Raw genomic sequence first — 72,089 nt, 5'->3', positions numbered from 1 at the left:
GATTCTTTGATATATCAATTACTGTTGAATTATCAAAATAAATGATTATTGGTTCTTTGCATTTTACTTTTATATCCTTCAACATTTGCTTGATCCAAAATACTTGAGCACAATTAGTTGCTACTGCAACATATTCTGATTCTGCTATTGATAATGATGTACAAGTCTGTTTCTTGTTGACCCATGAAATCAATCTGTTACCAAGAAAGAATGCACTGCCAGTGGTACTCTTTCTGTCATCTAAATCTCTTGCCCAATTTGCATTGGTGTATGCACATAAATCAAAATTTTCATCTTTAGGATACCATTGACCGAGATTTTTTGTGCCTTGTAGGTACCGAAAAATCCTTTTAACTGTTGATTGATGACTTTCTTTAGGATTTCTTTGAAATATTGAAACAATACATACTGCATTCATTATATCAGGTCTTGTTTGTGTTAAATACAGTAAACCTCCAGGGTAAAATTACAAAGCTGTGTCACACTTTTATAAAGGAAATGGTCAATGCTGATTCAACTTTTTAAATTAAATCAATAGAAAGTGAAATACATGTTTTTAATTTTTAAATGCTGTAAACTAATAAAATTTATATTCTTATATCTATTTTATGTCTGTAATTTTAATAAAAATTTAAAAATTTATTTGTGTTGGTAAATAGATTTGTCTTTTCTTATCTATTTAATTTAAAGCACTACGAATCATAGAAAAGCAGACAAACTTTCCACCAAATAGTTGGAAAATCATCTAATTGATTAACCTCTGAATTTAGGTACAACTCCCTCTAGTAAATATTCATTCGGCTCCAAATTACATATAATCAATAGAATTCTTTTCACCAGAAAGCACTTAAAGGCAATTGCATACACCAGTCAATACAAAATGAATGCAAGCACTGATCCATATATAACTTTTTATATAAAGCCGATAGACTTCATATGAATGATAAAATGAAATGAAAAAGCTTATAAAGATGAACCTAGCCAATAGTTTTCTGCACATATAGAAAGTATAACAGCCTCTTCTTTGAAATAGATTTACATAGAAATCAAACTTCAAAAATCAAACACACAAATTTGAAGCTGAAAATAGTTGTTACTAAGATTTTGCATTCTCTGATGGTCATCTACTTTCTTCATACACAAAATGTTCTTAGGTAATCTTAAAGATAGTCTTTTCCAAAAACTTAGCAAACCCATTCAAAGTCATTACATAAGATATTTATAGGTCACCAAACCCAATAGTTCTTTTAATCAAAGTAAAATTAACTCATAAGAGTTAATAGAAAAGAAGCCCTAACTGTATAACCAAAATTTAAAGAAAATAACTAGACTCACTGGCAAAGTACTGTCAGCAATGCTAGTCATGCAGTCTACTCAGTTTCAGTGTGGTCGCTCAGGTTGGTGTCTTGGATAGACACCATCACCGCCTTGGTCGCACTCCACTCTCGATGCACTTTAGAAAACTCTTGGATTATAGTTACATGCGGCAAACTGATATGAATAACTCTCTGCTTCCAGAGCTCCTTTTTCCTCTTTACCAATTACACTTTATCTTTGTGTGAATCCAGATGATCGAGGCAAATGGTGAGAATCGATTCCACCTTAGAGATCTTCGTAAAGTCTTCCACGGACAAGGATTTCTCCATCTTTATCTGCTTGATGTGACTGCCGAACTGGCTAATCATCTCTATGGTGTCTTCTAGAGTTTCACTGTCCTCCTTAAGTAATTGAACATCCACACAGTGTAAGTCCTTCTACATGGTCGCCCTCAAAGCTGTTAATTCACCATGCAGACTAGCTGACTTGATATAACCTTGCTCAATAATCTGATTGCACCACTCAATAGTCTCTTTGTAAATGAACATGACATCTTCATTTAGTCTTGACACTTGGTTTTCAGCAAGAAAGTTTATTAACCCATAACGCTGAATATCCTACATCTGCTTTGAAATCACAGCCCATTTAGATTTCTCCTTCTACCATGTGACCAAGTCAGAGTCCAAGGATTTGGTGACCTCATTGGCATACTTGAAAATCTGGACCAAGTCAATTATGTAATTAGTTGCCTAATGCATGATCATGGTGAGCCATTCTGTGAAAACCTCGGTGATCATCCTATTTCATTGAACTTCATCCAAGAATTTTTGATTGCTAGGTGCCTTTGGACTAAATGGGCATGAATGTTGGGACAATGGCAACGGGCTATTTTGCAAAGCATGGATATACTGGGTCATCTATGTTAAACTCTGTTTCAACTCAGCCTTGTCCCTCTCATCCTTCCAGGTACGCGAGATAATTCATTTGGTGGACATATAAAAGTGCTTAACATCCACGGCTCTGGTTCCGATTCCCAAATATATTCATTCAACATCATGGTCTGATTTTGAAGCTATAGAAACATCTTTGTTAGGCTCAGTTCTAGCAATGTCTACAGTCTAATGCTTTGTATTTTCATCAAAGTCAATCATTGCCTCTATTTTTAACTTTTTGGGCTTTGTAGTCCTTCCCAGACTTTTACTCATGATGTCCTCCAGTAATATTGAAAACGGAACTACATTCCTTTTCTTGGTGATTGAATCACTTAGCCATTTTGTTGCTAGGATTAGCTCTTTTGAAGGCATGGATGGAAACTCTGCTGAGGATGGTGGTGTGGAATGGTCTATATGAGACTAGATTTCGAGTGCTTCTGAATCCTGAAAAATAGTATCTATGTCGATTGAAACCTTGTCTACTTTAGAAATAGGGGATGTCATCTTGCTCGATGTTTCCTCTGGGTCCAAATCCAGAATGAGGTGAGAAGCTGGTGGTTTGAAACCCTTCTTAGATCTCAATCTGGTAACTCAGTCGGCAATAGGAAGCTCAACCCCGATGTCAAGTTTCTCTTCCTTAATCGTTGCCTTTTCTTTCCTTGCATCAGAAATGGGAATGTTAGTCACAACAAAAGTCTTACTTGTAGTACTCCTCTTCGCACTCCTGCTTCTTGAACTAGTTGCAACATAAGAAAGATGTCTAGATACTTTGATCAAAATGTAGGAGTCTAAAACGTACTTGGGAAGCTTAAAGGGTTCACCCTTAAATCCTCCAACCCTTAGATAAGTGAAATGGCTGAACTGTATGAAGAAACTATCGTATATGTTAACGAGCTCAACTGCCTCCACAGACATTCTTCTATGCAAATTACCCTGTAGTTGAAAGGTTAGCCTTCTAGCAAAAACATCATTCCAATAGAGATAATCATCGACATGCCCTCTCAAAGTCAGACTAGGATGATACTCATAAATTCTCATGCCCTGAACCCATTTTACATCAGACAACCCAGACCACTCTCTCACATAGGCAAGCATATATAACAGATAGGTTGACATATAAAAATTAGGCATTCCAAGATAATTACTCAGACCTTCATGTAATCTTTCTGCAATAACAGTTCCCCCAGAAATGAACCGGTTTCTATCCAGAGTAACCTGGATGAAGAAATACATCCAGTATTCCTAGTAAAAAGAGTGAGAATTACCCTTCACCCTGCTCAGTAGTATGACCAAATCTCTAATTGCTGGAATTAAATGTTCATGAGTTAAAGGTCTCAATAGCCTTGAACCTCCTTTTTGGAATCTTAGGAGCCAATTCTAGGCAATCACTGTTCTATAATATTGCTTCTTCTCAGAGAAAATCTTGTAAGATTTACCAATGGTCCAGTCTTCATAGGGTTCCCAGTGTGGAATACCCATGGATGACATTACCGTCTGTCTATCAATAGACAACAAGACTTCACCATTGTTTTTCCTTATGCACCTATTGCCCTTGTTGTAATGATTCATGCATTCTAAGACTAACTCTGGGTAGGGAGCAGTTGTGGGGAAGGCAGTGGCTTCTAGTAATCCGCTCTGAGCCACATCTCTCATCATGGGGATTGCGGTTGAATTCTTTAATCTATTCAGAAAGACCTCTAAATCTAGCTGAACCAGCATTGTGTCACGCAACTCTGGTAAAGAGCTTACAAGGGAAGACGAGCTCATCAATTTGGGTAAAATAGGCCTCATATTTTGGTTTGTGGTTTTCCCAAATCAATCCTAGGCAAAGAAGGAAAGTCAAAACAAAAACAAGTAGCTAAAGAACACCTAGATCTTTTAAAACAAACTACAGCAATTTAGAAAATTGTTGAACATACCTTCCTCTGCTCTTTGTAAACCTCTATCACTGCCTATTTTTCTTGCTTCGAAAACTCCTCAAAATATTCTCAAGAAAATAATAATCCCAATGAGACAACTACTTAGTTTTTAAGTGGAGAAAATCCTACCCATCATTACTAAAACTATCTTCATTACTCCTTGTTCATGTGACCTCACTTTGATATGATTGCACTGAGGTAGGCCTTACCATTAGGTCACTTCTCTTCTGACATAGCAGATCTTCACACATACTGGCCATAAATTGTAGATTTCAAATTATTAGGGAAATAATATTCTTTCCTTCAGTGTCCATCTATCGTGTTCTAAGAGTCCATGCCATCACCATGTGGCAAGTCACATGTCTTCCAAGGAACCTATACATAAAACTTAGAGCCTTGCAAAATCATCACAATATAATATTAACATGACAAATCTTGAACCTTGAACCTTGAACCAACAAGGTTCAAGTTCATAGTTCAAAGAATGCAAAATACTGACAAGAACTCATAGAGCTTAAAATTGCATGGGAGGAAAGGTACTCAAAACAATGCCTCTTGAACTTTGAACCTTGAACCAACAAGGTTCAAGTTCAATGTAGTGTAACCTAATGAGGAATGAATGATATGAAATTTGAACAAGTTCTCGACTGATGGATTAGATAAGGATTACTATAGGTAGGGACGCATATGGAATGAAAATTTTATATGGGGCCAATAGTGGCTCTGCATGGGGACTCAGACTCATAAGATACCAAGCAATGAATCACAAGGTCTCTGGTTTCGCAACATAACTGACTAAGGATCAACTTACAACAAAAATAGACACACCTAAACTAGCACGACAAAAATATATGTACAAACTAACAGGAGATACATGTTTATAGTTGATACAATTTTAAATCCTACCCATTATAAGATAGGGGAAGTTCAAAACCATCTTGATAAGCAAGTTTAAAAGAATTGGGGCCCTTTACTTCCTGAATCACATTAGGTCTCTTCCACAGTGACTCAAATTTGCCATGAGGACCTTTCGATTCTCTTCTTTTATCCCATAATAACACTAAGTCCCCTTTCATGAACTTCCTGGGCCTTGTTTTTTGATCAAAAATCTTTTTAACCCTCATCTGATGCTTTGTGATCCTGTCAACCAACTTCTCTCTTTCTTCTTCAATTTTGGTTAAATACATGATTCATTTTTCAAGAGAGCTCTGGAAAAATGCATCTTCTATCACTGTTTGCAATTTAGAATCCACTAATTCTAAAGGAAGAGAGATTTGTGCGCCAATACCATAAACCAGCTCAAATGGTGACATTCCTATGGCCTGTTTTGGTGAAGTTCAATCCGCCCAAAGTGCTTCATGTAGCTTCTTATGCCAATCTCTAAAATTTTCACTGACTAGCTTTCTCATGATATTGATCAAGTTCTTGTTACTTGATTCTGCCTGACCGTTACCCTACGGATAATAATCAAAAGTGTGTGCCAGAGCAATTCCATGATCATAGAAAAATAAGCTCAATTCTGATGAAGAAAAAATTGAAGCATTATCTGTAACTATTTTTTGAGGGACTCCAAACTTGACAAGGATATTCTCCTTAAGGAATGTACACACAATTTCTGATGTAGTTTTCCTTACAAGGATAGCTTCCACCCACTTAGTGAAATAGTCCATCGCCGTTAATATGTGAGTGTGCCCTGTGCTAGAAATAGGGTTCAAAGGACCAATAAAATCTAGTCCCCACTGCTTAAATGGTTCTTCAATTACCACAAGCCTCAAAGGCAAGGCGGCCAACTGGGGTTTACCAGTAAACAACTTGCATTTCTCACACCTTGCCACCTAGGCATATGCATCCCAGAACATCCCTAGCCAATAGTAACAGTTTCTCAGGATTTAATATGTAGTAACCGTAGATGAAAAGCGGCCCCCGCAGGCTTCATTATGGAAAGTCTTCAATAAAGCCTCTTGGTGCGATTTATCCACACATTAGAGGAAAGTGCCATCTAAACCCTTTTTATACAATATGTTTTTTGAGATAGCGTACTTTGTATCTTTCAACCTAAAATTCCTTTTTTCCCCAGGAGAAAGATGATCTGGATAGTCTCCATACGTAAGATAATACACCACATTAGTGAACCAAGAATCTTGATGATCAACAAATAGGGTCAAAGGTAAACTATCATCTTCTTTGGACTCATTTTCTGCCATCAATCTATAGAGGCCTTGTCCTCTGACCAATTTAGTGGACTTGATATCTAGATTGAATTCTTGTATCTTGGAGACCCAAGATGCTCTATTGTTGATGCCAACATCTTATTGAGTTAAAACAACCTTTACTGCAGAATTGGGAACAAAAACAATCGCATGCGAGTGGAGTATATAATACCTGAACTACTTCACTACTTTTACCACCACATAAGCCTGCTTCTCTATCTGTGACTAATTCAACTCATGCTTCTTCAGGGGGATACTCATAAAAGAGATCGATAATTCCTCATTATCTTTACCTTTTTGTACCAAAATCCTGGACATAGTATGTTCTGATGCATAGCAATAAATGATAAAATGCTTCTTAAAGTCTGGATTTACTAGAGTAGGCACATGTGCAATTGCCTTCTTAATCTCATCGAAAGCTTTTATGCTAGCTTCATTCCACTTAAAAGCTACCTTCTCACTCATCATATTCACAATGTACTTAGTTGTTTCAGCAAAATCAGGGATGAAATGCCTTAAGAAGTTCACTTGTCCAAAGAAAGACCTCACTCCATTTCTATTTGAGGGGAGACTAAGCTGTTGTATCGCCTTTACTCTCTATGGATCAACTTTTACTCCTTCCTATGAGACAATGTGTCCCAGAAGTTTTCCTTCCGTGACACCAAAGACAAAATTTTTGGGATTTAGGGACACCCCATGCTCTCTACATCTCATTAGAACTTTTCTCAAGTCTCGCACATGATGCTTCCTTTTTCTGGAGAATACAGTTAAATCATCTAAATACACCACAATAATCTTATCCCTCAAATGTCCAAAAGAAAGATCCATTGCTCTTTGAAAAGTTGCTCCTGCATTTATCAACCCAAAAGGCATCCTGTTATAAGCGAAGGTCCCCCAGGGAGTTATAAAGGTTGACTTGTATTGATCCTGCACCGCGACACTTATCTGATTATACCCAGAGAAACCGTCCAACATAGACATCATCTCCGAGCCTGAAACAATTTGTAAAATATGATCCATTGTAGGCAGGGGATAATTATCTTTCAGACTTGCTTGATTTAAGTTTCTAAAATCAACACAGATCCGTATCTCACCATTCTTCTTCCGAACAGGATCTATATTCGCAATCTAGGTAGAATGGTGTAGAGGATAAATAATTCGGGCCTTCAACATCTTGTCAGCCTCATGAAAAATCGCTTCTGCTACCTTGGGGTTAAAGTTTCTTAACTTCTATCGGAATGGATTAACACTTGGTTTCAAAGGAATCTGGTGTTGAAACTTTCCATCCCTAAAGTTCTTCAAATCATCATAACTCCATGCAAAAAAATCCTTAAACTCAACCAGCAAATCAATGAACCTCTTTCTTTCCACTTCAGAACAACATTTTCCCAAATTAATGAATTTAGGATCATCATTGGTACCAATGTTAATTTGCTCATACTCCCCTAAACTCTGAATCACAGGAGCTTCCTTATCTCTTCACTTAACGTATCCATCTTTCCTGTCCAAAAGATGTTCAAGAGAAACTAAACCCTTTGGGATTTTATTTCCTTTTAACTGCAACATCCCATCATGTACTTCCTCTTGCGTATCAGGAGAAAACTCTGTACAACTAACCTCTGACCCTTCATAAAACAAGGATGTAAAAATATCAACACATTGCAGAAAGTTTTGAATCTGTTTATCATTTTCAAACACCTACCAGGATTCAAAATTATCTGGCACACTAGGTCTATAAACTAATTCAACCCTGTAAGTGTCGGTCATGAAATCTGGGTGTGGAACCAACAAGGCTGCAGATACCGCCAAAGAATCTACCTTCGAATTAAATTCCCTAGGGGATGGCTTCGATTGAAAAAGCATCGAAGGCTTCAATCTCGTCCCAAACACGATTCAAACCGCAAATAAGCCCCTCACCTGCTTGACAATAAGTTCTGCATCACCTCTCACCTTCAACATTTTAATTTGCAACCTATTTGCTTCAGTCAAACCTAATAGAAAGGCTTCATATTCGGCCATATTATTTGTGTTTTGGAATTCCAATTTGAAAGAATAAGGAATGACCTTCCCATGGGGAGATATCAAAATGACCCCAGCCCCTGATCCTGAAGATGAACAACTCCCATCAAATTCCATAGACTAGAGTTCATTTGACTTACCTTCATTCGGTAACATACTCTCATCTTGAGGGTCAGTCAATATCATGTAATTACCAAAGCCACAATCTTGATACAAAATTTGAGCTTTCAGATCATCAGAGAGAAAAACTATGTACTTAGCCTTCGTTTCAAGGTGCAAGAGGACTCTCTGTTTTCCAATTGTGATCACTACCTGAGACCATTCCATCTTAATTTCCCCTCCCATGTCTTTACAAAAATTGCGATTCAACAACATACCATAGCTAGCAGGAATGTCAGCCACTAAGATTGTCAACTTGATTCTCTTGGCAAGATGAGCTACCAAGGCAACCCACACATCTTTAATTTTCCCTAGTAAAGGGACCTTCTTGGAGTCCATGGAGTAACATTTGCCAAAAGTCTTTGTTAGGGTTAAACCTAAAGCTTTTTCTATAGCTGAAGGCATGACATTATCGGATGCTCCTGAGTCAATTATACAATTACTCAACTTATTCTCATTAATAAATAAGGACACATAAAAGGTTCTGGTTTATTTTCAATGTTGGGTTCAAGGAGATTATCTTGTAGAGGGATAGAACTTGATGAGCCCTTAGGAGTTACTTGAGTAGGACTGACATTAGCATGTGCTGGTGAATCAGCACTCATGGGTGTCTGGGTTTCACTTGCTAAGGCATGGGCATCATCCCCTTTAACAAACTCAACCAATCTATCTAGTTCTCTCGGGTTTAACTTCATATACTCAGCCGGAGAAATCTGAACACAAGATGTTTTGCAAAACTCAATGACATCAAAAGGGTTAGTAGAAGAATTAGAACTTGAAGGAGCAATTCCTGGAACCACTTTTGACATACCTCCATGACATGTTAAAATTTATTTTCCTTTCTTAGAATTGTGTACGGGTGTTGTAGCATCTTGGGATCTCCAATTCTATTGAGTTCTTGTAAGAATTGCGTATGAGGAATCTTCCAAAGATACCAACATGTTTCCTTCCCTCTCTGAGTTGGAGACATATTCCATATAATGAACTTCAGAGTCACCAGGGATACCTTGGGAACCTACTTCATCTACTTCTAAGATTGTTTCTCCTTTACTGATCATTTGAGAAAAATGAACCATCTTTGGGCACAAAGATCCATCATGTTCATCAGTTAAATGAAACACACAAGAATTTGTCTTGAGTGGTGGTGCTTCAATAGCAAGTCTTTGCTGGACAGGGGGTAGTTGTAATTGTCTCCCTCCACCTCCTCCCTATTGATTAGGATATCTCCTAGGAACATCTTGATATGGCTAAGAATAGGAAGTATTTACTTTAGGAGTCTGCCTCTTCAAGGCAATTACATCATTCATTAGCCGTTGAATGATAGGATCTGAGGAAGTAGCAGGTTGTGCATTGGATGTTTTCACTTCATGTTTCATTTGCCTGTAGTGATCAAATCATCTTCTAGTTCAACTACAAGGGTTTTGGCAACATTCAAATTTGCAACCCTTTGCCTACGGATCAAGAAACTTATTTTAGCAGGCATTGAGTTAATAAAAAAGCATTTGAGATTATCATCTGAAGGTTTTTGGTTAAGTGGAATCTTATGGAGAATTTTATCAAATCTGGCTACGAAGTCTCTCATAGATTCAGGAAGTTCCCTTTTCAACTGGGATAACTGAGCTAGAAGGGAGTGCTCATCTTCATCTACCTTGAATCTAGTTTCGAATCTTGTCTTCAAATCCTGCTAGGTTGCTATCACGCTATTCAGTAAATGATAAAACCAATCTACCGCCACTCCTGTCAATGTCTGAATAAATAGCCTGATAGCCACATCTTCATGCTGAACCACTATCACTCCATAGGCTACACTGAAAGCATTCAAATGCTCATCTACAGTGACCGTCCCATCCCCACTAAATTTAGGCAAATAGTCTCTGGCGGCCTTTGGCAAGGGATTAAGGTTCAAGCCTAGGTTCAATGGGCCTACAGTTGCCCCCCAAGGGTTATTGACCACCATTGGAAGTATAATATTAAGGGGAGTAGGGTTGAATGAAATGGGTATGGCAACACCGTGTAGGACCAATGCTTGACAAATTGGAGATGCAGGTGATGATGGCAAAGGAGATGGAGGTCTACTTCTTGCTTTTCATTGGGGCGAGTAGATGGGTTGGAAACTTAGATTCTGCAATTCTTCAAAAAAAAGATCAGAAACCCCCCACCTCCTCTAGGATCTAGTATACGGTCTGTAGTCCAATGTGGAACAATCAGGGCAAAAAACATCTAGGAATCTGAAATTGACTATCAGGAACGTGGATAAAGAAAACCCTAGGAACTACTACTCTTTCAATGACTAACACAGGCTGATCTGATTGTCTTTCTATTTCACTAAGAAGGGCACTGATTCTATCATATTCTGCTCAACTTCTTCTATGCCTCCAGGCTAGAGTATCCAGATTTGAGGTAATGTTACTTTGTTCCTCTTGTACCCAGTTTAGATTTGGTTGCAACAAAAGCAAAAACCCTTCAAGAGGCAATACCATTTATAGAAAATAGAGTACACTATAATGATGATCTGGTTTTACAATCAGTTATTCTCTTCATTTCCTAGCAGAGTCACCAAAAATCTGTTGGTAAATAGATTTGTCTTTTCTTATCTATTTAATTTAAAGCACTATGAATCATAGAAAAGTAGACAAACTTTCCACCAAACAGTTAGAAAATCATCTAATTGGTTAACCTCTGAATTTAGGTACAACTCCCTCTAGTAAATATTCATTCAGCTCCAAATTACATATAATCAATAGAATGCTTTTCACCAGAAAGCACTTAAAGGAAATTTCATACACCAGTCAATACAAAATGAATGCAAGCACTGATCCATATATAACTTTTTATATAAAGCCGACAGACTTCATATGAATGCTAAAATTAAATGAGAAAGCTTATAAAGATGAACTTAGCCAATAGTTTTCTGCACATATAGAAAGTATAATAGCCTCTTCTTTGAAATAGATTCACCCGGAAATCAGACCTCAAAAACCAAACACATAGATTTGAAACTGAAAAGAGTTGTTAATAAGATTTCGCATTCACTAATGGTCATCTACTTTCTTCATACACAAAATGTTCTTAGCTAATCTTAAAGATAGTCTTTTCCAAAAACTTAGCGAACCCATTCAAAGTCATTACATAAGATATTTATAGGTCAGCAGACCCAATAGTTCTTTTAGCCAAAGTAAAATTAACTCATAAGAGTTAATAGAAAAGCAACCCTAACCGTATAATTGAAATTTAAAGAAAATAACTAGACTCATTGGCAAACTACTACCAATAGTGCTAGTCATGCAGTCTGCTCAGTTCCGGTGTGGTCGCTAAGGTTGGTGTCTTGGATAGACACCATCATCGCCTTGGCTACTCTCCACTCTCGATGCACTTTAGAAAACTCCTGGATTATAGTTACATGTGGAAAACTAATATGAATAACTCTCTGCTTCCAGAGCTCCTTTTTCCTCTTTACTAATTGCACTTTATCTCTATGTGAATCTAGATGATCGAGACAAATGGTGAGCATCAATTCCACCTTAGAGATCTTTGTAAAGTCTTCCACAGACAAGGATTTCTCCATCTTGATCTGCTTGATGTGACTACAAAACTGGCTAATCATCTCTGTGGTGTCTTCTAGAGTTTCACTGTCCTCCTTAAGTAATTGAATATCCACGCAGTGTAAGTCCTTCTACATGGTCACCCCCAAAGCTGTTAATTCACCATGCAGACTAGCTAACTCACTATAACCTTGCTCAATAATCTGATTGCACCACTCAATACTCTCCTTGCAAATGAACATGACATTTTCATTTAGTCCTGACACTTTGTTTTTAGCAAAAACGTTCATTAACCCATAACGCTAAATATCTTGCATCTGCTTCGAAATCAAAGCCCATTTAGATTTCTCCTTCTGCCATGAGACCAAGTCAAAGTCCAAGGCTTTGGTGACCTCATTGGCATCCTTGAAAATATGGACCAAGTCAATTATGTAATTATTTGCCTGGTGCATGATCGAGGTGAGCCATTCTGCGAAAACCTCAACGATCATCCTGTTTCGTTGAACTTCATCCAAGAATTTTTGATTGCTAGGTGCCTTTGGACAAAGTGGGCCTGAATGTTGGGACAATGGCAACAGGCTGTGTTGCAAAGCATGGATATACTGGGCCATCTATGTTAAACTCTATTTCAACTCAGCCTTGTCCCTCTCATCCTTCCAGGTACAGGAGATAATTCGTTTGGTGGACATCTCCAAGTGCTTGACATCCACAACTCTAGTTCTGATTCCCAAATCTATTCATTCAACAACATAGTCTATTTTTGAAGCCATAGAGACATCTTTGTTAGGCTCAGGTCTAGCAATGTCCATAGTCCAATGCTTTGTATTTTCATCAAAGTCAATCATTGCCTCAATTTTTAACTTTTTGGGCTTTGTAGTCCTTCCCAAACTTTTACTCACGACTTCCTCCATTGATACTAAAATTGGAACTACATTCCTTTTCCTGGTGATTTAATCACTTAGTCATTTTGGTGCTAGGGTCAGCTCTTTTGAAGGCACAGATGGAAACTCTGTTGAGGATGGCGGCGTGGAATGGTCTATATGAGACTAGATTTCGAGTGCTCCTGAATCCTAAAAAATAGTATCTATGTCAATTGAAACCTTGTCTACTTCAGAAATAGGGGATGTCATCTTACTCGGTGTTTCCTCTGGGTCCAAATCCAGAATGAGGTGAGAAGCCAACAGTTTGAAACCCTTCTTGGATCTCGATCTGGCAACTTGGCCGACAATAGGAAGCTCAACCCCGATGTCAAGTTTCTCTTCCTTAATCCTTCCCTTTGCTTTCCCTGCATCAGAAACAGGAATGTTAGTCACAATAGAAGTCTTACTTGCAGTACTCCTCTTCCCACTCCTGCTTCTTGAACTGGTTGCTCGTACCAAATGAAAATGGCAACTCCTAAGCCAATTTTTCTTCCTTCAGATTACACTAAAAGTGCCTGTCTGAATACTATCCCCCATCTTCTTGTTCCAATCTACTTCTAGAAGAGGTTCATCATGGACCCGTTTCATAAACTCCAGGTCAAGTATATTTTCATCATCAGTAGAGACACCTGAGGTATCCATGGATAATTTCATGTCATGAATTTGCCTCAAAGTTATCCTAGACTAACTCCTTCTCTGCACTTCAAATTCATCTTGGTAGCCCTCCCAATAATCCTCCAACTAAGGAAATGCTGATCAGGTATCACTTTCTTTACATACTAAGCAATGAAACCCCTACTATAAAAGTTATCCCTTTTTAGAAAGGACTTCAAATGAAACATTTTAAATTCAAGTTCAAGGTTCAAGGCATCAGAAACTGATCTACAGCTATAATGGCCTAAATCAATGGGAAAAATTCTGCTTGTATCAGAGTCCTCACCATAATCTTTTGTGACATAAGCAAGCTGTCTAGGTACTTTGATCAAAATGCAGGAGTCTAAAACATACCTAGGAAGTTTAAAGGGTTCACCCTTAAATCCTTTGACCCTTAGATAAGTGAAATTGATGAACTGTATGAAGAAACTGCCGTATATGTTAACGAGATCAACTACCTCCATAGACATTCTTCTATACAAATTATCCTGTAGTTCAAAGGTCATCCTTCCAGTAAAAACATCATTCCAATGGAGATAATCATCGACATGCCCTCTCAAAGTCAGACTAGGATGATACTCATAAATTCTCATGCCCTGAACCCATTTCACATGAGACAACCCACACCACTTTCTCACATAGGCAAGCATATATAACAGATAGGATGACATATAAAAATTAGGCATTCCAAGATAATTACTCAGACCTTCATGTAATCTTTCTGCAATAACAATTCCCTAGTCAATGAACCGGTTTCTATCCAGAGTAACCTGGATGAAGAAATACATCCAATATTCCCAGTAAAAAGAGTGAGAATTACCCTTCACCCTGCTCAGCAGTATGACCAAATCTTAGATTGCTAGAATTAAATTTTTACAATTTAAAGGTCTTGGCAGCCTTGAACCTCCTTTTTGGAATCTTAGGAGCCAAGTTTGGGCAATCACTGTTCTATAATATTGGTTCTTCTAAGAGAAAATCCCGTAAGATTTACCAATAGTCCAGTCTTCATAGGGTTCTCGGTGTGGAATACCCATGGCTGCCTTTACCGTTTGTCTATCAATAGACAACATGACTTCACCATCATTTTTCCTTATGCACCTATTGCCCTTGTCGTAATGATTCATGCATTCTAAGACTAACTTTGGGTAGGGAGCAGCTGTGGGGAAGGCGATGGCTTCCAGTAATTCGGTCTAAGACACATCTCTCATCATGGGGACTACGGTTGAATTCTTTACTCTCTCCAGAAAGACCTCTAAATCTAGCTGAACCAACACTGTGTCACCCAACTTCAGCAAAGAGCTTACAAGGGAAGACAAGCTCATCAATTTGGGTAAAACAGGCCTCATATTTTGGTTCGTGGTTTTCCTAAATCAATCCCAGGTGAAGAAGGAAAGTGAAAACAAAAACAAGTAGCTAAAGAACACCTAGATCTTTTAAAGCAAACTGCATCAATTTAGAAAATTGTTGAACATACCTTCCTCTGCTCTTTGTAAACCTCTATCATTGCCTATTTTTCCCGCTCCAAAAACTCTTTCTCAGAATCTTCTCAAGAAAATTATAATCCCAATGAGACAACTACTCAGTTTTAAAGTAGAGAAAATCTTACCCATTGTTACTAAAACTGCCTTCATTACTCCTTGTTCGTGTGACCTTACTTTGATATGATTGCACCGACGTAGGACTTACCGTTAGGTCACTTCTCTTCTGACACAATAGATCTTCACACATACTGGCCATAAATGGCAGATTTCAAATTATTAGGGAATGAATATTCTTTCCTTTGGTGGTCGTCTATCATGTTCTAAGAGTCTACACCGTCACCGCATGGCAAGTCACATGTTTTCCAAGGAACCTATACATAAAACTCAGAGCCTTGCGAAATCATCACAATATAATATTAACATGACAAATCTTGAACCTTGAACCTTGAACCAACAAGGTTCAAGTTCACAGTTCAAAGAATGCAAAGTGTCGACAAGAACTCACAAAGCTTAAAATTGCACGGGAGGAAAGGTACTCGAAACAACGCCTCTTGAACTTTGAACCTTGAACCAACAAGGTTCAAGTTCAAGGTTCAAGTTCAACGCAGTGTAACCTAACAAGGAATGAATGATATGAAAATTGAACAAGTTCTCGATCGATGGATTAGACAAGGATTACTATAGGCAGGGACGCATATGGAATGAAATTTTATATGGGGCCAACAATTTGAATGTAGTTTTTTATAAAGTAAACACTATAATTTAGTTGCTGAAATTGAAGTTACACAAGCCACCACACTTTATTTAGTAAATTTTACCTTTTTTTTCTTGATTTTTACTTTTTATATTTATAACTTGAAACTTTAGTGCATGGATATATTTTTTACTATTTTTTATAAATACATATTTTTCAATAAATCTGAAAACTTGCATGTGCTGAAATATAATGCTTTCCAATTCCCACCACCTTTTTTCTTAATTATTTATCCAAATTAGAAAAGAATTATATCATCTTGACATATATTTTTTTCTCTACTGCATCATATTTTTTTCAAATTTTTTTAATAAATTTTAGTATTTTTCCTTGACAAGATAATCAACCTTATATTTAGTGTTGATGACCTAATTTCAATAAAAAATAAATATAAAATATAAAAACTAATTAAAATATTAAAAGGTATACATTTTGGAAAATTCACTTATATATCTATAAAAGGGTATTTTTACATTTCAAAAAAAAAATTATTTATAAGAGTAGGAGTTGTTGAAACATCGAGTTTTATTTTTTTGGTAATTAGATGAAAAGTAGTATAAATTATACATTTAGTAGACACTTCCAATTGGAAAAGTTGTGGACCATATATAACTTAGCTATAATGAATCTATATAGACCATATGTTTGAAAAAAAAAAAAAATAGTTAGAATTACTTAAATTCACTTGTGCTGATAAGTTAGCCTGAAACATGACACAATTTTGTCCTTTTACCCTCCAATCATAGATTTGTACCTTGTCAGATTAATAGGAGTTGAATCATCCTTCTATATCAATTTATCAGTTGTAGTCATAGGAGAACTTACCGGTTTGGAATTTTCCATACCAAATTTCTTCAAAAGTTCCTTCAATTACTTTGTTTGACATATGAATGTACCTTTATCTATTTGTGAAATTTGCAAACCTAAATTTTTTTTTATCTCTCCAATCATAGACATTTTAAATTCTTCCTACATCTTGTTAGCAAACTCCTTACATAATCCATCTTCACCTCCAAAAATGATATCATCTACAAAGACTTTAATAAACAAAATATCATCATTGGTAACTTTGTAATACAAATAGCTGTCAGAATTACCTTTTGTGTAACCAAGCTTCAAAAGATATTTATCCAATCTAGCATACCAAGCTCTAGGAGCTTGCTTTAAGCCATATAAAGCTTTCCTTAACCTGCAAACCGCATCCTTATTATCTGTCAAAGAAAAGCCATCAGGTTGCTCAATGTAAACTTCCTCCTCTAGATCTCCATTCAAAAATGCATATTTTATATCCATTTGATAAAATTTATAGTTCTTATGAGCTGCAAATGCAAGAAATAGTCTAACTACCTCAATTCTGGCTACCAGTGCAAAGGTTTCATTATAATCAATTCGTTCTTTCTGTGAATAACCTTTACAAACTAATCTTTCTTTGTTCCTGATTACTTCTTCATATTCATTAAGTTTATTCCTAAATACCCATTTAGTTCCAATTACATTTTTGTCGTTAGGTCGGGAACCAATGTCCAAGTATTGTTCTTTTCAATTTGTTCTAATTCATCTTCCATTGCTTTTATCCAATGTTCATCCTTACATGCTTCAATAACAGATGCTGGTTCAACTTGAGAAATTAAACATACCTCTTCATTTGCCAGTCTTCTTCTAGTCATAACACCTTGATTCTTGTTTCCAATTATCTGATTCTCTGAATGATTCAATCTTACATACTTGGGCTTGTTCTGATTAACATTCACAAGCTGCTATTCTTCAGTCAATGCTGATTTTTCTAATGATGACGGTGTGACTTGGTCTACATTTTGTACCGGTGCAATCTGTGTGAGTTGATCTATGATCATTTCAACTGTCGATTCTACAGATCTTGAATCTCCTCTAAAGTGTTCATCTATCTTCACATTAATACTCTCAATGATTTTCTGTAACCTTTTATTATAACATCTATATGCCTAACTTCTAGATGAATAACCAAGAAATATTCCTTCATCACTTCTAGGATCAAATTTGCCAATATACTCATCTCTTCTAATATAACATTTTCTTCCAAATAATCTAGAGTACTTAAGAATAGGAATATGACCAAACCATAGTTCATAAGGGGTCTTACCGGTTTCACTTTTGATGTGAACTCTATTGAAAGTATAAACCGTTGTATTCACTGCTTCTCTCCAGTACACATGAGGTAGATTTGCTTCCATTAAAATTGTTCTTGCTGCATCCAAAATAGTTTTGTTCTTCCTTTCCACAACTCCATTCTACTGGGGTGTCTAGGGTGCTGATAGTTGTCTTTTGATTCCATTCACTTCACAAAATTCATTAAATTCTCTAGATGTAAATTCTCCTCCTTGATCTAATCTTAAACATTTCATTTTTTTTTAGTTTCATTCTCTACCATTGCCTTGAATATCTTGAATCTTCCAAAAGCTTTTGATTTCTCCTTGAGAAAAGTAATCCAACACATTCTAGAATAATCATCAATTATTAGCATAAAGTATCTATCTCATTGTAGACTTCTTGTTCTTTCTGGACCACACAAATCAATAATATTATTAGATTTTTCAATAATGCTCTAAAATGTTGTTCTAACTTGCTTTCCCATTTGACATTCCTTACATACCGGATTATGAGGTTTCAAAATCTTAGGTAAATCCCTTACTACCTTAGTTGAATTGATCTTTATAATGCCATCAAAATTCACATGATAGAGTCTTTTATGTCATTACCAACTTTCATCAATATGTATAATCAAGCATGTCTTATCACTGGTATTGAAGTGAAAGATATTACCTTTAGTCTGATTACTGATTGCAATCTCCAATCCAGTTTTGTTTATGATTTTGCATTTCCCATTCTTGAACTGTAACTAAAATCCTTTTTCCACTAACTGACCAACACTCAAAAGATTATGCTTTAAGCCTTCTACATAATAAACATTGTTAGTATTGTGCTTACCATCCAGAGATATAGTGCTTGTTCCTTTAAATTAAACAAGCTTTATCATCTCCAAACCTTACTAGACCTCCATGAATTTTTTGAAAAGATGAGAATTTGCTTTTATCACCAGTCATATGATGCGAACATCCAAAATCTATAATCCATTCATCTTTTTCTTCAATTTTTGCTGCCAGTGCCTACTCTACCAGTTTGACAATAGGTGTCGGTTGGTCTTCTTTTATTGCAACAAAAGCCCATCTACTATCTGTCAGATCTTCATCTGAATCATCTGTAACACCTTCATCTGCATAGTAACATGACTTATCTCTGTTTTTCTTGAATCTATATCTTTGATATTCAGGGTTAGGATTATATGTTCTTTTTCCTTCCTCCCTTAATCTTGCATGTCTATCAGGACATCTAGATGCCATATGACCAACTTTATTGCAATTAAAACATTTGAAAGGTTCTTTACCTTCATACTTACTTCCTGCTGGACCTTTATGATGATGCTTTGAATGCTAAATCAATCTTTATAGTAGCAACATGACCAAATTCTTCAAGTTCAAATGCAGAAAGTTTTCCAACCAAAGTATCTCTAGAAACTGAATTATTAGGCATTGTTCTCAATTCATTAATAGCAGTTAGTTTCATTTTGTAAGCCGGTGGCAATGATCTTAAATCTTTAGACACAATTTCATCTTCACTTAAGGATCCTCCACAACATTGTATTCTTAAAACAATTTCATTAACTCTTTCCATAAATGCAGAAATTCTTTCATCTTCTTCTATTTTTCAATTTTCATACTTGACCCGGTAACATTCCAATTTTTCAATCTTGACAGTGGTATCTCCTTCATTCAATGTTTTCGATTGATCCCAAATAGCTTTAGCAATAGATCGGTCTGATAATCCCATGATTTTCTAATCTGATAATGTGCTCAGAAGTGCTTCTCTTACTTTGCAATCATTGTCCATGTCCTTAGCCAATTTTGGTGGATGAGGTTGATTTGGATTAGGAGCAACATATCCATTCTTAGTACCATCCCATATATCTCTTCCAATATAGTTTAGATGTGTTTCCATTTTGATCTTCCATATGCCATAGTTAGTTCCATCAAGATTCAGACTATCCTTCTTGAAAATATTTGTTGCCATAGGATCTCCTCAAGTTGTTAGGCTTCTGCAAAAAGAGGACTTCGCTCTGATACCAATTGTTAGGTCCCGGGAAGGACAATTGAGAGGGGGGGAGGGTGAATTAGTTGTGAACTAGTTTTCAATAAATTGTAAACCAAATGCAAATTATTCCAATTTAACCTTAGTGGCGGTAAAACAAATTAATAGTTAAAGCAGTACCGGTTTAACTTAATGCATAAAACAAAAAGAGAAACAACATCCACAACAAATGACACAAATATTTTGACATGGAAACCCGGCAAGGAAAAAACCACGGTGGGAAACCTTACCCACAATCAAATGATACTACTGTAGATAGTATGTGTATACAAATGGGGTTTGCACATGTAGAAAGGCCAACAGCCTAGAGCTCACTACTCAATCACAAAATAGGAGTCACACTGACTGCACAATTGGATGGTTAAATCCAATGATAATGTACTACTCAAAATAGCATCTTCAATACTGGATTCAGTACCAATTAAGCTCTGAACATGAGTGTCAAAACACCTTCATAACCTTCCTTCGACCTTCAAATAATGTCTGTGTGATTCATACAAGGATCTGCTTATTTTCACTCTTCAATATCCACACACACTCATACCATAACCATATTCCCGATCTTCAATAAGATCTTATAATCATTTATACAAAACCTAAGACCAAATGTATAGGTCGACTCACTAAAGCTATTACAATTAAATCAATTACAAATAAGTCTTGATGCAATACAACATGTTGGCTCAATACATTTACCACAATATCTAATCAATAAACAATCTCCATAATGTGTCATGTTGATTTGGAGTATTAGTCCATAACCTAGACCTATCTATCGGTAAAGGCAAATCTATCAACCTGATTAGACCAATAAGAAAAACACCAAAACCAAACTTCCAGTCCATGTCTTTGACATAACTAAATGATCTCCAAGATATCATCGCTACTGGTGAACCATATAACCTACTGGTAAACACATACCGGTGACTGTGCATAAGCCACTAACCATATCGGTGACTATGCATAAGCCACTAACCATACTGGTGAACCATAGTGTTGGTTCAATAGTAAACCAATACAACCATAGTACCAAAACAACAATGTTGACTTCCAAGAAGATAAGTATTGACATCAATGACAAAACCAATGCAACACATGATGAAGTCATCCATAATACCAACAAATACAGAATATCACTTCAAACTAAAAATTTGAAAAATCAAAATGCAATCTGGGATGACATAGGAATTATCTGCTAGAGTAATTATTAGTGTACTTTCCCCCCACAACCTAAGGTTTAACAGGTATCCACACATGCGGAAGAGGATTGAAAAAAAGACACTATGCAAAATATCATAATTATAGTTAATATGGTTTAATTACATACATGCAACAAAAAATAAATACACACAAGCGTACTTGACATCACGTGATAATGATTACAGTTGAAGACATTGAGTTGTCATGCATGGAAAATGAAGCATAAACAAATGAAGTGAGTGGAAAGAAATGAGTGAATACATAATGGAATATTTATTGCATAGAAATGTACTTCCTAAAGATATGGAAGTATTTATTATGATCATATAATAAATATTTAGGATGGAGAGGTAACGGAAAATTCATCGCCAGTTGCTGCAGGAATCTTGACATTTTCAACTGTGGAGAACTGCTGTAGAAATTCATCCTTGCTAAGAGGCTTGTGGTACAGGTGCAGACGATGACCATTGACTAACAATTGAAACTTGACATGATCAATTGTGGATAATCGGATGACACGATTAGAGAATGTTTCAACTATCTCATAAGATCCTATCCATTGTGTCTATAATTTGCCCAAGTTATCTTTATACCTTCAATCATAGAAAAGGGCCCAATCACGTGGCTCGAATGATTTATCTTTAATATAACGATCATGCCACTTTATGCACTGATTTTGAACTAATTTTGTATGCTATAGGGCTGAATTTCTTATGGCATTAAGTTGTAGGAGCCTTTCCTCTTGTGCTGTAGAAAGTGTCATATCCAAGGCAATGGCTGTTATCAAGGTTTTATGCTCCAATTCCATAGGCATCATTGATTTTGTCCCATATACCATTTCAAAGGGTGTAAACCTTGTTGTGGTTTTCCAAGTGGTTTTAGAAGCCCATATTACTTCAGATAATCTGCTAGACCAATCCTTGCAGTTAAGAGCTACTGTTTTGATCAATATTGATTCAAGCTCTCTGTTACTAATGTCTACTTGTCCATTAGCCTGAGGATGATGAGTGGATTTCCTAGGCCTTATATTGTATTCATTAACCACAGCTGTAACCAAAGTGGTAGTAAATTGTGCCCCTTTATCTATTACTATTTCTCTAGGAACTCCATACTGAGTGAAGATTTCTTCATATAATAATTATGCTACCTTATTATCCCTAGCATGCTTGAATGCTTTGACCTCTACCCATTTTGTGACATAGTCAGTACAAACAAGAATGTATGACCAACCATTTGATGATGGATCAATTGGCCCAACAAAGTCTAAGCCCCATTTGTCAAATGGTGTAACAACCACCTAGGGGTGTAAAAGCATTTCATCAGACTGAGTTGGTCTTCCCATTCTTTGACATTTGTCACATTTCCTAGTGTATTTGACTACATCCCTGTGCAAGGTTGGCCAATAATATCCTATAGTCAATATATTGAGATTTGTTCTTTTGGTGGCAAAGTGACCTCAACAAGGCTCATCATGACAAGTGTGAAGTATATCATATGTCTCATCTTTCCTTACATAGTGCCTCATAAGTTGATTTGACCCTGTATAAAATAAGCAATCTTCTATCCATGAGAAGTTGAAACTTTTTTCTACCAGCAACCTTTTTTCTTTTGGTGAGAAATGAGGAGGTATCTTATTAGCTGCTAGGTAGTTAGCTATGTCAGCATACTATGGACTAGTCAAATTAATGGAAAACAAATGCTCATCTAGAAAAGAATCATCAATGACTTCAGGATTGTCTAGTGTTTGAATTCTAGAAAAAAAATCTGCCACTGCATTTGCTTTACCTAGTTTATCTATGATAGTAATGTCAAATTCTTGCATTAACAACAACCATCTTGCCAATCTACCTGTAATGGAGCTTTTGTTCATGAGGTACCTGATGGTTGCATGATTAGTATGCATGAAGATTTGATAACCAGTTATATAGTGCCTAAACTTATTGAGGGCATATATGACAACTAACATTTCCTTTTCAGTGATAGTATAATTCAGCTCTGGTCTTGGCCAATTTTTACTGATATAATAAATTGCATTTTCCAAAAATCCTTGCTTTTTCCCCAAAACAACTCCTATTGCAAAATAAGATGCATCTGTATGAATGTGAAAAGGAAAATTGACTAATCAGGTCCTTTAAGCACAAGGGCCTAAGTTAAGGCTCCTTTTAATTTAGAAAATGCCTCTTCACATGTAGCTGTCATAATCTTTTGTTAACAGAGAATACAAAGGTCCTGCTATTTTACTAAAGTCCTTGATAAATCGCCTGTAGTACCCTACATGGCCTAAAAAGCTTCTTACATCTCCTTGTTTTGTAGGGGAAGGAAGAGAAAGTATTACTTCAATTTTGGCTAGATATATTTGAATACCTGATTGAGAAATATGATGTCCCAACACTATACCTTCTTACATCATCATAAAACATTTTTCACTATTTAGGGATAAATTGTGATCCTCACACCGCTACAACACTTTGGCCAGATTTTGTAATGCTTCCTTAAAGGTGGCCCCATAAGCAGTAAAATCATCCAGGTAAATTTCCATACAATCATGGGATATATCTAAAAATATACTGAGGACAACCCTTTCAAAGGTTGCAGGAGCATTACATAAACCAAAAGGGAGAACTAAATAGGCATAGGTGCCCTAGGGGTAGGTGAAGGTAGTTTTTTCCTAATCTTTCAGACCTATTCTTATCTGATTATAACCACTAAACCCATCCAAGAATGAAAAGTATTGTTTACCTTCTAGAGAATCTAACACTTGATCTATGAATGGAAGTGGAAAGTGATCTTGTGTGTGGGAAAAGTGGGTCAATTAAACTCAAAATGTGAAAAATGATATTTAAATGGACTTGTCCACAAACCCATAGGACTTCTTGGTGCAAGTTATGAGGTGATGAAGAATGAATCAACTTCCCAAGGTTGGTTCCATGTTTCTCTATCTCACAAGGTCCCTCAAGCCAATGCCTTTGCTCTCAGATCACTGAGCAAAGTGGCTTAGGGATGATGAATGCAAGAACGAGGGATGCTTTAGATTGATTTTACCATGAAATGCATCCTATCTATGCATGATTCTACAAATGAAGTAAACTAGATTATAAGATGACAAGGTTAGTAGCAATACTATCCTAACATGATATACTAGTTAATGATCTAAGCTAATGATAAAGGAAATACTCTAAAATGCTTATTAGATTAGTTCCTATTACAAAGAGAAGCTAGATGTATTGATAAATTTGAGCATAAATGAGATACTAAAATCTTGCGTGGATCCTTAAAATGGAGGAATGAGAGCTCTATATATAGTGAAAATAGGGCAATGGATGGTCAAGATTGAAGGAGTTAATCAAGGGTCAGGATTGAAAGTTAATCAATCCATATTTACAATTCTCACCAATGAAATGGTGACAATTTTCATCAAGATACTACTTGAGAGGAGATGTAAGAAGCATTAAATGCTTGAGAAGACCTCATGGTTACCTTAGGAGGTAAGGGTTAAGGTTAGGTTAAGGTGATCCAATGGATAAAGCTTTTACCCAAAGGATAAACTCTTGTGCAAAGGTTAATGGGATAACCATGGTCAAAGAAATGAATGCTTGATGAGACCCTTGGGTTAGATGAGGGTTAAGTTAGTCAAAAAGTCTCTAAACATGCCACTAAGGGTTAGTTAACCATTAATGGTTTGAAGACTTTAGGGATAAATTTGTAAGAGTCCTTCCAAATTTGGGGGTATTCAACAAGTTAGCTTGTTGAATGCATAAAGTCTTTAATGCCTTTTGAAGACTTTACTCCAAATTTGAGAAGTGACATCCTCAAATTTAGGGAAAAGGGATAATGTGTGGGTTTAGGTTAATTGATTGGGATTAGATGGATTCTAGAAGAAATTAGGAATAGGGTTAGGATGCAAGTGGGAGATGTAGGAAAATGCAAGTAGGTGAGGGAAAATAGAATTAATTAAAATAAATTGCTTTATTTCAATTTGGTTGCAAGCTGGGAAATTAAATAAATTAGATTTATTCAATTTGGGGTAAACTATTAGTTAAATGTAAATTTAATTAAAAAGTAAGAAGAAGGGATTTAATTAAATAAAATGATTTATTCAATTAAATGATGTAAAGGGGGAAGTGAATTTAAATGAATAAATTAAATAATTTATTTAATTAAATAGAAGAATATGGATGGTTTAATTAAATTAGATTTAACTAAATAGAGGAATGAGAATAAAATGAACATTGAATATTCATTTAGGAATATGGTCACTTTTATACGTCTACATTTTGCCCCTCTTTGAAGTGACGTGTGTGCACATGTTGATTCAAAGATAATGATGTGTTGTCAAGATTTAGTTATGATCAATTTTTATGTCATTTTGAGATTTTCATGTCGTGCCCCAGATTTGATAACCGATGCCCCATATTTGATAAATGACGTTGATAATGCCCCCTCGAGAGATGAATCAAAAATTTTGAACATTTGATTTGATTTGGATAAATTCGATAAATTTCATTACATTGTAAAGAACTATAAAGAATATTAGGAGAAAATTGTTGAATGATTTAATTGATTGTTTTGATGACTTCAATGATGATGAAAAGGAAGAAGTTGAATAGGAAATCATTAAGAAATTATGTGTTAATGACTGGTCACCTTCATAAATTAAATCTGAGACACCTGATTCTTTGTATAATTCCTTAGATAATAAATGGCACATTGCAATAGAAAAGGAACATGAAATGAGGGAGGAAATATTTGCTCAACATTTTCCCGATGTATCAAATTTAGAACTTTTCAAAGTTATGAATAAATAGAAAGGCCTCTTCTTCATGAGAAGAAGAATACTCCTATTACGGGAAGGAAAGGTTCATGAAGTGATAAAAGATACACATACTCATGCTCAAGAAGCTCTAAAGATGCATTAAGTGGCTGAAGCCAATAGGAAACTTGAGCAAGAACCGGAAACTGGCAAACTAGATGAGGTGTATAACAGTGAAGGAGAACCGGTCACAGAACAAATGGACCCCATTGATGTTGACGCCTTAGCTAGTGAAAATGTTACTCAGGGTACACCATCAGAAGGAACAGGATAAGAGAAGTAGGTAGAAGAAGAAAAGAAGCAACAAGAAGCAGAAAAGAAGAAACAGGTAGATGAAGAGGATAAGAGAAAAGAAGACAAAAAGAAGAAAGAGGAAGATGATAAGAGAAAAGAAGATGAAAAGAGAAAAGATGAAGAGGATAAGAGGAAAGAAGAGGAGAAGAAGAGAAGAGAAGATGAAAATAAGAAACAAGAGGAAGAGAAGAAGGAGAAGGAAGAGGAAAAGAAAGAAGAGGAGAAGCAGAAAGAGGAAGAGAAAAGAAAGAAAGAAGAAGAGGAGCAGAGGAAGGCTTAAGAAGATAAGAAAAAAGCCAAGGACAAGGAAGCAGTGGAAAAGAGCACACAGGTGGAGACCCCAATAGAAATCGATAGTCAAGCTAAATCAGCTGACATTACTAGTCCCATTGACCTCCAGTTTGCAAACAAGTCAGAATTGCTGCAGAGCATTAAGGTTGCTCAGGAACGCCTAGAAGTGATAAGGAGGAAAAAGGAACAAGATGTGATCCAAGCTACAGTGGACACTCTTAGCGGTTTGATACCTAGTATGAACCTTCCCAGTATCAATTCCTCACTTGCACGATTGAAGCTCCTATGCACAGTTGTCGAAGACCATGTGCAAATTCTGGGAGAGGTTGTAGAAGCAAATGCCAAGAAGGAACATCAAAAGGCTTTGGACACTGCCTTGGTGAGAAAATTAACAAAAGCTCGGGTCTGATCTTTAGAAGGAACAAAAGGACATTAGAGATGCAATGGATGAGGGCAATCTACTACTTAGCAAGATTTGCCAACCTCATTTATTCTGTGATGTTGTGCTCACTTAGAAGGACAAGCTGCAAACTGATATGCAGTCATTTATTAGCACCTTCAAGATGCCCTATGACTCCTTCTCCACATATGGCCAAACAACTCACCGGTTTCAACTCTGATCATCAAAAATAGAGGTAGAGATAAGCAACCAGACACGAAATTTGCAAGAACTTCAACTAGTCCTACTGCCAAGACTGCAAATTCTCCTTAAATGCTATCTAAATCTTGATGCCCTAACGGTCACTCAAGAGATGAGCATGATAGATGCCATGGAAGAATAGGTCTCTTAGATGCAGACATGGAAATAGGTGGCTACATCCCTACTTGACTCATGGTCCTTATCCATGAAGCAATTTTTGTAGGACTTTAAATCAGTTTTTGACAAGTTTTACTCTTTGCTATCATAAACACTTATTATTTTAAAACTAATGAAATAGGGGTTAGTCTTCAATATTTTTTTTGTCATTATTGGCAAAGGGGGAGAAGTATATAAATTTTGATGTTTTGATGTATACCTTAATGTTATTTCTATTAAGGAGTAGTATACATTGTATTTTCTGCAAAAGGGATAGTGTATACGCTTAGGGGGAGTAATTTTGATTATGGCATAATTTTGTTGTAAAACACTTAGATGTCAAAATTTTCCTAAGTGTTACCATCAATGCCAAAGGGGCAGATTGTTGGCATTCTTGATGATTGATGCTGTGATTGTCATTGATGGACACACACTTGATTTGAGATCACTTTTTATGTACGAGTTAAAGCTCAACCGATATTTGTTCCAACCGATATGTTGTATTATACTCTTTAGACTATCAGTGTTTAGCAGAAGTGTCTACTGATCTCAAGCGGTATGAAGACCCTAAGCGGTTTGAGGATCTCAAGCGGTACAAAGGAATGAAGTGGCACAACTCATATTTCCCAGTCTTCATTTTGTCAAACCGGCAACTGGTATTTTGCTTAAACCAGTATTTTGTATGAACCAGTAATACTCAGTGATGAGTTACCAACTGACATTTTGTGATGAGTTACCATCCACCAATTGTTTAGCGGTGCCGACACTTTGGCGGTGCTTTTTGTGTTGTGTTAGCAAATATATCTAGATGCATCGAACCTAGGAAAATGTATTGTAATCCTATTGGACCGATATGAAATCAGATTCCTTTATAAGGACATCATGTCTAGGGATTTAGGTTGTTGCTAGGGTTTAAGGTGGTGGATGAGTTTTTGTAAGTGTGAATATAGAAGAGAAGTTGAGGTCTGCGAGAAGAGGCAGAGTGTGAATGTGTTGAAGACTGAAGTAATTCTGGAATGCATTAGGAATGAGCTATCAAGGATCTAACCAAGAAATCTATGCTATTTGCTAGATCATTCACTTGTTGATTACTCACATCTTCGACAAGTCTGAAGCTCTTAACTAGGTAGGCCCAAAAAGCCTTTTGTAAATCCTCTAACAAGGTTGTTCACATATGTGGATCTAAAATCCTTTAGCAATGTAGTCTTTAATCGGACTTATCTCCTAACAAAGATTGAGATTCCTAATAGGATCTGTTCTGGTAAAGAACATTGTATGACCTTAACCAGTCTGACCTTAACCGGTCTGGTTCCTATTCTGCAAATAGTTACTTGTGAGTTTCATCTCACTGTGGTTTTTCCCATTTGGGTTTCCACATCAAAATATCTTGTGTTATGGTTTTTGTGCTTCTGTGGGTGAATGCATTATTTTCTATTTGGTTTACATGTGTGCTAACCGGTTTACTGCTAGTCTAGTAAAGTGTTTAAGTACAAATATTTTCAGCATACTAATTCACCCCCCTTCTTAGTAATCATCAATTGGTATCAGAGTCAACCTTTCTATAAGTTTAACCACTTGGAAAGAGATATGGGGGAATACACTGTGAGGGAACTTACTCATCGGCTCACTCAGTCTGAGCAAGCCTATGATGATCTTATGGTCAAATATAAGGCCTCTCAGGCAAAAAGTAGAGAACATGTTGAAAAACTGATGGAGCTATCTGAAAATAGTTCTTCTAATGAAGTGGACATGGAAGCCCTAATTCAAGAATTAGAAAAGCTGAATGAATCCAATTCCAACCTAAGAAAAGAGTTGGAAGGACTGACTATTCAAATGTGCCAAGAGCTTGAGAATTGGAGGAAAGATGAAGATCTGGTAAAAGAAAAAGATCATGAAATCTCCAAGCTGAAGAAAGAGATCGGTGCCCTAAATGCTCAACTCCATGCGAGAAAAGTGGAAAAGGAAGACATGCAAGGAGAACTAAACATAGCCATCTCTGAGAATGCAAACTTGATGGAAACAAATGCTGCTATTTCAAAAGAACTCTCTGAGTCAAAGGAAATACTTGCTAAGTTCAACAAGAGTACTGTTAAGCTAGAGAAAAAGCTTGAATTGGCCAAACCTATCAAGAATATTGATGGACTTGGTTACTCTGGTCATGAGCAAGGAGAGACCTCTGGTGCAAATACTGAACCATCGAAGAAGCAACTGACATTCAAAGGTAAAGGTAAGAAAAAGTTCAAACCTGTTTGCTTTAACTATCTTAAAGAAGGACATACTGCTAATGTGTGTAGGAGAAAAGCCTACAATAATTTTCCTTACTTTATAAACAATGTACCCAGATCCAATAAGTTCAATGGTAATTGTTATGCATGCAACAAGTTTGGGCATAGAGAATCTGAATGCAGGTCTATTATGAACAACACTGGAAGATATCCTTAGAGGACTCAAGGAGTTGGTCCAGAACCTTTTGTGAACCAGAATCACAACCGGTTTAATATGTTTAATCATGAGTCAGGAAGTGGTGGCTATCAAGAAACAACCGGATGGAGAGAAAATAGTTTGATCTATCATTGTCATGGCCACACTACTGCAACATGCAGGAGGAAGAACAATAACATGAATAATGGACCTTGGAGAGCACCTGGAATGGTCAGCTATCAATGCAACAAACTGGGTCACATTGCCAGATTCTGCAGAACAAGAAAGAACATATCGGATGACATACCAATTACTTTGGAAGGAAAGATTGATATTGAAACTGTTCAAGCAGATATGAAAAAAACTTGAAAAAAGAAACCAGCTATGTTGCATGAAGAACCGGTTTCTGTACCTAGTGTGGAAATCATGGAACCAACAAACTAAGCATCAAAAAAGCTTAGGGGGAGTAAATGGTGAAATATCTCAAACCCTCGATTGACACCAGTAAAAGACCTTAACTAGTATGTGATACTAGTCAGTTGGTAGAAGACCAGAAATGGTAGAAGGCAAATTAGGGTTTACGCCCTAATAGTGGAGTATTTATTATGGTTGGTGGAGAACCTATTTAAAAGGAATTTTCAAATCATCTCTCACTTATCATTTTTTCGAGTGAAGAAGTTTTTCAAGTGCAGAGCAAAGAAAAGCAATTTACACGACGATTCAAGGAATCTATCAAAAACCTGAAGAAGAATCTGAAGCTAACATCTGCTGAAGGAGAGTAGAATGCAAAGTGGTATCTCTGCAATCGAAGGAGTGTGAAGCGAAGCCCTAAATTTTAATCTATGAATGTATTTTTCATAATTTTTTGTTTATCATGGCTTCCACATCACATGATAGCTCTAGTGCACCCATTGATTCTATGGACCTCATTCAATGAAAGTCAAAATATAATGCCCTATCTCAAGTACCTACTGGTGTAATAGTAGAAGAAGGCATTTCCGATTACATAGGCTACAAAATTGAAGACCTAGGGTCTCTTGTGATCCATTCCCAGCTAAGCCTATTCTACGGAAAGGATAAGAAGATTAAATCGGAATTTAGCATTTTGGAAAAGAAGAAACTTCACAATGTAGTTTACTTTCTTGAAGAATTTTTGGATGATCACATTCGCATTATTCTAAGTAGGGTAAATGGTGATAAGATGTACCTAGAGCAGACGCATGATATCACATTGGAAGCGATTCATGCTGTCACCAGTTTCTGTAACACAAGGGAAGTGTCAGCCCTAAGGATGGTTAGCAAGATTGAAATGTCCAAGCTCACCAGTTCAGTGAGTGACTCATGTGGAATGACCATCAACTCAATCAAGGACGATCTAAGCAAGTATGCCTGCATGGTGATAGGTTATTGGACATTCTCTGCTAGCAGAATTAATTTTATCTCTGTTGCAGCGGTAAATTCCACTTACAAGATGATCAACGAAGATGCATCATTTGATTTGTGCACTTGTATGCAAAGACAACTTATGTTGAATCTTAAGTCGATCAAACAAGACAATGCACTGAGATTTAAGTTCGGACAACTACTGGTTGGTTTGTTCTTTTACTTCCAAGGCTACTTTCTAGGAGTAGGTGACATTCAGTGGTCTGCCAACCAACCAGTGACAAAATAAATCAAGGAAAGTCTACAAGCGGTTGGAACCGGCTATCTGGAAGCACTGAACAAATAATTTGATGAGTTCAGACATAAGATGAGCCAAAGGATAAGGATATCCAGTGACAGTCAAAAAGTATGAGGAAGACATCTGCTTCACCATCAAAGTGGATGAATGCATAATGGAGGCCATTGAGCCCAGACAGGAAGAAGTGGAGCCTATGGGCTATGAGGTAATGAATAACATGTTAGATGTGTATGCCTCTACCCTAATCATCTCGCCCCTTGATCCTAAGCCAAAGAGAATCGACACCTATTTGGAAAGGGTTACACTAGTTACAGAACCCTTAGAAAAGAAAGGAAAGGTAGTGCCTTCAGCATCGCCACTGGTTACTATAGCCAGTCCCAAAGTGACCAAGCGGTCACCAGCTAAGAAGAAACTAGAAGTTGCACCTGCCAAAGTCTTTGAGAGGAAGTGAAAGACAAAAAGCAATACACCAGACTCAGAAGAAACTGTGTCAGAAGAACTGCCTAAAAAGATCAGGCAAAGGAAGAAAAAGACAAAGAATGAACCGGAAACATCTGCACCAGTAAATATTGATAATTCCTCTTACAAACCTTTGACACATTGTCAAAGAACTATAAAGAATATTAGGAGAAAATGGTTGAATGATTTAATTGATTGTTTTGATGACTTCAATGATGATGAAAATGAAGAAGTTGAACAGGAAATCATAAAGTATTTATGTGTTAATGACCAGTCACCTTCAGAAATTAGATCTGAGACACCAGATTCTTTGTATAATTCCTTAGATAATAAATGGTGCATTGCCATAGAAGAGGAACAAGAAATGAGGGAGGAAATATTTGCTCAACATTTTCCCGATGTATCAAATTTAGAACTTTTCAAAGTTATGAATAAATACAAAGGCCTCTTCTTCATGAGAAGAAGAAGACTCCTGTTACTGGAAGGAAAGGTTCATGAGGTGATAAAAGATACACATACTCATTCTCAAGAAGCTCTAAAGATGCATCAAGTGGCTGAAGCCAACAGGAAAGCTAAGCAAGAACTAGAAACTGGCAAACTGGATGAGGTGTACAACAGTGAAGGAGAACCGATCAAAGAACAAATGGACCCCATTGATGTTGATGCCTTAGATGGTGAAAATGTTACTCAGGGTACACCATAAGAAGGAACAGGATAGGAGAAGTAGGTAGAAGAAGAAAAGAAGCAACAGGAAGCAGAAAAGAAGAGAAAAAGAAGAAAGAGGAAGAGGATAAGAGAAAAGAAGATGAAAAGAGGAAAGATGAAGAGGATAAGAGAAAAGAAGAGGAGAAGAAGAGAAGAGAAGATGAAAATAAGAAACAAGAGGAAGACAAGAAGAAGAAGGAAGAGGAAAAGAAAGAAGAGGAGAAGCGGAAAGAGGAAGAGAAGAAACAGGAAGAGGAGAAGAGGAAGAAGGAAGAGGAGAAGAAGAAAGATGAACAAGAGATGAAGAAAAAAGATGAAGAGAAGAGACAAGAAGAAGAGAAAAGAAAGAAAGAAGAAGAGGAGCAGAGGAAGGCTCAAGAAGACAAACAAAAAGCCAAGGACAAGGAAGCAGTGAAAAAGAGCATGCAGGTGGAGACCCCAATGGCAACTGGTAGTCAGGCTAAACTAGCTGACATTACTAGTCTCATTGACCTCAAGTCTATAAATGAGTTAGAATTGCTACAGAGCATTAAGGTTGCTCAAGAATGCCTGGAAGTGATAAGGAGGAAAAAGGAGCAAGATGTGATCCAAGCTGCAGTGGACACTCTTACCGGTTTGATACCTGATACAAACCTTCCCAGTAACGATTCATCACTTGCACAATTGAAGCTCCTATGCACAGTTGTTGAAGACCAGGTGCAAAGCCTGGAAGAGGTTGCAGAAGAAAATGCCAAGAAGGAACATCAAAAGGCTCTAGACACTGCCTTAGTGAGAAAATTAACAGAGCTCTGGTCTGATCTTCAGAAGGCACAAAAGGACATTAAAGATGCAATGGATGAGGGAAATCTACTACTAAGAAAGATTTACCAACCTCATTTATTCTGTGATGATGTGCTCACCTAGAAGAACAAACTGCAAACTGATATGTAGTCATTTATTAGAACCTTCAAGATGCCCTATGACCCCTTCTCCACATATGGACACACTGCTCACCGGTTTCAACTTCAGTCTGGAAGTCTAGAGGTAGAGATAAGCATCTGGACATGAAATTTGTAGGATCTTCAACTAGTCCTACTGCCAAGATTGCAAATTCTCCAGAAATGCTATCTAAATCTTGATGCCCTAACGGTCACTCATGAGATGAGCATGATAGATGCCATGGAAGAACAGCTCTCCTAGATGTAGATAGAGAAAGAGGTGGCTACATCCCTACTTGACTCATGGTCTTTATCCATGAAGCAATTTTTGCAGGACTTTAAATCAGTTTTTTGACAAGTTTTACTCTTTGCTGTCATAAAACACTTATTATTTTAATACTAATGAAACATGGGTTAGTCTGCAATATTTTTTTTGTTATTGTTGGCAAAGGGGGAGAAGTATATAAATTTTGATGTTTTGATGTATACCTTCATGTTATTTCTGTTAAGGAGTAGTATACATTGTATTTTCTGCAAAAGGGATAGTATATACGCTTAGGGGGAGTAATTTTGATTATGGCATAATTTTGTTGTAAAACACTTAGATGTCAAAATTTTCCTAAGTGTTGCCATTAATGTCAAAGCGGGAGATTGTTGGCATTCTTGATGATTTATGTTGTGATTGTCATTGATGGACACACACTTGATTTGAGATCACTTTTTATGTATGAGTTAAAGATCAACCGGTATTTGTTCCAACCAGTATGATGTATTATAGTCTTTAGACTATCGGTGTTTTGTAGAAAGTGTTTACCGGTCTCAAGCGGTATGAAGACTCCAAGCAGTTCGAGGATCTCAAGCGGTACGAAGGAATGAAGCAGCACAACTCATATTTTCCAGTCTTCATTTTGTCAAACCGACAACCGTTATTTTTCTTAAACCGGTATTTTGTATGAACCGGTAATACTCTGTGATGAGTTAGCAATTGACATTTTGTGATGAGTTACCATCCACCGATTGTTTAGTGGTACCAACACTTTGGCGGTGCTTTTTTTGTCGTGTTACCAAATATGTCTAGATGCATTGAACCTAGGAAATTGTATTGTATTCCTATTGGACTAACATGAAATTAGATTCCTTTATAAGGACATCATGTCTAAGGTTTTAGGTTGTTGCTAGGGTTTAAGGTGGTTGATGAGTTTTTGTAAGTGTGAATATAGAAGAGAAGTTGAGGTCTGCGAGAAGAGGCAGAGTGTGAATGTTTTGAAGACTGAATTAATGGTGGAATGCATTAGGAATGAGCTATCAAGGATCTAACCAAGCAATCTGTGCTATTTGCTAGATCACTCACTTGTTGATTACTCACATCTTCGACAAGTCTAAAGCCCTTAACCGGGTAGGCCCAAAAAGCCTTTTGTAAATCCTCTAACATGGTGGTTCACATCTGTGGATCTAAAATTCTCTAGCAAGGTAGTCATTAATCAGACTTATCTCCTAACAAAGATTGAGATTCCTAACAGGATCTATTCTGGTAAAGAACATTGTATGACCTTAACCGGTTTGACCTTAACCATTTTGGTTCCTATTCTATAGATAGTTACTTTTGAGTTTCATCTCATCGTGATTTTTCCCATTTGGGTTTCCATGTCAAAATATCTTGTGTTATGGTGTTTGTGCTTCTGTGGGTGAATGCATTATTTGCTATTTGGTTTACATGTGTGCTAACTGATTTGTTTGCTAAACTATTTTACTAGTTTATTGCTAGTCTAGTAAAGTGTTTACGTATAGAGATTTTTGGCATACTAATTCATCCCCCCCCTCTTAGTATTCATCAAAAAGCAATATTTTTGGATGAAGAAAAAATGGTAAGTTGATGTTAGTTTTTGCTGGGATGGGTGCGAATTGTTAGTCTGCATGTCTGGTGTCACTGTTTTGATAAGTTGTCCAATAGGAGTTCTAATATAACTTGATTTGATTTGAAATGTTTCAAGTTGATATTGATTTCATGTTGATTTTATATGATGTGGTTTTTGATATGGATGTTTTTGATATGAACTTGATTTGATTTGCAATGTTTCAAGTTGATATTGATTTGATGTTGATTTGATATGATGTGGTTTTTTATATGGATGTTTTTGATATGAACTTGATTTGATTTGCAATGTTTCAAGTTGATATTGATTTGATGCTGATTTGATATGAATTGTTCCAAGTTGATATATATGTGGAGCTTGAGTTGGTTTACAAGCTGATATGGTTGTGGAATTTGAGTTGTTTTACAAGCTGATATGAATGTGAAGATTGAGTTGTGTTACAAGCTGATTTGATTGTGGAACTTGAGTTATTTTACAAGCTGATATGATTGTGGAACTTGAGTTATTTTACAAGTTGATATGATTGTGGAACTTGAGTTGTTTTACAAGCTGATATGATTTGATATGAAAATGGATTGATATGATGTGGAACTTGATTAGATTTTCAAAGTTTCAAGTTGATATGAATTTGATTTTGATATCAATGGATGTGATGAGGAAACTGATATTAGACTTGTTTTTCTTTTTGATAGGAGCACCTTGGAGTTGTTCAGTCACGAGAGTGATTTCTGAGATCATGGTCATTGATACCACAATTGACACAGGCTGATAGGGATATCATTGAGAGGTGTGTCCTATCCTCTTTGTTAGAGATGCCTCGGTTTATTGTTAACCGGAGTTTATTGACAGCATTGGCTGAGAGGTGGCATAGTGATACGAACACCTTTCATTTGGCGACAAGCGAGATCATAGTGACGCTTGAAGATTGTTATTGAATTCTACGGATTCCTGTGGTAGGGGCATTGTTACCCTATGAGTAGACTGAGGAGGGTGGGATAGAGGCACTTTGTCAGATTCTTCAGGATGATATAGTTTGTGGATACGAGATCCCCTGGTAGGAGTTCCTAGATTTGGATTACGCTCCTCTACCATCTGTGCTGGCAGGTTTCATAGGTGGTTTCTTATGTGCCAACCCAAGGTCGAAGGGACTAGCTGTAGGATGGGGGTTGGTCCTGGAGGACATGGTGACACAAGGTCACCGATTTGCATGGGGTCGGCTATGCTGGCCCACTTATACAGAGATTTGCATCAGGTGGTGTATTTGGGGTATAGCAGTCTATCTGATGGAGTTACACTACTACAAGTATGGGCGTGGGAGCATATTCCCATAGCTATGCCACTGGCGGATAGAGATAGGCCTGTTGGGTGTACTTACACATACAAATATCAAGGGATAGTTGTCTAGCATAAGCTAGAAGAACTAGAGCACTAGAGGAGAGTTTTGGATGATATTGATACAGTTGTTTGGCGACCTTATATAGGTTGTGAGGTATGGGAAGAGGATGGGATGGAGATGCCCTATGTATACATGACTAGATATCTGATAGGGCGAATGCCCTTTGTTATTGAGATATTTCTGCATAGCCAGGTGTTGCAATAGTATGGTCGACAACAAAGGATTCCATAGGGAGCATGCCTATATGCTCGATGGAGACATGATATACCAGATTGGGGGCCTACTATTGATAGCACGACAATAGTTGAGGAGTTCTTTCACTTAGCTAGCTAGATATGGGACTATGCCCTTGAGCTAGTGGATGCAGGGATGACTGATGAGTTTGCAGCACTCTTTGTAGTGTGGGTAGTGGCTAGGCTGTCAGATTTGACAGAGATGATTCCTACTTTTGATGATGATGAGGATGATCAGCCTAAGAGGCTAGGGAGACAGGGAGAGGCTGGTGAGGAGGTAGATGAGGGAGGTGGTGATAGTGGAGGAGGTGATGGCAGAGATGATGGAGGAGGTGGTAGAGGTTGGCAAGGGGATAAGGGGAGATTAGATCAGGGGAGGAGAGGAGAGGAGATGGTGGTGATAGAGGGATACAAGTGGAGAGAGTAGTGCAGCGGGCTATGGTGGATAGAGGGAGAGGATGCTTGGCTATTGGACCTAGGGGTGAGGAGAGGGTTGGAGAAGTGATAGCGGTGGTGGGAGGACATGATGATTTCAGATGAGTGGCCTAGAGGAGGAGGTCAAATGTTGTACCTCCACTAGCACCGAGGATAGGTACAGGGATAGGGGGTACCCCTTCACTGGTACCCCTGTAGATGTGGATTTTGATGCACCTGGAGGATGCGTAGATTAGATCCCTGTAGTTGTCAGTATAGCATTTGCAAACACAGTTGTTGGCACATCAGCATCAGATTATTCAGCTGACCACAAAGTGGGATACAAAGATAGAGCATCGGGGTCGAGCAGAGGAGCTTGCAGGGAGTTTGCAGAGAGCGACAATAGGTAGCCTGATGAGCGACACCTTGAGAGAGCTAGATTTGAGATCCAAGGAGGTAGAGTACTATAGGAGACATTATGAGGATGCAGTGCCCAGAGAGCATCGAGTGTCGAGTTTCATAGCGTTGATATCCAGTCAATCTCGAGAGACTGGGTCGAGGATAGAGAGTAGAGGCATGATAGGGCCTCCTAGATAGGATCCACCTAGAGATCCAAGTGATGGGACATCTGCAGTGAGACCGTCTCCTTCAGGAGATAGTCATACCTGAGAGACGTTGTCTCCATTGTATTTTGATCATTTTGATGTATTGGCACATACATGACATATTTTGTACATTGATCATTTTTTGAGATATATATGACACCATTTTCTTTGATCCTTATGTGATGTGTTATGGATGATTCTTTCTATATGATTTTGATTATTCTATGATGATGCAATGCATGTGATTTGATATGTGATGAATATGATGTGATAATGCATAATGTTTATGAGATGTATCTTGAAAATGAGAATTATGATATGATATGCTGTGAGATGTATCTTGAAAATGAGATGTATGATAATGATATGCTATGAGATGTATCTTGAAAATGAGATGAATGATAATGATATGTTGCTAATTGTAAAATGATATGCAACTAATTGATTTGAGCATCCTTATCCTACATTGGTCATCCCTATATAGCCACATGTTGTTTTCTTTCTTTGTAGGTATCATCATTGAGCATTGATTTGTTTGGGATATGTTGAAAATTTATACAAGCATAATGGTATATTTGAACCATAATGACCTGAGAAAAATTTACATGATTTTTGATTTTTCAAGATAGCACAAGCGTCAAGGTATAATTGAACCAGGATGACCTGAGTACAGATTGCATATAAACAGACAAGGTTAAACCATTTGTCTGTGCAAAGTGGAATCATGTCTTCAGTGATATATTGTGAATCACGTCTTGAGACAAGTATCTACACAGTACAAATGATTGCCTCATAGACAGAAAACTAAAAAAATATTGGAGTCCCCATGACTTTCTCTAGCATTTAGCTTTTGTTGAGAAAATGTAGAGGATCCAATAATTCAAAAAGTTCAAGTGCAAAAATAGTCAAAATTTTATGCAAGATGCAACATTTAATACTTCAGAAAATCATCCATCATATTTTGTGAATCAAGTTAAATGATCAATGTGTGGTTTTGTGATTGTTGAGTTTGGTTTGTTGGATATGATGTTCTGAGTTGGCTACAAGCTTTTGACATCTTGAATGTGCTGCAAGTGTTGATTAATGCTGCCCCTTAGCTGAATGATCCTCTGAATGTGAATATGTACAGTGATTACCAAGCCATGGTGAGATGTAGCGAAAGGATATGCGGATAAAATAGGATAGTGACTATGCTAAGTATGTCTTGGATAATATGATAAAAATGTCAGGCGATGGCTGATAGTGCTTGACTATGGATATAATGGTATGGTAGTAAAAGATAGATAGAGGAGATATCCTCTCACAATAGCACCTATTGCCAGGTTTTCACCAGTTGCTTTTATTGTACCTTTTTATTTGCTTTTTCTTGATTTTTGATTTTTTTGATTTTTTTGATTTTTTTGATTTTTTTTTTACTCTTCCATGCATTAGACTACTCAAGTGTAGTATTTATTCACATGGATGCTATTAGATGGTTCATCAAGAAAATCTCCTTCTGAAGTTGTTAGCTGATAAGCACCCGATCCATAGGCTGATATGATGACATAGGGACCTAACCAGTTAGGTTCAAATTTCCCTTTCTTTTCCCGATCTTGTTGATTTCTAGAATTTTCCTTGAGTACTAGGTCACCAATTTAAAAAATTCTGGGAATGACTTTGTGGTTGTAGCTTCTGCACATGTGTTGCTTGATATGCTTTGAGATGAGTGTAGGCACGTTGGCATCTTTCATCGAGAAGTTCTAGCTCTTGCAGTCGATTAACTCAATACTCTTCATCTAGAATTAGGCCTTTCAAAGAGACTCTGAGAGATGGAATTTCTACCTCTAATGGTAAAATTGCTTCTCATCCACACACCAATGAATATGGTGTAGCCTTCGTAGGTGTGCGGATGCTAGTTTTGTATGCCCAAAGTGCTCGATTGAGTTGTACATGCCAATCTTTTCCTGCATCATTCATTGTTTTCTTTAGGATTTTCAATATTGTTTTGTTGGATGCTTCTACCTGACCATTCCCCTGTGGGTAGTAAGGTGTAGAGAAACGATGTTGGATTTTAAATTTTTCACATAGTTCTCACGCATCTTGGTTCTTGAAAGGTCATCCATTATTTGTGATGATGGAACTTGGAATGCCATATCTACAGGATAGATAATTAAGGGTAAAAGATACTATTTGTTTCCTAGTCACTGTGGTCATGGGGACCGCTTCAATCCACTTGGTAAAGTATTCTATTGTAGTTATAATGAACTTGTGTCCATTTGAAGATGAAGGATGAATTTTGCTGACTAAGTCTAGTCCCCACTGGAAAAAGGGCCAAGATGTTGTGAATGGTTGCAGTTCTTGTGCTGGTACATGTATAAGATTTCCATGGATTTGGCTTTTAGGACACTTCTTTGCAAAGTGATAAGCCTTTTTCCATTGTCGGCCAGTCATATCCCATTCTTAGAAGTTATTTAGCAAGAGTAGGACCACTTGAATGTGTGCCACAGATACCTTCATGAATCTCTTGTAAAGCAGAGTCAAATTCATTACAATCAAGGCAACGAAGAAGAGTACCATCTAGACCTCGATGGTACAAAGTATCAGCAGTGAGAGTATAACGGATGGCTTGCGGATAAAGTTGTGTTTTTAGTTCTGGGATAGGTCAATGGGTAGGATATTACTCTTAAGATAGTCATATATCAGTCCATATAATGGAGAGTCTGAACCAGTCAAGGCATAGATAACATGGGAATCAAAATGGTCATAGGCTGGGGAAAACAGTTGCTCTACCAAAAACTTGTAACGATTTTGTTGCTCTGGAATTTGCAGTAGTGAAGCGATGGTAGCCATTGCATGTGCTGCTCTATTGTTCAATCTTGGTATTTGCTCAAAGGTGATGTGTACAAAATATTGTTTGAAATCATTCACCATTCGCTTGTATGGTAGAAGCTTGTCGTCCTTCATCTAGTAGTCATTGTTGATTTGATTGATGACTAGTTGTGAATCTTCATAGACTTTTAATTCTATGATTCTTTATTCCATGACCATTTTGATGTGTATAACTAGTGCCTCATATTAAACAACATTATTTGTGCATGGAAACATGAGCTGATATGATCTTGGTATGGTGTGCCCTTCAGGAGTGATGAACAGAATGCCCGCACCTGAGCCATGTTGCATATAGCATCCATCAAAGTATAAGATCCATTGTTTGGTGGAAATAGCAAGAACATCTCTATCCAGAAATTCGATCTCCATAGGTTGTTTTTCAGGTAGTGGTGCTTCAACCAATTGATCTGTAATTGCTTGTCCTTTGATAACTCATTGCTTTGTGTAGTGGATATCAAATTCACTAAGAATCATGACCCATTTAGCCAATCTACATGTAAGAGCTGCTTTGCTGAGTAAATATTTTAGAGGATCAATTTTTGCAACTAGCTTAATTGTGTGAGCTAGCATGTAGTGTCAGAACTTTTGAGAGGCAAATACCACTATTAGACAAGCCTTCTCAATGAATGTATAGTTGAGTTCATATCCATTCAATGTCCTATTGATGTAATATATAGCTTGTTCCTTGCCTTGTTGATCTTCTTGTGCTAATAATGCCCCCATTGAGATATTTGTTGTGGAAATATAGAGAATGAGTGGCTTCCTTGCTATCGATGGTACTAGAACTAGTGGGTTCATTAGATATTGCTTGATTTGATAGAATGATTCTACACATTTGGCTTCCCATCTGAATGGTACATTTTTATGTAGAAAATGATTGAATGGTAGACTTTTATTTGCTAGTTGAGTGATGAATCGCCTGATTGATTGGAGCTGTCCTTGTAGAGATCTGAGCTGGCTAATGTTCTTTGGTGGTGGCATCTCTATTATGGCTTGTACCTTTGTTGGATCCACTTGAATACCCTTAGCTAAAACTATGTAGCCTAGTAACTTGCTTGATGTAACCCCGAAGTCACACTTCTTAGGGTTGAGCCTGAATTGGAATTTTTCCAATCTATCAAAAATCTTTTCTAAGATGTTTAAATGTTTTGCCCTGGTGAATGATTTAGCTAGTAAATCATCCATGTAGTCCTCCATGAAGGTATGCATCATGTCATGAAAGATTGTTGTCATTTCTTGTTGATAAGTTGTTCTTGAATTATTTAAGCCAAAAGGCATGACATTCCAACATTATGTTCCCCAAGGATAGGTAAATGTTGTTCTATCTTGATCCTCTGGGGCTATATTGATTTGATTATAGCCTAAAAAACCATCCACTAGTGATAACATTGCATGGCCTGCTATGAGGTCTACAATTATGTCGATACTGGGTAAAGGAAAGTCATCCTTTGGACATGCTTTATTGACATCTCTAAAATCAGTACATATTCTGATACTGCCATCTGGTTTTGATACTGGTACAATGTTGGAAATCCATTCAGCATAGTCAATAGGTCAAATAAACCCATCGTCTAATAGTTTCTTTAGTTCAACTTTAACCATGAGTGCCACATGTGGATTCATCTTTTGCAATTTTTGCTTGACTGGCTTAGCTCCTAGAGTAATGGATAAGTGATGCATGATTAATTGTGGATCAATTCTGGGCATATCTGCATATGACCAAGCAAAGTTGATTTTTTTTTTTTTTTAAATTTGATAAACTCTGATCTTTCTTCCTCTGTCAAAGATTATGCCAGGTGTATATTTTTGGCTGCTTCTATAGTACCAATGTTGATTGATTGAGTGGGCTCAATCAATATGGGTGATCACTCATGATAATGCTCAGGAAGAGTGTCAAGTCTCCCATCTTTAGGTGCCTTACAAAGGTTTTCACCCTCAGATGCATCCTTTATTTTTACTTTTTTGTGATCTATTGCTAACATTGACTGGTTTTTAGAAATAGATATTTTAGTTTGTTCATTTTTGCATTTGAGAGACTTGGCACTCCCCTGATTGCAGATGTCGTTACTTTATTCACTAGTAGAGTCTATTTTGGGGTTAATAGTACACAAGTAATGGATAATGGATTCATCATTTGGGAAAATTGGTATATCATGAGTTTCAGGTTCATCCCAGTCTATGAGGTCAGGAAAGAAAAGTGGTAAGGAGTCATTAGGTGGATCAAGTTTAGTTGCTGTAAGTGTCAGGATGGAGGTATCATCATGGTGTTAGGTCCCAGAGACAGCTGAGAGGGGGGGGGGGGTGAATCAGTTATCAAATAGATTCAAACCGAAAACAACTTCACCAACTTAATTCTTAATACTGGTAAACCAGTTAAGTATGCCTATAGACAGTGTTAATAGTTATTTGCTATACTGGTAAAGATTAATGCGTGAAACATAAACACAAAGTCATCCACAACACATAACACCAATATTTGTACGTGGAAACCCTATAAGGGGAAAAACCATGGTGGGAAACCTTACCCACAATCAGATGATACTGCTACAGATAGTAAGTGTACATAAATGGGGTCTGCACATGCAGAAAGGCCAACAACCTAGAGCTCACTACTCAATCACAAAATGGGAGTCACATTGACTACAGTTGGATAGTTAAATCCAATAAGAATGTATTGCACAAAATAGATTCTTCATATGCTGGATTCAGTACCGGTGTAATGCTGATATGCTTCCACAAAAACCTAGCTTCACCTTCAAATGATGTCTTTGTGTATTGCTCTGCTTAATCTTGCATATACCTTCACACAATTCTTTTTTGCATTCCACAATCGATCTTACAAATAAGATCTTACATTTATACCATAACCTAAGACCAATTTTAGTAGGTCGGCTCTACAAGATATTACAATAAAAACATTTTACAAACAATATAATATCGGATGCAATAACCGATTGAACATGTTAGCTTAATGCATTTACAACAATAATTAATCATCTCCATAGCATGCCATGCTGATATGGAAAAGATAAACCTGTCGGTGTAACCCTAGGTAACCCTGGACCTGTTTGCCGGCAAAAGCAAATATACAAATATGAATATACCAATAATCAATTCTTGAAAAAAAAGTGTCCACACGATGTCTTCAACATTACCAAGTGTCTTCCATATCATTCTAGGTGTTGGTGATCATTATATCATGTCGGTGAGCCATATACCAGTAATTGTACAATAGTTGCTTGCCGATGAATGCTGCTGGATCTCCAAAGTGCTAGTGTTTTAGTAGGTGTTGACATCAATGAGAAAACAATACCAAAATACCAACAATCTCCCCCTTTGGCATTGATGGCAACACAAGATGGAAAAACCATCAAAGTGCCAAAACAGAAATGCCAAATACCAACAACCAACAATCTCTCCCCCTGGGAGAAACATGTGTTATCCAAAGTTTTTCAATACCAATCTTTCCTTAAAAGATAATGTGTTTTTCCATAGATATCTCTCCCCCTTTGACATCAAATACCAATCAATTCAATATACCAACTACTTCCCCTTAGAAGTAGCTTCCTCATCAAAGACCAGAGTAAATGATTTCTCTGTAAGTTCTGTCGGTTGATGACAATCATCAACTATCTAAGTCTCTACCAATGAGGTTATGACTCCAAGCCAATCTCTGAGATATTCAAAAGTCTCCTTAGGAAAAGGTTTTCTGAAAATATCTGCAAGCTATTCTTTAGTATTCACATAAACCAGTTTTATCTCCTTTTCTTCAACTTTTTCCCTTAGAAAATTCAGTTTGATAGAAACATGTTTTGTTTTAGAATGTAGTACTAGATTCTTAGATATATCAATTGTTGCAGTGTTATCACAATATATAGTAATAGGTTCATTGCATTTTACCTTTATGTCTTTCAACATTTGCTTAAGCCATAGTACCTGTGTACAGTTCGTTGCTGCTGCAACATATTCTGATTCTGCTATTGATAAAGATGTACAACTCTGTTTCTTACTCAACCAAGAAACTAATCTTTTACCAAGAAAGAATGCTCCACTACTGGTTCTTTTCCTATCATCCACATCTCCTGCCCAATTTGCATCTGTGTATGCACATAGATCAAAATTTTCATCTCTAGGATACCATAATCCAAAATTTATAGTGCCCTGTAAGTACCAGAAAATCCTTTTTACTGCTGATTCATGACTTTCTCTAGGATTACTTTGAAATATAGAAACAATACATACTGCATTCATAATATCAGGTCAGGTTTGTGTCAAATATAGTAAACCTCCTATCATAGATTTGTATCTAGTTGGATTAATAGGTGTAGATTCATCCCTTTGAGATAATTTGTCATTTGTAGTCATAGGTGTGCTTACCGGTTTAGAATTCTCCAACCCAAATTTCTTTAGTAACTCTTTCAAGTACTTGGATTGACTCAAAAATATACCTTTGTCAGTCTGTGAAATCTGCAATCCTAAAAATAATTTTATTTCACCAATCATAGACATTTCAAATTCTTGCTGCATTTTAATAGGAAATTCTTTACATAATCCATCTTCTCCTCCAAAGATTATATCATCAACAAATACTTCTATAATCAAGATGTCATCATTAGTTATTTTGTAATATAGATTGATATCTGCATTTCCTTTAGTAAAACCAATCTTCAAAAGGTATTTATCCAATCTTGCATACCAAGCTCTTGGAGCTTGTTTTAGTCCATATAGAGCTTTCCTTAACCTACATACCATATCATTGTCATCTGTCAAACAAAATCCATCAGGTTGTTGAATGTATACTTCCTCTTCAAGATCTCCATTCAAAAATGCACATTTAATATCCATTTGATAAACTTTGTAGTTCTTGTGTGCTACAAAAGCCAAGAATAATCTGACTGCCTCAATTCTAGCTACCAGTGCAAAGGTTTCATTGTAATCAACTCCTTCTTTCTAAGAATATCCCTTACACACTAGTCTTGCTATATTTCTGAAAACCTTACCATCTTCATTAAGTTTGTTTCTAAATACCCATTTGGTTCCAATTACATATTTATCTTTAGGCCAGGGAACTAATGTCCAAGTGTTATTTTTCTCAATTTGTTCTAATTCTTCTTCCATAGCTTTAATCCAAAACTTATCTTCACATGCCTCATTAACAGATGATGGTTCAATTTGAGAAATAAGACATACCTCTTCATTCGCCAATTTTCCTCTTGTCATAACTCCTTTAAATTTATTTCCAATTATCTAATCTTCAGAATGATTCAATCTTACATACCGGGGTGTCTTAGTTTGTTGTTGTTCTTCATTTACTGTGGAATCCTCAGATGGTACTGGGGTAACTGTATCTTCATTTTGTACTGATGGATTTAGAGTAGGTTCATTTGTCAAAATTTCTCTTGCCGGTTTAGAGTCTATATACCTTGAAGTTCCTCTAAATTGTTCATCAATCTTTACATTTGTACTCTCAACAATTTTTTGTAATCTCTTGTTAAAACAACTATAAGCCTTGCTCTTAGATGAATAACCAAGAAATATTCCTTCATCACTTCTAGGATCAAATTTGTCGATATACTCATCTCTTTTGATATAACATTTACTACCAAAAATTCTGAAATATTTAAGAGTAGGAGTATTACCAAACCATAGTTCATGAGGGGTCTTACCAGTTTCACCTTTGATGTGAACTTTGTTGAATGTATAGACCACTATGCTAACTGCTTCTCTCCAATATAAATGCTTCTTATAACATACTTCTTGCTGCATCTAAGATAGTTTTGTTTTTCCTTTCAACAACTCCATTCTGTTGTGGTGTCCGAGGTGATGATAGTTGTCTTCTGATTCCATTCACTTTATAGAATGTATTAAAGTCCTTAGATGTGAATTCTCCTCCTTGATTTGATCTTAAACATTTGATTTTCTTACCAGTTTCATTTTCAACCATTGCTTTGAACAGTTTGAATTTTCCAAGTGCTTCTGATTTTTCTCTGAGAAAAGTAACCCAACACATTCTAGAATAATCATCAATGATTAGCATGAAATATCTATCACCTTGTAAGCTTTTAGTTCTAGCTGGACCACATAAACCAGTGTGAATCAAATCAAGAGCATTATTGGATTTTTCTGGAATACTTTTGAAACTAGCTCTAACTTGTTTTCCAAATTGACATTCCTTACATATTGTATTATGAGGTTTGACAATTTTAGGTAAATCTCTAACTACCTTAGAAGTACTAATCTTCACCATGCAATCAAAGTTTACATGATAGAGTCTCTTATGCCATAACCAACTTTCATCTATATGTGCAATTAAGCATGTCTTTTCACTATTATTCAAATGAAAGATATTACCTCTAGTCTGATTACCGGTTGCAATTTCCAAACCAGTTTTGTTCATGATTTTGTATTTTCCATTTTTAAATTGTAACTGAAATCCTTTCTCAAGTAATTGACCAACACTCAAACAATTATGCTTTAATCCTTCAACATAGTAAACATTGTTAGTGTTATGCTTACCATCAAGAGATATTGTACCCTTATCTTTGATTGAACAAGCTTTGTCATCTACAAATCTTACTAAACCTCCATTGTATTCTTGAAAGTTTAAGAATTTACCTTTGTCTCTTGTCATATGATGTGAGCATCCTGAGTCAATGATCCATTCATCCTTTACTTCAACTTTAGCTGCCAGAGCCTGTACTATCGATTGAGCAATAGGTGTCGGTTGATCTTTAGTTATAGCAACAAAAACCCATCCATTGTCTGTTGGATCCTCATCAGAATCATCAGTCACACCTTCATCAGCAATGTAACAAGATTTGTCTTTGTTCTTATTAAATCTGTATCTCTGATATTCAGGATTAGGCTTGTATGTTCTTCTAGCTTATTCTCTTAGTCTAGCATGTCTATCAAGGCATCTAGAAGCCATATGACCAATCTTATTGTAGTTAAAACATTTAAAGGGTGCTTTACCTTCATACTTACTTCCAACTGGACCTTTAGGCATTTTCCTTGCAAACAGTGCTTCAAGTTCTTCAAGTTCTTCATTTTCTTTCCTAGTTTCTTCAAGTTCTCTTGCATAAAAGGCTTTCCAATCAAATTTGTCAAATGATGGAGCAGATTATGTTGATGCTTTAAAGGCCAAATCTATCTTAATAGTAGCAACAGGACCAAATTATTCAATTTCAAAAGCTGAAAGTTTTCCAAGCAATGTATCCCTAGTTACTAATGTATTAGGCATTGTTCTCAACTCATTTATAATAGTAACCTTCATTTTATATGCTGGTGGTAATCCTTTTAAAACTTTTGAAACAATTTCATCCTCACTTAAGGTTCCTCCATAATATTTAATACCCAAAATAATTTCATTTACTCTTTCCATAAAAGAAGAAATCCTTTCATCTTCTTCCATTTTCAAATGTTCATACCTGACCCAGAAGCTCTCAAGTTTTGCAATTTTGATTGTGGAATCTCCTTCATTCAGTGTTTCCAAATGATCCCAAATAGCTTTAGCAGTAGACCTATCTAATAATCCCATGATTTGTTGATCTAATAATGTGCTCAAAAGTGCTTCTCTTGCTTTGCAATCATTCTCCTCATCTTTAGCTAAGGTAGTTGGACTGGGCTAACTAGCTACAGCAAGAGTATAACCTTTCTTTGTAACTTCCCAGATGTCTTTCCCAATGCAATTCGGATGTGTCTCCATCCTGATCTTCCATATGCCATAGTTGGTTCCATCAAGTTTAGGACTATCTTTCCTAAAATAATTAGTAGACATTGGATCTCCTCAAGCTGTTAAACTTCTGCAAAAGAGGACTAGGCTCTGATACCAATTGTTAGGTCCTGGAGACAACTAAGAGTGGGGGGGGGTGAATCAGTTGTCAAATAAATTCAAACCAAAAACAACTTAACCAACTTAATACTTAATACTGGTAAACTAGTTAAGTATGCCTGTAGATAGTGTTAACAGTTATTTGCAATACCGGTAAAGATTAATGCATGAAACATAAACACAAAGTCATCCACAACACATAACACCAATATTTGTATGTGGAAACCTTGTAAGGGGAAAAACCATAGTGGGAAACCTTACCCACAATCAGATGATACTACTGCAGATAGTAAGTGTACATAAATGGGGTCTGCACATGCAGAAAGCCCAACAACCTAGAGCTCACTACTCAATCACAAAATGGGAGTTACACTGACTACAGTTGGATGGTTAAATCCAATAAGAATGTACTACACAAAATAGCATCTTCATATGCTGGATTCAGTACCGATGTAATGCCAATATGCTTCCACAAAAACCTAGCTTCACCTTCAAATGATGTCTTCATGTATTGCTCTGCTTATTCTCACATATACTTTCACACAATTTTTTTTCACATTCCACAATCGATCTTAGAAATAAGATTTTACATTTATACCATAACCCGAGACCAATTTTAGTAGGTCAGCTCTACAAGATATTACAATAAAAATATTTTACAAACAATATAATATCCAATGCAATAACTGATTGAACATGTCGGCTTAATGCATTTACAACAATAATTAATCATCTCCATAGCATGCCATGCTGATCTGGAAAAGATAAGCCTGCCGATGTAACCCTAGATAACCCTGGACCTATTTGTCGGTAAAAGCAAATATGTAAATATGAATATACCAATAATCAATTATCCAAAACAAAGTGTCCATATGATGTCTTCCACATTACCAAGTGTCTTCCATATCATTCCAGGTGCCGGTGATCATTATATCCTGTTGGTGAACCATATACCAGTAACTGTGCAATAGTTACTTGCTTGCCAGTGAATGTTGCTAGATCTCTAAAGTGCTAGTGTTTTAGTAGGTGTTGACATCAATGACAAAACCATACCAAAATACCAACACATGGTTGGTCGAGGTGTTAAAGAAGTTAAGGATCTTGTCGAGGTCTTCGATGGTATCATCTTCTATTTAGACTTTCTCGTAATGTTGTTGCTCATTTTCCTTGATGTCATAGATATTTTGTGGACCAAATTCAAGTGGTCTAGATTCTGTGTCGTTTTCTTGTTGAGAAATGGGTGTATGACTATCATTTGCACAAATATCTTTAGTAACATTAGAACAACTGCCCCATTCATATTCATTGGAATCAGTCTCAGAGGTATTATCCCAGATTTTGGCCATGCTGTGGATTGGTATGTTGTAGGGTGAGAATAGGTCTTTGATGATTGATACAAGTTTGATAGTTTTCTCTGATTCTGTGTCAAATCCTACTTCCACTCTTTGCATTTGTTCATATACTGTCTCTCCTCGGGGAAGAATGATGTTATTGGGAGGTGCTTCTTCTTTGTTAGATAATGGTTCTTGAATATGATGTGCTTCTACAGTAGATGCTTCCTTCTTTTGATTGATAGGTTTCTTTTGATATTGCTTTTTTTCTTGACTTTCACGTTCTTTAAGTATTGTCTCAGCTGACTCAAATAGTGCCTCCTGCTAGGAGTCCTCCTTGTATTTCTTATTTGCTTTCCATTGAGGTTTTTGGTATTTGCTTGGTGTTTTCCTTGGCTTGAAAATGTATTCATAGCCCAATCCCATTTTGTCTTTACTGAATTATGAAGGAGGATCTAATGGTTCTGTGATGCCTTCTTGATGCTTACCAATAGATCCTTTGCCATTGTATCCCATCTGTTGCATGATCAAGTAGCCTTTTCCATACAGGTGCATTGGTATAGCTACTTCCATAGTAGCTGCTCTGTCTTCTTCCTCATCCTCATATAGCCAACTAAGGATGTCCTTTTCCTTTGATTCATGTGCTAGAGTGCCTAGTTGGATAAATGTGCCATCAAACTTGGTGATGGGCTAGGTTGCTTGATGTGTTGATGTTGTAGGTAATCCATGAAATTTAGGTGATGCTAGTAAGTTGGCCAAACACAAGGGTTCCAAAGAGTATTCTCCCATGCCTTGCTCTTTAATTTGCATTTTTTGCTTGAAATCCATAGAAAGTGATGTAGACTTTTCTCGTTGAAGATCTGGTGCTGAGTAACTTTGTTTTTCTCTATTATGTAGAGCCAAGCTATCTTGGGCTACCCCCATAGCATTACAATGTTGAAATGGATTATGATCTATTGATATAGAAATCTCCTACCCATTGTAGGGGAACTTAACACACTAATGATAAGTAGAAGGTACTGCTTGCATTTCATGTATCCAAGGTCGACCCAATAAGATATTGTATGTGAAGTCTATGTCAAAAACTTGGCACATAGTGTCCTTTTGTATTGGTCCCACTTGAATTGGTAACATCACTATTCCTTTAGATGATCTTTCTTCATCATCATACGCTTTGATTGTGATCTTTTTGTGTGGATCAATAGATTGATCAAAGAAGCCTAATGCACAGATAAGTTTTAATGTACAAATATTGAGTCCAACTCCTCCATCTATTAATACTCTTTTGACTCAATGCTTGTAGACCAAGACTTCAATGTGGAGTGGAGTATTATGCGGATGGCTCAATGAGATATTATCCTGCTCAGAAAAAGTGAGGTTGTGAGGCCTTGTCATATGAGCTGCCATGGTTTGGAATTTTTCAGCATCCAGATCTTGAGGTACATTTGTTTCCAATAACGCTTGTTCTAATATGTCTTTGTGTTTTGGTGAAAGTTTTAGCAACTCTAGTATAGATATTTGAGCAGGAGTTTTGCATAGTTGACTGACTAGATCATATTGAATTTTGGGTAAGGTGTTTGCTGTTGACATATACCCCTTCAAGACATATTTTTGAGCTCTAGTTGTTACATTGACGGATTCATGTTCACGCTTGTCCTTGATTGTGATAACATTAACTTGATTGTCCTCAGCTGATATATGATTGACGGTGTTATTGTATATGTGATTGATATGGGCTCCACGTGTATTGTTTGAGGTTGAAGCTCCATCTTTGTTGTAGTTTGGAAGAGGATTTTTAAAGGCTCCATGGTCACCATTTGTCTTGAGACCATCGACTGTTAAATCACCTCTATCAATCATGTCTTGAACAATGTTTTGCAGTCTCATGCAATCATTTGTTTGATGACCTTTGTTACAATGAAAATCACGAAAGTGTGAGTCATTCCGCCAGGGTGGTTTGATTTGTGGTTCAAAGTTGCTAATTGTTGGTAAGGAGATAATTTTGTTTGTCAGGAGTTCTCTGAATGCTCATTCCAAGGATTGCCCCAGTGGTGTGTAAATGCATTTTTGAAAGTTGTTTGCATTACCTCCTAAGTTTGGATTAGGTCCTCAATTGGTGTTATTGTTTTGGGTATTGTTTGCGTTGAGTTGATCTTGATTGGTATTCAGTGCATAAGTCATAGTGCCTTGATTATCACCTTTTGGATTCTTTGTAGCTTGAGGATTACCTAATAACACTAGCACTAGTTGCTTGGATTTTGGATCATTTGATTCATTACCTCCTTCATTTCCAGTGTTTTTGTTTCTAGTCCAGAATCTGGATTTGTCTAAGTTGTTGTTTTGGTTGTTATAATTGGATGAGCTTGTTCCTTCTTTGAAGAATTTTAATGTTCCTTTATTGACACATGCCTCTTCTACTTGGATGCCATTCTCAATCAACTTGGAAAAAGATGGTATGCACTGAAGTTTGAGTATGTAATTCATCTCACTATTCAAGTTGTCGATGAAAATCTCCATCTTTTCCTTTTTAGGCACATCTCAAGGATATCTTGAAACCATATGCTGCCAACGTTGAAGGAATACAATGAATGTTTCGTTGTTTTTCTGCTTGGTATTATAGACATCCAGCTTAGTGATAGCATGTTGAATGTTATAGGAATATTGAATTATGAATTTGTTGACTAGTTCATCGAATGATCTGACCGGAGGTGTGATTTTGGATAACCATTCCATTGTTTGTCCTCCCAAGCTTCTTGGGAATAACCTCATCAAATAGGTGTCATCATGGGCAAATTCAAGACTCATTTTACAAAATTATTGAACATGATCATGAGGATCAATTTTCCCATCATATTTGTCAAATTTGGGAACGTCTGAGTGTGGGGGAAAAGGAATCATGTTTAACCGTTTGTCCAAAGGATAAGGACAAATTTGAGTTAAGGAGTACCGTATTGTTGTCCATTGTTGCATGTCTTGCATTTTTTTTTGCAACGTTTGCATTTGTTGAGTGAGAGCAATCAAAGGTACATTATTTTGCTGAGGGAAGGGTTCTTCCCTCGTATTAGTCCTAAGCTGAAATGGTGTGTGGAATGGTATGTTTTTCTCTAGGATGTTTTTCTCAAGGATGGTTTTCTTAGGGTCATGTGCTTCTTCCTCTCTTTGTCATTCTTGATAGTTATAATGTCAAGATCCTGTTCTAAAAATGTCGGTGTCAAAGTCTTCTGGAAGTTTAACTCCTTTGCTTGTGAGCATGAGTAGATATTTTTCTTTGTCGCTTTCCATGAGTCTTTCCACAAGTTTTTGAAATGAAGTTCTTTCTTGACACTCTTGGAGGAGTTCCTCGAAAATTTTGGTGTCCTCTAGATTTGAACGTTCGAAAGGATTTGATAATCTTCGCTTCATGCTGGACTCTGGTTGCATTTCACTTTGTTTCTTTTGTTGAGAGCGAGTAACAACAGGCATCTAATAAAAAATTTCTATGATAAAAGGAACAAACTCCTCTTTGATTTTTTTTTCAAGGGTTGGTGGTTCAAATCGGGGTATGTTGTAAGTGATGCACTCTTCGGGAAATAAGGATGGATTGATCTTTCCTCCTTGATTTAGGCGTTGACTGAATGCTGATTTTTGACAGAATGTTCTAATCCTCAATGGTTCCTTGTCAAATTCATTTGTTTTGTCTTGAAGATACAAGCCCATATGATGAAGAAATGTTCAATGAGATTTGAAGAGTTGACTATTGATGTATAAAAAATTATTCTGTTTGGCAATTTTTTAAGAACTGGGTTGTTGTTTCCTCAACTTAGTGTTATGATAAATACTCTTTCTTCTCAGAATATGAGGATTAGTCACACAAAAGTGATCAATGGTTTCCTTTTATTTGTTTTGGATTCAGTTTAGCTTGTTTTGGAAACTCAAGTTTTACTTTATCAAATGAAGGTTTAGATGCCCCCTCATGAGAAAGTGTGCCAAATGATATGGAATACGAGCTTTCCCGATATGGAAACTCGATTTGACAACTTGGATTTTTTAAACAAGTGTGTTTTTGGATAGAAATCCGTTTGATTGAAGGACCTATTTGATACTTGTGATAATGTTTCTTGATTTTGATAGGAGAGATGTGTTATCTTGAGACTTAGTTTTCAGATTTTGGACAAATTTGTTCAATGGAAAACTTGCTTTGAGAATAGTTTTTGATACTTTGTTTTTGATTTTTTGATTGATGAAATTCAGGCTGAGGAAGGAAAGCTTCTAAAATTGTTTTCAATTTTTTGAAAAATGACCTCTGTTTTGCCCCCTATTTTCCTGGTTTTGGCTACGCGCTAAAACAGAGACGTAATGCATTATAGAAAGTTCTCAATGCACTAGTGAAAAGACTCCATGCACTACACTGCCCCCTATTACGCGCTAACTAGTTTATTCTAATTTTGTCTTGGTTAAAAAGTTTATGTGCCAATATGGGCCACCAACACACTAACTGTTGATCTCTACACGCTAAAATTTAGCCTCTATGCGCTAAGCTGATGCTTCAAAGTGCCAAACTGTTTTCAAAATGCACTACTTGAAACTGCTAGTTTTGGATTCTAGTGAAGCGTTAACGTTAACACTTAATGCACTAAGGTGAAGGTCTAATGTGCTAAAAGATGAAATCTACATGCTAAGAGGTTGCTCTTATGTGCTAAACTGTCTTGATATTTTGACTTGGTTGTATTTCTGCGATTTTTGGAATTTTGCTTTGAGTTTTCAGTGATGATAGATGATTTTTTGAAGTAACAAATGAAAGCATGACACCAAAGAGACAACCATTTTGCTTAATCTAAACAATAAGTTCATGTTTTGCGAGGATGTGTTCAAATCCTCAATGTTTTGACAGGTTTAGATACAACATACACTTCAGTCGGATTCCTTATTCAAGGGTCATAAGCAATATCATAGCCCACTAGTCTCGATACTCCATCAGCTCAAACAGTCATGTCACCCCCTAGAGGGTGCCCATTTTTTTGCCTTTTGCCAGAAATTAACCCAAAGTGAATTGCTTCACAATTGAGTAGTTATCTTGGGAGATATATGGTGAGGGATCTTGGGGGTGGATTCTTCCCCACCCTTGCACTATGATATTACAAATGTCTAGATACTAACTCGGCTCAAATTTTCTATGCTAAGGTTCGCAATCAGGCTTCCCATTCGGTCGTTAGTGATAAAATCCCTTAGGAGGCTTCCCAACTTTTAGAACAAAGGCTTTACATATCTCAAGGATACTGGGGGAAGGCTAATCACTGTGTGAAACCGTTGAAAAGGACTTTCATCACTTTCCACTTTTGATTATAGTGGGTTGGAACACTTGGCTTCAAAGTCATTTCCCACTTAGATCGTTCCCTTCATACCAGCCAGAAATGACATTAAGAGTTTTTCAACCCCTCGGGAAGGCAGGCCTAATAAAATTTTTAATGCAGTATGACTGAAAGTGTAAGAGTGGTCTAGCTTTTTGATCACCCAGTTAAGGGGAGAGCATATTCCTTCCACTTTCAAGACAAAGAACACAAGTTCTTTTTAATCTTTCAAAGCAGTGATTTTCTAAATCTATATGGAGATTTTTACTCCATGAAAATATGGTGTTTATTTTATCCTTTCAAGGCAATGATTTTTTGATCTATTGAAAAGGAACCTGGTCACAAAATAAATGCGATGTTTGGTCAACAAAAGAAATTGATTGAAAGAGGAAGATCTTCCCTCTTTAGTTGTAAATGACTTTTGGACATGTGTGATTCTTTACTTTGCAAAGACTTAAAATGGATCCTTTTATGCACCAAAGGAGGGTGAAGTTCTTTTTAAGCCCCTTTGCTTGCAAAACTGAAAAATTGCCTTTGTTCTTCTTAAAACCCAAAGTGAAGATTTTTCTCCTAGAAAAACAAGGAAAGACTGTTTAGTGGTTCTTTTTAAAGCCCAAACAAAGTGAGTTCAATATTATCCAACAAGAATTAAAAAAATGCTAAATTCTAACTAAGTTAAATAAGTTAGTAAAAATTTAAACTATTTATAATTCTAGAAATAAAACTAAGCTCCCATCTGCAAGAAACTGTCAAAAACCCTGCAAAATACCAAGTAAAATAGTTAGAAAAATCTGTGGATTTTGTGGACTTCAACAAGTCTAATTTCAAATTTGGTTACAATTTTTAATTTTGCCTCTGTCTGTGATTCACTACAGAAAAGACTATATGCACTAAAAGATAATTGGGATGCGCTATTGGACAGACCCAATGTGCTGAACTATTTTCCGAATGCGATGCTCTGTTATTCTCCCACACCGAGACCTACAGGAAATTGTTAGAAGAGATGATGCGCTAAGATATGGTCTACACACACTGGGGAATGAGTCCCACATGCTAAACAGTGAGCCGGATGTGCTGGATGATTAACCACATGCGCTAAGGGATGTTCCCCATGCGCTGATTCATGTTTCCCATGTACCTACAAAAGTGATTATTTTTAAAAACTAATTTGATTAATGGGGTAGTGCCCCACAGTGGGCACCAAAAATATGTGTGAGAAAAGCGGGTCGATTAAAATAAAAATGTGAAAAATGATGTTCAAATGGACTTGTCCATACACCCACAGGACTACTTGGTGCAAGTTATGGAGTCATGAAGAATGACTCAACTTCCCAAGGTTGGTTCCATGGTTCTCTATCTCACAAGGTCCCTCAGGCCAATGCCTTTGCTCTCAGATCACTGAGCAAAGTGTCTTAGGGATGATGAATGCAAGAACGAGGGATGCTTTAGATTAATTTTACCATGAAATGCATCCTATCTATGCATGATTCTACAAATAAAGTAAACTAGATTATAAGATGACAAGGTTAGTAGCAATACTATCCTAACATGATATACTAGTTAATGATCTAAGCTAATGATAAAGGAAATACTTTAAAATTCTTATTAGATTAATTCCTATTACAAAGAAAAGCTAGATGTATTGATTAATTTGAGCATAAATGAGATACTAAAATCTTGCATGGATCCTTAAAATGGAGGAATTAGAACTCTATTTATAGTGAAAATAGGGCAATGGATGGTCAAGATTCAAGGAGTTAATCAAGGGTCAGGATTCAAAGTTAATCAATCCATGTTTACAATTCTCACCAATGAAATGGTGACAATTGTCAACAAGAGACTACTTGAGAGGAGATGTAAGAAGCATTACATGCTTGAGAAGACCTCATGGTTACCTTAGGAGGTAAGGGTTAAGGTTGTCCAATGGATAAAGCTTTTACCCAAAGGATAAACGCTTGTGCAAAGGTTAATGGGATAACCATGGTCAAAGCAATGAATGCTTGATGAGACCCTTGGGCTAGATGAGGGTTAAGTTAGTCAAAAAGTCTCTAACCATGCCACTAAGGGTTAGTTAACCATTAATGGTTTGAAGACTTTGGGGATAAATTTGTAAGAGTCCTTCCTAATTTGGGGGTATTCAACAAGTTAGCTTGTTGAAGGCATAAAGGCTTTAATGCCCTTTGAAGACTTTACTCCAAATTTGAGAAGTGACATCCCCAAATTTAGGGAAAAGGGATAATCGATGGGTTTAGGTTAATTGATTGGGATTAGATGGATTCTAGAAGAAATTAGGAATAGGGTTAGGATGCATGTGGGTGAGGGAAAATAGAATCAATTAAAATAAATTGCTTTATTTCAATTTGGTTGCAAGTTGGGAAATTAAATAAATTAGATTTATTCAATTTGGGGTAAACTATTAATTAAATGTAAATTTAATTAAAAAAGTAAGAAGAAGGGATTTAATTAAATAAAATGATTTATTCAATTAAATGATGTAAAGGGGGAAGTGAATTTAAATAAATAAATTAAACAATTTATTTAATTAAATAGAAGAATGTGGATGATTTAATTAAATTAGATTTAACTAATTAGAGGAATGAGAATAAAATGAACATTGAATATTTATTTAGGAATATGGTCATTTTTATACGTCTACAGATCCTTTTTGGTAGCACTATTGAGCTCCCTATAGACCACACAAACTCTCTAGTTCTCTGGTTTCTTTGGAACTATAACCAGGGGTAAAGTCATTGACTGTCTGAAATAGGGTAAAGGAATCCTGCATTAAGCAACTTTTGTAGTTCCTCTTTAACTATTTCTCTTAGAGGAGGATTAATCCTTTGTTGAGGCTGTCTAATTGGTTTACAATCTTATTTGATATAAATCCTATGGGTACACAATGAAGGATTTAATCCCTTCATGTCATGATAATCCCATGCAAAGGTTTGTTGTTGGACTTTGAGTAATTCTATTAATGACAATCTTTGATCTGTTGCTAATTGACTATTGACATTCAAATTTCTTCTGCGGCACCCTCTATTTGAGTGACTGACTCAACATTAGATATTTTAGACAGACAAGGGGTTTGAATCTCTTGTGGCATTAATGTATGAAATATGTTTGTGGCTGTAGGAGAATCTAAAGAGCTTGCAGATGGAAGAAGTGCATGCAAAGGACTTGCTGGTATACTCGTGGACTATTGAGATGCTCCATAATAATTTCTTATGATGTTAGAGAGTACTGTATCATCCTCTTGAAGTGCTATGAATGGTTCCCTTATTAACATCATCAGTTGTTGAACATAATTAATTTCCTCTGCTTCTTCTCCTATATCTAGCCATACTACTTGTTTGTGATCAAGTTGTGGCTGTGCTGGAGAATAGAGTGCGGGATTTTTAGTAGTAATACCATTTGAAATGGTCATGTCCCCTGATCTGCAACCTATGTATGCATCAGCTATAGCAAGCCAAGGTCTTCCCAAAATGATTGGATATGCCCCCAATGTGGCCTTAGGAGAGAGTATTATAAAATCAGCCAGGTATTCCCAAGAGTCTAATGTAACAACAATATCTTCAACCATCCCTTTAAGACGGACAATAGAGCTATCAACAAGACGCAAGACCGTTGGGGTTGATCTAAGAATATGAATGTCGAGTTTCTGCATGACATATTTAGTCATCACATTTATGGTTGCTCGTAAGTCTATCAAGGCATTTTTAATTTGAGTTCCTTTAACAACTACTTTCACAATGGGGCTACCTGGGTCAGAATATTTAGGGACAACAATTTTTCCTAACATAATATTAGCTAGTTGACCTACTACATGCACTATTTTTGGGTCCTTTTTCTTCCTCCCTTGTTTCTTCAAACATGCTTCCTTATATGGGAATATCCTTAATATCTTGAAATAGTGGAATCATTACACATATATGTTTCAACTAATCAATAAGATCAAAGGCTATATCATCCTACTTCCTAGACACTTCTACCTACAATCTTCAGGGAAACGGGGGAGTTCTTACATGTGTGTCTGAAGTTTTAGACTGATGAACCTGCTTAGGGTTTCCAAGTTGATCAGGCATAGTGTCTTGAACAATCTCCTCAGATGGTAATTCCATTATGACTGGAGGAGATGGAGTGGGCAATGTTGTTCTTGACCATAAGTGAATATCACTTATATTGAGAGAATATGGAGGATAGTTATTAGGATCAGTTGAAAAAACTTGTTGTTGCTGCTAGGGTTTGTTATTTGGATTTGGCACAAGCTGAGTTGGCAGTTAGGTTGGCTTGGATGCAGTAGCATTAGGAGCTGGTGGCATCAAAGTTGGCTATTGGGACTATTGTTGTGGCTGTAGGAAACCTGATGATTGGTTCGCCCATTGCTGTCCTCCCCTCCATTGCGGTGACTATTGCTAGTTACATTGGGGAGGTGACCAATTCCCTTATGGTTACTTCTATTGAGAGGATGGAATCTAATAATTAGGCCAAGGGTTTTGAGAGTTATTCCAAGACTGAGGGGTATAATTTCCAAAATTTTGAGAGTATGGAGGTTGCCACTGATTGTTCTGTGCATTAAAGTTCATATAAGGATTTGAAAATGACAATGGATCTTGTGGCATACCTTGTCTTGGAGTCTAAGGACTTCATTGTGCAACATAAAAGAGTTGTTCATCATCTCCATAGACATGTTTAAAATCTAGTAAAGCCCGTTGGCTATCAACTTTAGCTAGAAGTTTACATCTATAGTCCTTCTTTTATCAACAATGAGGAAAACATTCAACAAGCATAGTCTCTACTTCCTCATGCTTATTTATTGCCTGAAGTGTATCCAATTGAGTAGCCATATTATTGATCATATCCTCCTTAAAATAATTTAACAAATGAGTTATTTCCATTCTTGAAACTGTTGTAGATGACTTTGCAATTGAAGAACCAGACCTATAATGTCTTCTCCTCTTGGTTGTAGCTCTGGAGTACTTTTGATAGATTTGTCTGATGTCATCCCATTGAAATTGAGTAATATCTCCTCCTCCCATGAGATCTAAGGAGTCAACACAATCTTCATTGATTCCCCTTAGAAAGATCAACTTCATAGAGTCTTCACTTAGAGTGCTATGCTTGGATTTCCTGACACTAAACAAAAGCCTCTCCAAATAGTCTTCCAGGCTTTCATCTTCTTTTTGTGTCATCTTGAAGATATCATCACCATGTCAGTCCATTCCCCTGCAATATTATTTATACTTATCCAAGAAGTTTGTCTTCATCTCCTCCCAGGTAGTGATTACATCTCTTCCTAGACTCATAGACCATCTCAAGGCAACTTCTTTCAAAGTAGTAGGGAATAATTTAAGTTCATGGGCGTCAATGGTATAATCATAACTTTTGCAAAGGATATCAAATTCAAACAAAAAGGTATCCGAACCTTCTGTTACCCAACCATGAAATTTTGGAAGAGAAGAAGCTGGTATATTCTTCAAATTTGAATTATCATGTTGGTCAGGAATGGGAAACTCAAGAGTTGGGTTTACATGCGGAGGTGGAGGATTTTCTGCCATTGGTCCTTAATAAAGAAGTAAAGGTAAAATGTTTTGCGTAGGGAGTTCGTTTAGGAAGTATAGGTCTCCTTCTGTTAGATTGAAAACTCTTATATTTCACACATAAGTTTCTATAAAAGGGTTTACTTCAGGTGCTTGATCTAATCTTATATCTTGAGTGGAATGCGAGGGAAGAAATATTCCTAATGCATCTCTTCTCCTCCTATGCATGCATATTAATGAAAAAAATAACTAAAAACTTAAAACTAATGGTTACAACAGGTTCTTAGTTTGGCACCATCCCCGGAAACGACACCAAAAATGTTGGTCCTCACAACTAGAATGACAACTAGGTAATAGAATATAATTCAGAGATTGGGTATCTTCGAATAATTAGTTTTCCTATAGCAAAGGCTCATTTACTTATCGACCAGGGATGTAAAGTTAAAATGGGCCAGCACTGTATGTGCACCAAGTTCATATCACAATCATTCTATATTGTTGTAGCAAAGGAAATTCTTTAAATTAAACAAGCAAAATATTAATGAACTAATACTTAATCCAAATCCACAATTGGAAATTACTTAAACAACTGCTGCTAAATGATAATGCAACAAGAACTACTCTGCTGCTGTGGCTGCAGGAACAAATAATTGCCGAAACAACAATTACTGAAGAATGAAAACTAACTAAAAAACACAAAGGATTACTCACCAAGTGGGACCCCTTGAGTGAGCATATCCAAAACTTTCAGATTACAATTGTTAAGCTTTTAAAATCACATAGATCTCTTTATTCCATTTTCTCTATGAAAATATATAAAATACTAGAAGTCTGAGTATTACAAATATGATGGTCGTTCTCTACTATTCTGAAAAGAGAGAGAGATACCCCTTTATTTAAAAAGAAGCTTATAATAGATTCCATTTGATCGACCACATCTCTACAGGATAAGCAAACAAGATTTATTAAACAAAAAGAAGAAGAAGAAGTCAACACAAGAAAACAAAACAACATTTGTCTTGCAGCTGAGAAAATATAGCACGACTTGCTTCCTAGATCTAAGCTCCACTAAGAACAATTATAAATGTTTCATAAATCATTCTGCTGAAGAACCAGTCAAATGGCTTTGATCTCCCTTATTATTGCTTTCTTTTGACTGGGTCTACATTGCGGCTATATACCTGGTACTTCTTTAAACTGCCACTTATTCTTTCATTCTCCTTTGCCAACCCTGCATCATGATATTAATGCACACAAAAAACATGTGTATATACTAATGCTAACATGATATAATTCAAACCATAGTTAAGATTGATTTGAGATATTTGCATAGATAAATCATTAAAAAACTATTATATGACAACCTTGGGTATAAGTCAAATTAGTTTCAGAAACACTTAAAAGGTAAGAGAGTATCTTGATCTAAATTTTATCAAGTCACAAGACCTAGGCAAGAGTATTATAACAAAAATCTATCAAAATAAATCCATTATTTAGGCTTTTCAAAACCACTCACAACCACCCATATCATAGATATAAGTTATGTGTTCCTCTTCTATGACATTTATCTAATTTGCATCCAAATTACTCTGAGCCATTAACTTGGCCAATCCTTGTCCCCTGACTAGTTTTGTAATTTGGATATCAATGTTAAATTCCTGGATCCTGTTGATCCATATACACCTCCTTCCAGACACCTCATGCTGAGTGAAAATATCTTTGACCTCAACACTAGGTATATATGCAACCACTGTAGCTCCCATCAGATAACTCTTATAAGCTTTTATTGCATTTACTAGTGCATAAGCATGGTTTTCATTTAAATTATATTTCAATTCTGTAGCCTGCAAGGACTTACTAAAAAATGCTATGGGTTGTTCAAAACCCTTTGAATTCCTTTGCAACAAGACAAAAACAACAGTATGAAAAGATGCAAATGAGAATATTTGCATAGGTTTGCCATAATCAGGTGTTCTCAAAACAGGTGCATTTTTAATAGCTTGCTTGATTTCCTAAAATACCTTGGTTGTCTCTCCTTCCCATTCTAACTTTGCACTCTTTTTCAACATCTTGGAAATGGGTATACTGATTTCTGCAAATTTAGTGACAAACCTTCTAAGAAAACTGATTTGCCCAAAGAATGATTGTATTCCTTTCATTGTCCTAGGCTGAGCAACTTTGTCAATTTCTACTACCCTTTCTAGGTCAACCTTGACACAATATCTTGAAACAGTATGACCCAACAACTTACCTTCAGTCACCCCAAAAGCACATTTATTTGGGTTTAAAGATATTCCATATTCAACAACCTTGTTGAATTTTTTTCAAGATGACCACAATGATCATCTTCCTTCTTGGAATATGCTATTAAATCATCCTGATATACAACTAAGAAAACATTTATAATATAAAAAAATGCAACATCCATTGCTCTTTGAAATGTTGCTCCTACGTTTGTTAAAACAAAAGGCATCCTTACATAAACATAAGTTTCCCAAGACATAGTAAATGTTGTCTTGTACTGATCTGATTCTTTAACCATCACCTGGTTATACCCTGAAAATCCATCCATCATAGATAAAAGATCGCAACCTGTGACCCTTTGCAACATTGCTTCTATATTAGGCAATGGATAATTATCTTTTAATGAAGATATATTCAAATTCCTAAAATCAACACAAAATCTGATATCTCCATTATTTTTTCTCACAGGAACCAAGTTAGATACCCAAGACGAATGTCTAATAGGTTTTATGATTCCAACATCCCTTAGCTTGACCAATTCTTCTTACATCTTGGGTGCTAAAGTTGGATTGATTCATCTTTGCTTTTGTCTATAGGGCTTAGCATTTTCCTTCAAAGGAATTTCATGTTGAAACAAGTCCTCCCTATAAGCTTTCAGGTCATCATATGACCAAGCAAAGACATGTTTATACTTCCTTAACAAGTCAATCCACATTTTTCTTACCTTGAGTGACATTTTATTTCCAATGTACACCTTTCTTGGGGCTTCTTCTATCCCAAGGTTAATTTCTTCTAAATATTCAGGGTGCGGGGAAGTGGTAGCAACCTTGGCCTTATTCTGACTATCAAACACTCTTTCTAAAACAACCAAACCTCTAGGAATTTTACTTGTCTTAAATTGAATCACCTGCTTTCCAAAGATTGTTTCCTTTCCATCCTTTGTTTACATGAAAGAACCAAAATCAATCCGGAATTGACCATCATATGTAGGAAGTAGGCACACTCAAAGAATGACACATCACAGCCAACTCACTACTTACTTTACCTCGGTCATCGAGTTTTCCTGGCTCACCTTGGACATGTGGCATCATCTAGTGATGTTGCGGTCCATAACTTTCCTGCATCTTTCTTCACCAGGTTATGGGGACCATTGAATTTTCTCACTCTTTACCTTGTGGCCACGATGTCCACCTAGATCAAAACATCTTCATCCATTATGAACATGTGCAGAAACATACACATTGAGTAGCTCAGAATTTATTAGCTAGGAACTGGCAACAACAACTATTACAAAAGTTTAACCGCTATCTTAACCTTCCCATCGAGGACATGTGACATCATCTTGCCATGCTATGGTCCTTAACCACCGTGCACCTTCAACCACGAGGAAGTGCAAATCGTTAGATCTGTTCTGCCTTTAGCCACCTATCGAAACATTAAAATTTTAGATTTAGGAAAATTAATGAGTGCAAGAATAAATATTAAAGGGGACCGACCACAAGGAAAACTTTCGTGCAGACTTAGGAAAATTAATGGGGTTGGCTGGAAACAACTTAAGTGCTTAGGAGAAGTGCTGGCCCTACCAATGGTAACCGACCCTTGGCTTAAGTGAAAAAGGTAATGAAGGGATATAACACACTTAAGGTTTTTCTTCATAAACATGACTTAACCAGAAATTCAAAAACCCTAAACCCTAAACCATGAACCTTGAACAGAGGGAAAAATTCATCCAGAATGACCAACATTTTGACTCAAGCATGAAATTTTTTGCATAGTCATATTTTAGGACTATCACCCTTAATCAGGTGGTCCTTAACTAGATTTGTTCCTAACAGGACATTATTTTATAAGCTTCTAATTGAGATTGGCTCTTAGCAAGGCGAACTTCAAAAGAGTTCAAATACTTGTGGGTATTCATCCCCATCGTGGTTTTTCCCATTTGGGTTTCCACGTGAAAAATCATTAGGTTAAGTGGTGAATGATTTTGTGAATGTATTTTTATATGGTTGATTTGAATGACTGGTAAATCTTCATAGATATATTTGAATGATCAGAAATGATATGAAACATGTTATTACTAGTATTAGTGAAGTTATTTAAGGATTTGTCAAATGGTATTTAAGTTTCAAGATCTGTTGCATTATGTTGCTGAGTATTAGGACAACCGGTAAAGTTTAACAGTGTAGTTGTAGGTTTGTTTGAGTGACTAAATCGATATTGTAGTTCAAGAAATTGAAAATCATCAAAAAAATAGCAATTAGGACAACCACAAAAGCTAAAGTTGCTATGAAAGCAATCCTAATCCAATCAATGAAGACATAAAGACAAGATATTCAAATCAAATGAAATCGAAGTAAACCGACACAGATATCTCCTTCATGTGGCTCCATTGTTCTTCTTTCACCTTCAAATTTGATGTGGATCTCACCTACAAGTGCAAAATGCAAGTGGAAAGCAAGTTGTTGAGAGATGAAATTCGCAGTATAAGGTTACTCGAAAATGTGATTGATCCTCCTTTTTCATTGAAGAAAATCATCCAATTTATAGACAAATTGGAGAGAGGACAAGATTAGCATGAAGAGATTTGAAAGGAAATTCAAATCAAGAATGGCAAAATTATGACAAATGTGTCACATTTTCTATGCAAGGTGTATGACAAATTATGCACAAATTATGACAAGTTGCTATGTAAGATGTATAAAAAATTATTACAAGATTGAAATGCCATTCCCATGACAAAAGGGAAGAGAGAAAATAGCCTCCATGATTGCAACAAATGGAAACATAAACATAGGAGAAAATGAGGGAATGAAATTAGGGGAAATATTAGAAAAATTAAAGAAAATGGGAGAAATAGAAATTAGAAATTAGGAGAAATTAGCAAATTAGAAAATTGAGGAAAAAGATGAAATAGAAATTAGGTGAATTAATAAATAGATTTATTTAACCCACAAAGAAGAAGAAAAGGATTAAATGAACAAATCATAAAACCCTAGAAATAAGAGGAAAAGGAATTAGGTCAAGACAACAAGAAATTAATGTAGGTTCGATCATGATTCTGATTGACAAAGGACCAATGTTGATAAATGATTGAGATTGGTTGACAAAAATCAATGACAAATTGACCAAGATTGACAAGGAGATCAAATTGATAGGCGCCAATTGATGAGGAACAATGACTAATCGATCCAAATTGACATGATTGAAAAGGACAAGGATCGATGATGAATCGATCGCAAAATGACAAGATTGACAAGGACAAGGATCGATGACGAATCGATCGCAAAATGACAAGATTGACAAGTTGATAATCGCAAATGATTACTAACAAGATAAAGATGATTGAAATATTGACAAGAGGACAAAACCCTAATTCTATCATCAATTAGGATTGATGATGTCCAAAATGAGTATGCACCATGATGCGATAGGATAAGATCGACCAAAATCATGACTGAAGATTGCTATCGACAAGACCTAATTCGAAAGCGATAAAAATGAGGAATGCAAAAGGACTCGATGATCACAAATGATAAAGACCAAGTGTGCAACATAGAAGAAATGTTAATGCGACACAAGAACACTAAAATAAGGCAATGCACAAATGTTAAACTATGACTCCACAAGCGTTGACCATTTTTAGATGTCTACATTTTGCCCCTCTTTGAGACAATGCGATTCTAAGTGTTGTTTCAAAGAACAATAATGAAAATGCCCAAGACAATAATATATGGATGCCCCCTCGAGGAATTGGCTGGAAAAATCCAAAAAAGAGGCCAAGTGATCAATAAGAATGACAGAAGATGATAGGTTCAAACGGATCAAAAATTGAAGGTCGGATGCACAAAGGACAAGCAGTGGAAGGTGCAAAAGACCACGACCATCATAAGATGGAGAGCATGCATGTCCATCTAGGTACTGACAAAGATCTATATAGGAGACAAGGAGAAGGAAAAGAGTTCATTTGCACTGGCCAAAGTGGAGGAGTTGTTGCTCGAAAAAAAGGACCCTTGCAGAGAGATGGCGAACATTCCAATGGAAGATCACCTTGGGGAACATGTACGCACCTACAGATGATCGAATGATGTGGGAGCAGCGGTATGTGACTCAAAAACCCATATGTTCAATTTCATGAATTTTGCTTGACTGTGGGACATTGTGGGGCCCACAGGGGAGGGAAAAATACAGATCTGTGCCTGTGTGGGCACATTCTATGCCTGTGTAGAGATGTTCTATGCCTGTGTAAGGTAAACAGGAGTAGCTTGATGCTGCACAAGCACAAGACAGTGTGCACAAGTGCAATTGTGCACTTATGACTCTAGTTTGACCGAAAGTAGTGCACAGATGATCCTAAAAAGAGGGATAAGGGTAGGATAGGTCAAAAATAGATAAAAAAACCCTGATTGGTGCATGAAACAAGGAAATGGAGCCCTTAGGAGAAAAAAAACCTAAAATTGACAAATTGTGCCCCAATTGTGATACAGAGTCGACAGTATCCATTGATCACGCAGGAGAACAAACTCGACTGCTTCATGTTGCGATACAGACTGCCAAGACTGACGGAAGAAATGTTAGTAAGAAGAAATTAGACAGAGGATAGTTAGAGATGAAGGAAAAATTGCTTTCACAAATGCACATAAGTAGGTGAGAACCTTTATTTATTGTAGCAAAGCGGATGCAGAGCATCATGGCATTGAAGGCCAGAGCTAGAACACAACCCCTTTTGCAAAAGATAGACACATTGCACACAAGGAATGAGTGAAGCATCCTAGGGTGCATACATCAAGGGTCGAGGTATGTGCGGCATTCACAAAGCAAACGTACTTATCATAGACACCCAATGATATAGTTGCCCCAGTTTGTGACAAACATTCCACAAACAACAAACACAACAAAAAAAGGAAAGGGACCATGAACCATCCCGGTCACTCTAAATCACTCAGTGACATCATCGAGCAACATAGGAACATGATCGAAGCCAAAGATAAATCAGTAAAAAGATAAGACGCACAAATTCAACCAAGTCAAACAAACAGTCTGATCGTCATTGTCAAAAGTGGAAAACAAGAATGATCATGCTGTCTGGTTTTAGGGAATGTGGTACCCCGTCGAAGACAAGACATGGTCTGGTTTCGAGTATACCACACCCTGTATAAGACCCATGATAATGTTGACAAGGACCAATGGTAATGTTGATGCTATTTTGATTGATGTGACAACTGTGATCAGGTTGAATGCTTGCTTGGTCGAACAGTTCATCTATTAATGCGTTATTTCATTAAAGCACAATGTTTGATTGATTGTCGTTGGATGTATGCTTAGTGATCTATCTATGCACAAAGGGGACCGTTTATTGACAAAATGCAAAATGCCAAAGAAATTGTTTTTGGATTTTGATGTTTTTCACTTTGTAGGAATTTTGAGTTTTTTACAATTTTTTTGTTCATTTTTTAGGACTTTATTCGACTTTTTAGGGATTTTTTTTAGGACATTATTTGATTTTTAGGGATTTTTTTTTTTTTTTTTTTTAGGACTTTATTTGATTTTTTAGGGATTTTTTCAGAACATTTTATGAATGTTTTTGAATTATTTTGATTCTGCCCCCAGTGTCTAGCAAGGCAAGGAATATGACAGGTGAATAAATAGGCTTGCTGAAATGATGGTGGATAGAGGGAAGACAAAGGCCTTTTATCATGGAGACAATACGGATGCAATTTTCAAGGGCTATTGTGTGATGGGACAAGAGATTGGATATGACAATGTAAAATAGTGACATGGCAAGAGGGACATGTCAAGAGGTTTTTGAAACCATGTTTAAATTTTGCATCCTTATGTCACATCAAGATCAAGGAATGAAAAAGAGTGTATGGATAGTGATAAGGTATGGATAGGATAAGAAAGACCAAGAATGGATAAGGGACATGGACTGAAGGTCGGGATTGGCTAAGGGATAGTGGTAGAAAGTTGCAATAAGATAGGGAATATGGATGAAAGGTTGTAATAATCAAATGGATAAATACCAAAAGTTATGATAGACTAAAAGCTACAAACAAGATGCATGATGCTCATGACAATCCTTAGCCTTGTCAAGATCAAAGGTGGAAAGGGAAACTGGACATGAGGGACAATAGGATATGAAGGGTAATGACAGGGGTTCAATAGGATAATGGAACAATGAAGGACAAAAGGATATGATAGGATAAAACCTGTCCCCAAGTATAGTATGCAAGAAGTTCATAGATTACGCATGATGCCTATTTGCCAGGTTTTCATCACAGTACTTGGCCAAGGCACCTGTTTGCTAGGTTTTCACCAGTGGATGAATTAGTTTTGCTTTACTTTTTTTTTCTTTTTCTTTTTTCTTTTCTCACCTTTTTTTTTTTGTATTTTGACTTTTTCAATAGAAGATGGACACATGATAGGGGATGGAAGAAGGACTCAAGCATCTTTTTTTTTGTTTTTGATAGTAGCCTTAAAAAAAAAAAAATGGACCATGACCTTTAAAAGTATGCTCAAAGACATTGATAGGATAAGGACATGGAAAAAGAGATGAAATTAAGGCAAGGATTTATGCAAAGGATGGGATCAAAGGGATCGAAGGATGGAAAATATGCATTGGATAATGGATAGGGTATTGGAAGAATTGGGCTTCACTGGATGGAAATAAAGGCAAGATCAACATTGGAACACACCTTGACAGGTGGTGGATTGATGGAGGAAAAAATGATCTTAGATTGTGAGATTTGGATGAAGGAATAGCTTGGGATTGTGGGACATAAGGGCCCAAAATAGATGAAAAAGGTGATGGAGGAACAAATTTGAGAGGGTTGGATGGAGGAATAGCAGCTTTGGATGCCAAGTTGGATGTTTCTTTCGGCTTTTGTGCTTCAAGGAGCCACTTAGGGATCCACATGGTTTTTTATTTTTCATGCTTTTGTGGTTCCTTGGAGTGCATTTCTTGCACAAGGGATTTAGGAACCATATAGATTTGGTCTTTTGTTTTTGAGCAATGGGCCTTTGTAACCTTTTGGATTTTTCTTTTTCTTTAGAGATCATATTTTGCTTTCTTTTGACATGTTGATCCTTGAATACATGTGGATTCCTAGACTTATGACTTTTATACTTGGCATCCAAATTGCTTGGAGGGGGAAATGAATGCATGGATGGATATGAATGCAATGGAGTTCTTTTGGATGGATGAAATTTACTCAAGGATGTGTTCCTTTGCTAACCTTGCATAGAGGAGGAAGGGATATAAGGACGTAAGATGGATGGAAGGTACGATGGGGAAGGTGTATGTTTTGATTGTGATGGAGGGATGCCAACGTCTTGACAGTGAGTTGTGTAGACATGACCCTTGATATCTTCTTTGATATGGAGGGGTTCTTTCTCATGAAGGTCTATCCCTTGGCCTTTATGAATATCTTGACTTGTAGGATACTTTGTGCTTTTAGAGGAAGATGCAAGTCCATTATTAGGTGGACATGACATGACAGAAATAATGAGATCACAAAGTGGATTGGAATGGACCAAAGTGGAAGAACCCATTGTGCATGTAGGGGGTTCATGAACATATTGCACCAACATGTTATAATCATGAGGGGAATTAGGATCACTAGGAGGATCAAGATCACGAGAGGATCTAGGATTGTGTGGTGGACATGGATCAATGATAGGCTCTTCAAGAGATGGAATGGGATAAATAATGGGATCATTAAAAGAAATGAGATCTTGGAGTGTATATGGAGGAACAAAAGGATCTTGTGGAGGATTTAAAGGAATAATTTGATCTTGACAAGGAGGAAGATCATTGGAATCCTCTTTAAAGTTGCTTTGCGCTGGACTTTTAATGGGATCATCATAAAGCATGGAAAGAATATCTGCTTTGCACTAGACTTTTAATGGGATCATCAAAAATGTAGATTAGGAAATTGAAAATCATCAAAACAATAGCAATTAGGAGAACCACAAAAGCTAAAGCTGCTATGAAAGCAATCCTAATCCAATCAATGAAGACATAAAGACAAGATATTCAAATCAAATGAAATCGAAGCAAACCGACACAGATATCTACTTCATGTGGCTCCATTGTTCTTCTTTCACCTTCAAATTTGATGTGGATCTCACCTACAAGTGCAAAATGCAAGTGGAAAGCAAGTTGTTGAGAGATGAAATTTGTAGTATAAGGTTACTCAAAAATGTGATTGATCCTCCTTTTTCATTGAAGAAAATCATCCAATTTATAGACAAATTGGAGAGGACAAGATTAGCATGAAGAGATTTGAAAGAAAATTCAAATCAAGAATGGCAAAATTATGACAAATGTGTGACATTTTATATTGAAAAGGTGTATGACAAATTATGCCCAAATTATGACAAGTTGCTATGCAAGATGTATGACAAATTATGACAAGATTGAAATGCCATTCCCATGACAAAAGGGAAGAGAGAAAATAGCCTCCATGATTGAAACAAATGGAAGCATAAACATAGGAGAAAATGAGGGAATGAAATTAGGGGAAATATTAGAAAAATTAAAGAAAATAGGAGAAATAGAAATTAGGAATTAGGAGAAATTAGCAAATTAGAAAATTGAGGAAAAAGATGAAATAGGAATTAGGTGAATTAATAAATAGATTTATTTAACCCACAAAGAAGAAGAAAAGGATTAAATGAACAAATCATAAAACCCTAGAAATAAGAGGACAATGAATTAGGTCAAGACAACAAGAAATTAATGTAGGTTCGATCATGATTCTGATTGAC

Source organism: Cryptomeria japonica, chromosome 4 (assembly GCF_030272615.1).
Source record: "Cryptomeria japonica chromosome 4, Sugi_1.0, whole genome shotgun sequence".
Classification (NCBI taxonomy): Eukaryota; Viridiplantae; Streptophyta; class Pinopsida; order Cupressales; family Cupressaceae; genus Cryptomeria; species Cryptomeria japonica.
This window is presented reverse-complemented; position numbering follows the sequence as displayed.